This window comes from Dermacentor variabilis, chromosome 7 (genome assembly GCF_050947875.1).
Source record: "Dermacentor variabilis isolate Ectoservices chromosome 7, ASM5094787v1, whole genome shotgun sequence".
Taxonomy (NCBI): Eukaryota; Metazoa; Arthropoda; class Arachnida; order Ixodida; family Ixodidae; genus Dermacentor; species Dermacentor variabilis.
In genome coordinates, this window is record NC_134574.1 from 63235921 (window position 1) to 63308009 (window position 72089).

The 72089-nt window shown below is 46.1% G+C and overlaps 1 long non-coding RNA gene across 1 annotated transcript; it reads left to right on the plus strand.

Moving 5' to 3' along the window:
• The first annotated feature begins 35468 nt into the window (after positions 1–35468).
• On the plus strand, positions 35469–55044 carry LOC142587479 (uncharacterized). Its single transcript, XR_012829553.1, has 2 exons — positions 35469–35707; positions 54902–55044. It is a non-coding gene; the product is annotated as an uncharacterized LOC142587479 (long non-coding RNA).
• Positions 55045–72089: the final 17045 nt, after the last annotated feature.

The window sequence follows — 72089 nt, forward strand, 5'->3', positions numbered from 1 at the left end:
GTATGAGATTGTGAAGTCAACTCCTAACAACAGATGAAAGAAATACATACTTCATGCTGAGGCAGCATGGCGGAGATAAAGCGAAGTGTTTACCTAATCCTGACTAATATGAATTATTATTTTTGTATTTTACTCGGCTACGAGGACCATGCGTAGCAATTGCGAAATCTTGTTATTAGAGATGTTCTTATTTGACTCCTTGTCAGCACACTGCTTGGGTTTGTATAATGCTTATGGTATGTTGGTGGCTTTCCCTTTCTTGGACCTTCAGGAATATTGCATTATCAAGAAGTCTGGAACTCGGCGTTTTTATAACACCAATAAAAAGTGCTCATTCCACGCGAGGCAGTCCTATATACGTTTCACTCAGTAGGCATAAAGGAAGCACTTAATGCTGAAGAAGACATCACAAATTAACCCCTCTCGATGCTTTGCACGTAAGCTGCAGAAAGCATACAACTGCAGAAGGTAGGTCCACCCGTGAACAAAAGTATGCGTACCAAGGTTTGCGTGATAAAACTCATTTTCTCCTCTGCCTTAACTGGGACTTGAAATGAAAGACTGCAGCCCAAACCAGGAATTGCGAATATTCGAGTACACTCTTTTGTTTCCGTTTATGCCTTTTCATTACGAAGAAATTCTGTTTTTCGGCGACCCTCTGGTCCGTATACTTTTGCTCACGAATATACGCGCACGCTTTTGTATGCATTACGCTGCCTCAACGTTGCTACTCGTAGCGTCTGTCAGCACAACGCATCTCACGAATTATGTCCACAGAAATGCAATTACCATTGACAAACACTAGTGACGCATTTTATTTCTACCTCAGAAACATACATATGCAAGTGGACGCATCCAAACTACTTTCATCTAGACATGCTGCGCCATCTCTTTCACAGCCGAAAAGCCGGATCACGGTTCGTATGTAGACATTGGATATTCTTCAGCAGATGTGTTTCATGATTTCACAAATATGATAAGTACCGAGCGTCCACTTCGACACGCCGTGCACATATGCCACCTGCTCGCCTCGTTGAGAGACCTTTTTTACTTGAACATTCCCCTTTTCGGGCAAACCTCTGTCACGACACAACGTATATACACCGGTGACGCAAATCCTATTCACAGGAGACCATATCATGCGTCCTTGCATGAATGACAAATCTTACAGTCCTTCGGCTTCCTCTGTGGAACTACTTAAAAAGAAGGATGACATCTTGCGCTTATGCGTAAATTACCGACCCCTGACCAAGGTCACCAAAAAGAGCGTTTACTGTCTACCACACATGATGCCATCGACTGCCTGCACAGTGAAAAGTAATTTTGTTCCGTCGACCTTCGTACCGGCTACGGGCAGATTGCCTACGACATCAGAACATTGCCTTTATAACACGCGATGGCTTATAGCAGTTCAATGTCATGTGTTTCAGCTCGTTTGATGTTCGATCCACTTGGGAACGTATCATGGACACATTCCTCTATGACTCGAAGTGGTTGATTTGTCCTTGTTACTTAGATGACGTCATCGTTTTGACCCTACGTTTGCCGCATAGCTGGAGCACCTCTCTCTCTCTGGCTCTTTTTCCTTTTTCCAATGCAGGCCTCTAGCTAAAGTCGTCTAAATGTCCCTTCTGACGCCTCCAAGTTACTATCCTCGGTTATCTTATTGACTCATCTGGTGTGCGTCCAGCCCTATATAAAGTCGTCATACAGATGTTTGCCATGCTAACATGTACTAAGGACATATGGAGCTTCTTGGGTCTCGACTCGTCTGCCTCTTGGTGCACAATTGTGGGAAAGTCGCCGGACCTTTTACTAGTCGTTTGAAGGCAGGCGATCGATTTTCTTGGTTCCCTGAACATGCAATGACATTCTCGACGCTTTGATATCTCCACCCATAGCGGCGCACTTCGAGCCATCTTCTCCTTCGGAAGTTAACGATGATGCCACCGGTGCCACTTTAGCCATAGGTGCCACTTTATGCCAGTTCCTGAGGAGCCACAACCACGTGGTTGCAAATGCCAGCCGTGCAGTTGCTCTGGCTTTGCAAAATTATTCTATCAACAAACGTGATTTCATTGCACGGGTCTGAGCACCAGAATTTCGCCCCTACTATTGGAACACACCACCATGTGCTCTGTGTACCTATATCCCACCAAGACCCTACCGGTTGCCTAGGCCGCTGTAGCTAGCAGAATACTTGTACAAATGTGTCTTCAAGTCTGGCCGTTTATACCAAGATACGAACTCCTTGTCGCGTCAACCCGACAAATCAAGTAATTTTCGTGTGACCGATGCTTCTGGTTCGGCATTTACGCTATCTGCTTTTGTTGACCTCGTCACTCATCAGCGCTAAATTCAAAACATGCCTGTCATCAAGGGCAAACTCGCACCTCCGTCAAGCCATCCCTCATTTCGCATATGGCTACTTCTGGGCGGCACTTCTTTAACATGGCATCATGCACCCTAGCGGACGTGAGATACTCCTTGCTGTTCCGACGCGCTTTCATACCACTGTTCTGTTCCAGCTGCACGATGGACGAACTTCTGGTCATCTCTGGGAATCTATTACGTACGACCATGTCCGGCATTAAGTCTTGTTGATGTCAACGTGTCCACCGCTATGTCGCTTCTGGCGAGATATGGCAGCGCTCAATGAAGGCGTCTGTGCTCAATGCGCGTCGACTTCAACCACTTGTTCTCGCAGAACCCTTGTGTTGCGTTAGTGTAAACCTCCTTGGACACTTCCCCACATTTGAGTCAAGCAACAAGTGCAGTGACCCCGATAGCATGACAATGTCATAATGACACAGGGTCCGACGAGTGTAATAGGACAAGGGTATCGCTACGACTGTATAATGAAATCCATATGATCATGGTGGCATGACAGTGACAGATTGATGAGAGCGGAATGAGAAGCGTCATTGATCATGACGGCACGACCAAAACTGCATTGCGACGATGGCGTGACAACCAAAGCATTTCACTTTTCAGCTTAATCTCTAAGGAACGCAATACCATTCCCTTTAAAATGGTTCAAAGCTCACAGATTTCGTACAGAACGTATTTTCTTTGAGCTTCCTCCGACTTTCCTACTTGTGTGTCCCATGTGTTGTATTTTCAACTTTCACTGTGTTTCTGCATGTGTCTCTCGCATTTCTTTTTACTTTCTTATATTCTACTTAAGCTATTTTTGTGGTTTCACCTTTTCTTGACTAATCCAAAGCTTTGCTATTGCCTAATGCAGTCATCTGCTGCTTTTCTGTTCACTTATGCCTTCTCCTCTGAAACCGTTATTATCGTAAATATTACATGTTGCCATTGTAGCTTTATAAATTCTAGTCATCATCCACAGGAGGTCCCATTTTAGTTTCTAACTACGGGACCTCCTTCTGTATATACTTATCATGTAATTATCCCCATTTTTGTCTTGCATAAAACTGATCCTGATTCTGACTCTGATGATAGCGGTTCTGTGATTACGACACGGCAAAGGTGACGTAATGACGACTGACTGACTGAATTATGACTAAGATTATGAAGATTACCGGCGTCGATGGAGAAACGAAGACGGTACGACGACGAGCGCGTTGGAATGGGATGACATTGCTGAATTGACGACAATGATAACACCATGGCCTAACGGCTCCGGCATGACGACCCCAGTGTGAGAATCATGGAGGAATGGCAACGGCATGATGATAGTCGGATGACAAACAGGAATGGCAACGGAGTAACCAACACGACGCGATCACGACCATTTTTGCCTTGGGAACCTAGATATTTGATAACTTGGGGCACTAGGTCGGGGTAGCAGGTGTCGCGGCGAGCAGCATCCCAAGAGTAAGGTATCACAAAGCTGGAACGACATGGGAACGTTTTCGACGGCATCACAACGAGAAGCACATACCTAATGACGCAAGCAAGTAGACCACATCGATCAATGGGTCGGCGTAAGAGGCTACCAAGATAGATAGATAGATAGATAGATAGATAGATAGATAGATAGATAGATAGATAGATAGATAGATAGATAGATAGATAGATAGATAGATAGATAGATAGATAGATAGATAGATAGATAGATAGATAGATAGATAGATAGATAGATAGATAGATAGATATTGTGTCTGTATGACTGAAAACAGCTGAAGCAAGCAAATAATGGTATTTTAATTAAAAAGGGCCCTGTCATAGTGATAATAGGTATTGTCCTTAAAATATGGCAGGACGGATGGCAGGACAGTATGAAAAGTGTGATCCGATCTTGAAGGCCACACATACTAAAAAAAAATCGTCTCAAAGCATAAGCTATCAAAAGAGAAACAAGCCCGAAGCTCGCCTGAAACGCAAGCGCTAGGTGTTTCGAACAGCATTATTGTCCTGAGGGAAGCATCCCTGCTACCGTGTAGCAGGACAGCATTACACAACCATACTGAATATGCCTGTTACTCCGATCCATAGATCAGGGAGTTCTTTACAGAATAATAGGCTACCAGCCCGCAGTAAGAAGCGGTCTAACATAACGCTCGACATGCCTTGCGCGCACGGGAGCACGTCACAGTGTGTGCGAAATCACAAGTCTGCAACAAAATTCGAGCAATAGAAATGTCATTTTGATATATGAGAGCGTGCAAGGTCGTCCGTGACGCACGTGTGCTCTACTGTAAGGACGTCACAATTTATACATATGCTTTTATTGTTCGTGGTACTATTTTCCCGCGCAGTTTTCTAAGGAGCATCGACAATAAAATTATTTAGGTGCGTTTTTAGCGGTGACTGCGACTTATTGTTGAACTTCTGTTTTAGGCGATTCCGCAAAGCAATGGAAAAATTAGGGCAACGCTGTTAACCAATAAGCGTGTGCATATGGTTAGTCGTCTAAGGCTTGCGGGATAGAAAATGCGGCAAAACTGAGACGAATAAAGCAGCCAAAACAATCTGAATCTCTTTGTTGCCTTCTGCGCTGATAGTTTTTGGAGGATGTTGCTTTAGTAGCCTCTGCAAATACAGTGGGCTCTCGTCGTGTAGCCTGTTTTATGTATTTTGATTGTCTTTGCCGACAGAATTGAGGACTATGCAACAAGTATATTTTCGATCTTCTCTTCCATGCAATCAAATTACCGCATCTACTATTCCACGGGATGCTCAATATGCAACTGCGAAGTCAACTCCTAACAAGCAATAAAAGAAACAGATGCGTCGTGGCGCGCCCGCATGTCGAAGGTGTGCGGTGTGCGGAGATAAAGTGCGCGGTTTCTCTAATGCTGAATAATGTGCCTTATGCTTTTGGGATTTCACACGGCTACCAATATCGTGGGTGCCAAGTGCAGAACCTTGGTATAAGAGATATTTCTTTCAATTTCACCCCATCTCACCCCATAATGCTTCTCGTATACAGGTGGCTTTCGCTCTCTTGGAACTTTAGAAATATTAAATTATGAAGAGGGAGGCCCTGGGACGTCTGTGTAACACCAATAAAAGAATTGTAATTCAGTGTGAGGCAGTCCTTTGTGTGTTTCGCAGACAAGGTCTAAGGGAGGCATCTAATGCTGAAGAACACATCACACAGCCATGTTCGACGCTATGCACGGAAGCGGCAGAAAGCATACAACTGCGGATGCGAAGTACCTGCATAATAATAATTGTTTCCGCGTTGCAGTGTTATGATGTTTAAATAAAGTGAGTGCCACGCTTCAAAACGTACCCCAAGCACGTGAATTATTTATGCTGCTCTACATTTCCAGCGAAGCCTCAATAAACATAAGCTCGTCATGCTGTGACGGCGAATGTTGATGTGGGCAGCAGCTAACAAATCTAAACTCCTATGGAACTTGCAGTGAAGCACCAAGAAACGCGTCGAGGATATTTTTTCTGTTGAACTTTGAAGACAGTCGGTGTTCGTATTCATGGTTTCATTTTCTTTCTGACAAGATTTAGCTCTAAACATTTCGATGCATAAGAATACTCCAGTGATTTTACCCAGCTTTCCAACAAACATGAACATCGGTCTGGTTTATGTTTCTTGTGAACGCTAATTATAGTAGAATACTGCTTCTCCTAAGTATTCCTTTCTTTCTCTTATCTTTATTATTTTGACTGTATTTTGTGTTGTACTTAAAGCGCTCCCTATCACAGGCACTACGGCAGATGCAGTTGCAACGGCTTTGATGAGCTTCTGTGCGTCATGTTCGGATGCCCTGCCGTTGTCACCACCGACCTAGGCCGCCAGTTCCATCGGCCCTGTTCGCTGCATTTGCCAACAGCCTGGGTGTACTACAGATCCATACCATCGTCTACTATCTTTCAGTGAATGGCATGTGGGACGACTTCATTGACAACTGAAGGCAGTGCTCACCGCTTATCAGCCAATGGAACGTTGGCTCGTCCACCCTCTCTTCGTCCGTTTGGGCATCCGATAAACACTGAAGGTTGATCTTCGGCTGAAGTCGTCTATCGCGTTCCCCTGCGCTTTCCTGCATGCTTTTCTGCGCCGTCGTCGCCGCCTTGCACTCATGACGCTTACATCTACATGCGGAAGCTGCGCACCACGTTGCATCGTGATCTTGATCCTGTAATTCCTGCTAACTGCCACAATAGATGTGTATTTATCAGCCAGGATATTCATTCCTGCAGCCATGTCCTTGTTCGGCGTGACAGCGAGCGTCCAGCCCTCACCCCGACCTACGATGGACAATTCCGCATACCCCATCGTACCCCTAAGACCTTCTCGCTCTACGTTACAGGTAGCGAAGATGGCGTGGATGCTGACCGACTCAACCCTGCTTAGGTCACCGCTCTTGCGCCAGTGGTCCCTCCGCTCAATCTGGCATCGATTCCGTCACCACTCTGGATGGTCACATCTAAGCACGTTCACTGAGCGGCTCCTCCGGTGTCCGCTCTACGGGTAAACTGTCCCTTCTCTTTAACAAGAACCACATGAAAAATCCAAGTCCTGCAGGTCTGCTCGATTATGCCTTTGGCGAGCATCTGTCAACCTTCTTTTTAATGAGATGGTGCTCACTTGCCCAGTATGACTCTCGGTGTATAAGATGAGCAGCGTCATTGTTCATGCTGTGCTTCACAGCGCAAGTTTTGTCTTGAGGACGGTCACAAAGGTTAAAGGCGTTCCCATTAAATAAAAGGAGGCGAAGGAGACCGTCAGCTCGATGGGTGGAAAGCCTAGGTTGATCATTTTGTTCAAGTCAGTAATAGACTTATCTCGTCAGGAAGACGGCAAAACGGCGGTGTGCGAGCAAGCAACATCACATAGAGACAAGCCCGAGATTACATACTCGTAGGAGAGCGTCAACACAGCAAGGAAAAAAATTAAATTATGGGGTTTTACGTGCCGAAAGCACTTTCTGATTGTGAGGCACGCCGTAGTGGGGGACTCCGGAAATGTCGACCACCTGGGGTTCTTTAACGTGCACCTAAATCTAAATACACGGTGTTTTCGCATTTCGCTCCCATCGAAATGCGGCCGCCGTGTACGGGATTTGATCCCGCGATCTCGTGCTCAGCAGCCTAGCACCATAGCCACTGAGCAACCACGGCGGGTGACACAGCAAGGGAATTGGCCCGTGGGAGAACATGTGAGCAGAGGCTGAAATACACCACAAGAAGGCAAATAAGATTGTCTCGTATACATATAACAGTATGTGGAAAACCAACAATGGGCCTTAACAGAACGGCAGTCATTGGAGCGAACACAGAGTCGCCTTCTGGTATAGGTGGAAAGGAGGCAACAATAAAAGTCATGCCTTACGGTGGAAAAGGGACATGTTCAGCAAAACAGAGGCGATTCTTATTGGCACGGGCTGATCAATTAGACATGGTAAGTCAAGCAGTACAGGGCAAGCGGAACAGTCAATGCGGGCAGACTGGGCGGATATAAAGTCAAGACCGTGGAGGTCTTCACTGGAACAGCGGTCGAGGACGCCGAACAAAAAATTTTACGGCCGGCGACACGGACTCGTGTGGTGCAGAGGCAATCTGCGGGAGACGTACCACCATTGGCCATACTTACAATGTCTGTTAGGGCAAGCGTCCAGACTTTCTTCATCTGGTGATTGAGGTGAGACCTCATAAAAATATTCGCGCCTGTGTCGAGCACAACTGTCCCTCGATAAGGTTCGGTTTGGTAGGGAGCCCCAACAGAAGGGTTTGAGGGCCGTTCATAATAGCATCACCTGTAGGAGCTCCAACCGTCAGTTTCGAGAAGGAGAACACCGGGAGTAGGACGGGGACGGGGAGCGGCGTGGTTGAGGTGAACGAGACAGTCGGCGTCGTGTTGTGGGCAAGCGGCTGTACTTCGGTGGCATCCGTTGTAGTCTCGATTGATGTTTATATTTCAGCTTGAGTTCGTACCTTGTGCTCACTTCAGGGCGTATAGCGGAAGCCGGAGAAGCTTGTCCGAGAAGGCGCGGGTCAAAGGCCTGTGCAATACCGGGAAATGTGCCCGACATGTCTACATCTAAAGCAAGTTGGCTTGTCCTCAGGCGTCCTACATGAATATGTATCGCTATAATTCGGTGCAGGACAGCGACGTTCAAAAGGTTTCAAGCTGGCCTAAGGGCGAACGTAAGGGCGCTTCATTGGACAGATGGCTTGAACGCCCACATTTGCCAGTTCTTGACGCAAAATTGAGTTTACATGTCATATAGTCGGTTGAGGACTACTGGGCTCCCCGCGCATTAAATGCGCGTGCGGTATGGCTTCGATTTCGTGTTGAACGATTCAGGTGATCGACTTAGAAGTTGAATGCTAAATAGCCCTACGAACGTCCTCACACGGTCACGTTCGGAGGTCGGTAGACGTGTTGTGCAGTATGGCGGTTTTTAGCACGTTCGATTTCTCGGCATTCAGTATTATTTTTTTCGCTGTCGAAGAGTCCTCAAACGCGATCAGGTTAAACGAATCGTCCGTATTACCTCGGATTACGCACGTGACCTCATTGACTCCTGCCATCTGGGCGTTAACTTTTCGGCGAAGGGCCGCCACATCCTCAATGTACGTTACGTACGACTTAGTAGACGTCTTCATACGCTAGCCAGGTTCTTTCTTGGTGGCACGCTGGCAGCCTGCAGGCTGGCCAATCAACTCGTGGTGCTTTCTCTTGCAACCGCTCCAGCGTGTAAGCTCATCTTCGCTGTTATTGAAATTGGCGTTCGCAGACCCCTTTAGATAAAATATGATATTCGTCAGCATCAGCGACGGGCCCAACCTGTAGTGTACGGTTATACATTCATAGAGTCGATTGAAGTCATCGACGTCGTTGCCATAAGTTCCGAAAAACCCCCAGGGTCAAAGGGTGGAGCAAAGATGAAGGTGGACATTGCGGCCGCGGCTGACGCAGTTACACCTCCAGTAGACATGTCAAGCATGGCGACTTGGCGGTAGCTGCGGAGCCATGTTTCGCGTTAGAGACCTAGAACGTCCATCATAATGTTACTTCGAGGCACACACAAGAAAAAAGGAACAGTTGTCATAAAAAGCGCTAAAGATGAAGACGAAGTTTAAGGAACACATACGACAGGACTGCCGACAAGACAGACATATGCCAGTCGTGTAATACGTGTTTCTTCGACTTTGTCTTCATCTTTAGCGCTTTTCTATGAAAACTGTGAAGATGAACCAACTCGCGCAAATCAAGGTATCCTTAGAAAAACGTACTTAAAACATATTTACAATATAAAGCACTGAACTATATGCTCGAGGATACGCGCCAGATGAAAAGCATTTTCTCCATCGACACTGCTCTTGAGGAATAGTAACGTGATATTATTAGTACCGCACTTCACATCCTAAAACGAAAAAAAACGGCGTTACCGGCCTTTCTGTTATGCAGCAGGGAAATCCAGTTCAGATAGTTTCATAGTGTATGTAATATTTCCATAGCCGCGTCAGAATCTGCAAACATAAAAAAACTAAAATGGTAGACGAACACTTCCACTAAAAGGTTGCCACTCCTGGGTTTGTAAATTCTGTCTGTAGATGGCGTGCCAGTTCTATTCCTTCCTGCAACCATGCATAAATCCTGCCTGCTTCAATAAGTGCGTTATGTCACATTCTGCAGTATTTCTGCAAGGAATTCATTTGAATTAGGATGCGTATCACTATATGCAACTATATTCACATAGGCTTTATCACTTCCAGCGTAGATGTGTTGCCTAAATTCTAATACATTTGCTCCATTACATTGTACTTCTAAATTTTATATGTCCTACTAAGTGTGTTCGCTAAATGATCAAGCATCTCAAATAATTAAAATGAGCCTAAGATTATCTCTTTTCACAGTTGTTACAGCACGCCAGCCATTTCTATCGAAAAAGAAAATTTCTGCCAGAAAGCGAAATACAGAGTGTGATACCAACTATTAGATATTTGTACGAATAAAATATATTACTGTTGTCGGCAGTCATAATTTGTAAACATTATCTTCTCATATAAGTTAAAAAGTATGGTATCACGCGTGGACTGGTAAAGGCAAATGCATGTCGTGGGGTGACTACGAACTTTCCCTGTCCGATCGCTGTAGTCAGGGAGAGCTGCAGCAGCAACGATCGATTTACCCTTTGTGCGGCCTTTTGCTTGAACTGGATGTAAGAGTTGAAAACATGGTGCACACGAAGCCATTAGCCCTCTGGGAGAGTAGGCTCTGTAACAAGCGTACATTACGCCTCCGCACTCTTATCGCACGGCTACTTTGTATTGACCATAACAGCGACGGCGATGCGCGCATTAGGCTGGCGTATCCCTATTTCTATAGCAATTAAACCTACTTGTGGCCACTTTTAATTAACGCAGGAATAGAAGTTCCGCATTAGTATATTAAGGTACTTCACGAACTTGCGGGAGCTTATGCATCTGTACGTGTGTATGTGTTTGTATCCTATCCTTTTGCCACATGTCTAGATGACTGGGTATTCGCTGCTCGAATACATAACCCAAAGAGCTGCTCTGTTGAGGGAACCGCGTTAGTAACCAACCTTTGGACCAGTGACAGTACCTGATTTTGTGGCATTGGGTACATACAGGTCGCTCTTCAACAAAGCTCTTTCACGCCCAGATGGGCTATCGTAAACGGGACTGCGTACATGTCGCTGTAAAAGTGAACTTGTTCACGCCGACTTCAAGCACTGGCTATGTGCCACTCGGCCTGTGCTGGTCCTCTGTTAATCTCACTGATTCTAACATGGGTCACCTGGCATGTGTCAGCAGGAGTGCGCTGCTCTTCTATGAACAAATTAAACGAAATCTTGGGTAAACACGGTATGTGCGCCTGGAACTGTGCAGCTCTACAATTACGAAAAACATCCCTAAATTTATCCGATGATGAGTCGAATCGAATGCGCCGGCAACCGCTCCTCAAGGACAGCAACGGGACGCATTAGCATGCTGCGCCACGCATCCATCTGGTATGGGTCACATTCAGTCAATGTTGGCTACGCCAAGGTTTTGGCCAGCTCTGTCATGAATGTACTCGGTATGTGGCGGTATTTATTGACTTCTGATCATCACGGGTCACTGAGCATTTGCCTCTCAGTGTGCGGCAACCGAGGGAACATTTCTCAGCAGTCTCAGGCACCAGTGTGCCCCACTACTCGTCTCGGAGACCATGTGAGGACTTTTCCGCAGAGTCACAACGTGGCGCAGCATGTACAGAAAGTACCATGACCGCGGTGCCCGGTTGACGCCCGTTCTCAACGCTCGCGTGCTCCGGCCAGCAGGTCATTCTAGGAACCACCTGCATGATGGTGGCCATATATGGTGCTGAGTTATCTGATGGGGGCGTGAAAGAGGACAACCGGAGCCTTACACACCTCATACTATATCGTGTCGACGTTGACAATGCATCATTTGGCTATACAGATTCAATGCTAACACATAACTCTGAACAGTCGCCATGAGATGTGTTTTGCAGCTTCTATATATAGCTAGGTATCCCTTCCTGAGAATCACAGTGGGAGGGGTCTAGACGTTGTGAGGCACAATGGTGATGCCCACACACACAAAAGTAAAAAAAAAAACGTTACTAAACAAATAATGGAACGAGAATGTACGAAGACACGTAATTATTGTGCATCCACAGCCAAATCCAGTACAACAATGCTTTTCCCGGTCCCTAGAAAATCCTAGGTAAATTTCAATATTTACTACATGGTAGAGTGTTGGAAACTGGGAAACTAAGACAAATTTCCTTTTTTTTTTATTCAGGCTGATTGAGAACGCTGCTAATGGAGTCAGAAAATCAGACCGATAGCACATGTTGCAATCTGTTGCAGAACATCCTTCGCCAATTTGCATGAATTGAATCGCTAAGGCAGTCACCACTGACACGTGTACAATGTGTACTCATCACGCGTTCTAGTGCACACACTATTAAAATAAATATATTCTGGGATTCTCGAGCCAGTTAAGTATTTTATTATAACGTGGTCCTAAAAACTGTGATTCAAGTACAATACCTTAATTGAAGTACATGACTGTCCTTGCATTTTGCCCCATGAGAGCGCCGCGGTCGCGTTCGTACAAGTGCATTCAGATGCTGCAGCACAACGCCATATTCATTCACCAATCAATGCAGATGACGACTCAACATCGCTATGGTACAGCCGCTCAAGGCATATGTTGCATTTGAGAATAAACCTTCCAACAAATCTTCGCCAAAGCACGCCTATATGCTAATGCGTTACTCGGGCATCCGCCATCTCTCCCTGGAATACTTTTTTTCTGAAACTTCCATTTGCAGAGACGTCGCGTTCATTGTTTTGTATTATTCATTATCACGCGAGTCTTCCCTTCTAAGAAACGCTGAATGAAATATATGCTTCGAAGGTACAGACAATTAAAGAAGAAAGAGAGAAACCTCATTCGTTACTGCAGTGTTTTCTAGTAGATGTCTGCCTCTGTCCTTCAGTTCCTCGCTTCCCTTGTGTGTTCTTCGCCGCAGCTTGAATTACGTGTAAATCTGAGTTGCAATATCATAAGGCTTCCTTTTGCAATGCTGCAAATCGTCGTCGCGCTCAGCAATATCTTTGTGTTCAACCTACTTTTTTCATCGGTTAAGTTATTTGTCGGTGGTTGTCCCCGCATGCGTGGAACCACTTGAATCTTCGTTCATCGTTAAGGTGCCAGACTGCCTAACGTGCCTTATTGACTCCAAAGAACGACATGGATCTTGCACGCTTGAAAAGTGGTCTTCCCACCGAATCACGGCTGCCATCTCCTAAACCCTAACCCCTGCCAAACACGCAGAACTTCTAAAGTTTCTACACCATTTTAGAGAATTGTTTCATGTTTCTTAGAAGCGACTGCCCCGCACATCGGTAGTGTAGCACTAAGTTGACGTTGGTTTACACCCGCTCTTTCTTCAATGACCGTTGCGTGTCAATGCCGAAGAGCGTCGCGTCATTAAACACGAACAAGAAGATGCCATACGGCGCGGCGTAATTCAATCATGCAAAAGTCCAAGGGCATCTCTGCTGTTTTTTCTTCGCAAAAAGGACGGGTCTGTGCATTTTGCGTTGATTACTATGGAATAATTAAGGACACGCGCAAAGAGACGTAACAATTTTCACGCATCGACGATGCTCTTGCCCATTTTCAAGGAGCAGAATTCATTGCGTCCCTAGCCTACCGTTCTGCTTAATTGCGGTTCTCGATGGGTGAAGCCGATCGCCAGAACACTGCGTTTATCACGCCTGACGCCCCATATGAATGAGGTCTCATGACCTACGGAGTTTGGAAAGCGCCCACCATGTTTGAACGAATCGTGGGCAATACGCGGCGTGGTTTCAAGTTGTTTATGTGTCTATGCTAACTTGACGTTATCGTGGTTTCCTGTTCTGATCGCCTTAGACACGATTTAACGTGTCTAACTAACACTGGTTATCAACTGAACCCCCAAACGTCCCGCTATGCCTTGTGGGAGCGAACCATCTTAGGTCACTTTGTGTCCAATTTTGATGTTTATGCTCATATTTCAGCCGCTTAGTTCGGACTTTCTCATCGATCATGTCACCCTTGACCGAACTCGTATGCAGTTTCGCGGAACTCTCTACTTGGCCCCCTGCACGCTACGTCGCGTTTGCTGTGCTGTGTCACCGTCGTACCTCTCCACCCATTCTTAGCCATTTGGAGCCGATAGCTGCAAGTGACGTGCATACAGAAACCAGTGGAGTCGAACTTGGTGCACCTTGCACGAGAACATCCCGATTACTTCGGATACGTCGTCTCCTATGCGAGTCCAACGCTGGCAAAAGCAGAAGCCACGTACAGTGTGGCTGAACAAGAGTGCTTGGCTCCAGTATAGCGCTTCAAAAGTTCCGCCCATACTTATACGGCTCCCATTTGTCCTAGTTACGGATCACAATACGCTTTCTTGGCTCGCCAGGTTGAATAATAATATGTACATCTGGCACGTTGGCCGCTGCGAATCCTGGAATACGCTATTCGTGTCGTCTTCTGAGGCGTGCGGAAAAACTTTCCACACGCGGCCTGGGGAACCACAAGTACAAACTTTGGCACCGTAAAATGCCGTTATCCGTGGGTCACTGCTCTTTTCGCCTATCTCTCCATCATCGACCATATCTGTATCTGGAACCCTCAAGCGCCAAGCTCCCCATTTCATCATTCGTTATCGGCTGCTCCACCAACGCGACAACGTCCCAAATGTCGTAGATGATTATTCGTCATTCCCCGCTGCTTGAGATCACGTCTGTGCCACTTTTAACGACTATCCGCAATGTCGCGACGTCGAAGTATTTTAGACATCTGAACGTCTTTGCTTTCCCTACTACCGGTGCAGAATGTAAGGTATTGTACAGAAGTTGTGTGAGTAGTGCCTTCGCTCTGAACGTTGCAAACCGTCACCTTTACACCCTTCTCACACTTTAGAGCTGCTTCCCTACCTCGTGAAATCCTTTCATGGAGTTGGCATTGACATCTACGGAGTGCTTCCGCTGTCACCGGATGACTATCAGTGGATCATAGTCGATGCGGACCACCTGACACGTTAGGCCGAAACTGCTGCTTTTGCAAATGCTACAGCGCAGGCTATAGCCTCTTTCGTCCTATATCGTTTAATCACATGACATGGCAGAGCTCCAGAACTCTTCAGCGATTGAGGCGTGCCTTGCTGTCCTATGTCGCCGAAGCTCTGCTTTAGTAATACCACGTTATTATTCGAATGACCACTGCATACGACCTGCAGACTAGCGGGCTCACAAAACGCTTTAATCGCACTGTTGGTTATATGTTCGCGTTGTTTATGCAATCTATTATGGTAACTTGGACCATGTAATTCCTTTAGTAACGTTCCATACAACACAGCCATACAAACTTTCCCGGGAATTCCACCCTTCTTCATCCTGTATGAACGAGAGCCTTCGCATACCATCAGCACTCTCCTTCTATCTGAGTTGCCGCATGCCACCTGTGAACGGACATGCTCGAGAAGCCAAAGAGTACCGCCTGCTCGCGTGTACGTTTACATCACTAGAACAACAGCGGCAAAAGAAAACACGCCCTGACTAACTTTCATTCTAACCTTTACCGAAAGGCCTCTTGTATAGCTGGCTCTACCGTGCGAAACTCGTAGGCTTCCCTCGAAGCTCGATGTAGAAGGCATTACGGAAGGCCTTTCCGTGTCTTAGAGCGAGCGTACACGGTGAATTTTCTCATTGTTAGGCTTTATCTATCTGGCGATATGCGCCGACGTGGACGTGGTCTCCTCCAGATTTCGCGTTCCGAGCCCTACCATAACCCACGACATCCAGCTTCTTACGTCTCCGTGATGACTCTTTTTCTGCGGGGTCGATTGTGTAGAACATACGCCTTCGTAGAGCAGCATTGTCAACGTCCGGCTCGCTCTCCTACAGCTGCTGATCGCTCTTGTATTTGAAGTCGGTGACAGACGCCGCTTTGCCATTCTTATTCGTAGCGACTTTGAACGAAGCCGTCACCGAAGAACGTCTTATCAATAGCATTCCGGAAGAATGCATCTCACGATGTGTGTCCACACGAATGCAATTATCCTTGAAGTAAATTGGTGGCGCATTTTATGGCCGCCCCAGAAACGTGTGTATGCAAGTGGACACATCTAACCTACTTCCATGTAGACAATATGTGTCGTCTGGTTTCACCGCGAAAAAGCCGTAGCGCGGTTCGTATGTAGACTTTGCATATTCTTTAGTGGATGTGTTTCATGATTTCACCCAAAATATAGCTACTGTGCTCCCTCTTCGACACGCCATGCAGGAATGCCACCTGCTCGTCTCGTTGAGCGACATTTTTAACCTGAACACTCCCCTTTTCGGGCAGCCATCTATCACGACACAACGTCTAAACACCGTTGACGCAAATCCTATTCACAGGAGAACATATCATGCGTTATTGCATGAATGACAAATCTTACAGTCCATGGGCTTCCTCTGTCGTACTACTTAAAAAAAGGATGACACATTGCGCTTATGCGTGAGTTACCGACAACTGAACAAGATCACAAAAAAAGAGCGTTTACTGTCTATCACACATGACGCCATCGACTGCCTGCACAGTGAGAAATAATTTTGTTCCATCGACCTTCGTACCGGCTACAGGCAGATTGCCTACGACACGAGAACACTGACTTTATAACACCCGATGGCTTATGCCAGTTCAATATCATGCGTGGCAGCTCGTTTAATGTTCGAGCCACTTAAGAACGTATCATGGACACATTCCTGTATGGCCAGAAGTGGTTGATTTGTCCTTGTTATTAGATGACATCATCGTTTTGATCCTACGTTTGCTGCATAGCTGGACCTCACCTCTCCCTCTCTCTCTGTCTTTCTCTTTTTTCCAGAGCTGGCCTATAGCGAAGGTCGTCTAAATGTCCCTTCTGACGCTACGAAGTTACTATTCTCGGTAATCTTATTGATTCATATGATGTGCGTCCAGCCCCACATAAAATTGTTGTCGTACAGATGTTTCCCGTGCCAACATGTACTCAGGACATATGAAGCGCCTTAGGTCTGCACGCGTGCATTTGCCTCTTGGTGCACAATTATGGGAAAGTCGCCGAACCTTTTACTACTCGTCTGAAGGCAGGCGTTCAAATTTTCGGGGCCCTGAACATGCAAAGACATTCTCGACGCTTTGATATCTCCACCCATAGTGGCGCACTTCGAGCCATCTTCTCTTTCGGAAGTTAACGATGATGCCACCGGTGCCACTTTTGCTATCGGAGCCACTTTATGCCAGTTCCCGAGGAGCCACAACCATGTGGTTGCATATGCCAACCATGCACTTGCTCTGGCTGTGCAAAATTATTCTATCACCAACGTGATTTCATTGCACGCGTCTGGGTACCAGAATTTAACCCTTACTATTTGAACACACCACCATTCGCTCTGTGTACGTAAATCCCACAAAGACCCTACTAGTTGCCTAGGCCGGTGTAGCCAGCAGAATACTTATACAATGGTGTCTTCAAATCTGGTCGTTTATACCAAGATGCGATCCCCTTGTCCCGTCAGCCCGTGAAATCTAGTGATGTTCGTGCGACCGATACTTCTGATTCGGCATTTGTGCAATCTGCTTTTGTTAACCTCGTCACTCAACAGGGCCGAGATCAAAACATACGCGTCATCAAGGGCAAACTTGCATCTCCGTCAAGCCATCCCTCATTTCGCGAATCGCTACTTCTGGGCGGTATTCTTTTATCATGGCAGCATGCACCCTAGCGGACGTGAGATACACTTTTCTATTCCGACGCGCTTTTGTACCACTGTTCTTTTCCAGCTGCAGGATGGACCAACTTCTGGTCATCTCTGGGAATCTATTACGTACGACCATCTGCGGCATTTAGCCTTGTTGATGTGAACGTGTGCACCGCTACGTCGCTTAGGGCGAGTTATGGCAGCGCTCAATGAGGCCGTCTTGGCTCAATGCTGGTCCATTTCAACCACTTGTTATTGCAGAACCTTTGTGTTGTGTTGGTGTAGACCTCCTCGGGCACATCCGTACATTTTAGCTGAGCAACAAGTGGAGTGACGACGATAGCATGACAACGGCATGAGGACAAAGGGTCCGACGAGTACAAGGGGAAAAAGGTATCGCCAGGACTGTACAGCGAAATTCGTATAACCATGGCGGCTTGACTGCGGCAGCTTGATGGGAGAAGAATGAGAAGCGTCGGTGACAAAGATGGCACCCCCAAAATTGCATTGCGACGATGGCCCCACGGTCAAAGCATTCCACTTTTCAGCCTAATCTCTGTGGAACACATTACCTTTATCTTTAAAATTATTCGAAACTCACAGTTTCATGCAGAACTTAAGTATTTTCTTTTAGCTTCCTCCGACTTTCCCATTTGAGTGTACTATGTTTTGTGTTTAAAAATTTCCCTTTGTTTCTCTACATGTCTCTCGAATTTGTTTAGTTATTTTTCTCTCCTTAAGCTCTTTTTGTAGCTTCACCTTTTGTTGGCTAATTTAAAGCCTTGTTATTGCTTAATGCATACATCTGCTGCTTTTCTGTTCATTTATGCCTTGTCTCCTGAAACCTTTATTTTCATAAGTTTTTCATGTTGCCATTGCTCTATTATTTCCAGTCATCATGCACAGGAGGTCCCATTTCAATTTCTATCTACGGGACGTCATTCTCTATATGCTTATGTTAATTATCCCCACTTTTATCTTGAGTGAACCTGATTCTGGTTCTGATGATAGCGACTCCGTAATGGCGACACGACAAAGGTGACGTAATTAGGACTGATTGAAATCATTATGATTAACAAATTATGAAGATTACTGACGTCGATGGAAGGACGAAGACGGTATTTCGACGAGCGCGTTACAAGGGGATGACGTTACTGAATGAAAGACCATCATAAAACCATGGGGTAACGACGACGGCATGACGACCCCAGTGTAACAACCATGGAGGAATGACAGCGGCATGATGATAGTCGGATGACAAATATGAATGACGATGGAGTAACCACCACGACTGGATCAGGACCATTGATGCCTTGGGCACCTCGATATTTCATAACTTGGTGCACTAGGTCGGGGTATGACGCGCTACGGCGAGCAGCATCTCAAGAGTAAGGTACCACAAAGCTGGAACGACATGGGAACATTTTAGACGGCATCACAACGAGAAGCACATACCTAATGACGCAAGCAAGTAGAAAACTTCGACCAATGGGTCGGCGTAAGAGGCTACAGAGATAGATAGATAGATAGATAGATAGATAGATAGATAGATAGATAAATAGATAGATAGATAGATAGATAGATAGATAGATAGATAGATAGATAGATAGATAGATAGATAGATAGATAGATAGATAGATAGATAGATAGATAGATAGATAGATAGATAGGTTGATAGATAGATAGATAGATAGATAGATAGATAGATAGATAGATAGATAGATAGATAGATAGATAGATAGATAGATAGATAGATAGATAGATATTATGTCTGTATGACTGAAAACAGCTGAAGCAAGCAAATAATGGTATTTTAATTAAAAAGGGCGCTGTCATAGTGATAATGGATATTGTCCTTAAAATATGGGCAAATACCGATGGCAGGACAGTATGAAAAGTGTGATCCGATCTTGAAGCCCACACATACTAAAAAAAATCGTCTCAAAGCGTAAGCTTTCTCCAGATAACGAAGACCGAAGCTCGACTGCAACGCAAGCGCTAGGTGTTTCGAACAGCATTATTGTCTTGAGGGAAGCATCCCTGCTACTGTGCAGCAGTTCAGCATTACACCACCATACTGAATATGCAGGTTACTCCGATCCATAGATCAGGGAATTCCTTATAGAATAATAGGCTACCAGCCCGCAGTAAGAAGCGGTCTAACATAACGCTCGACGTGCCTTGCACGCACGGGAGCGCGTCACAGTTTGCGCGAAATCACAAGTCTGCAACAAAATTCGAGCAATAGAAATGTCATTTTGATATATGAGAGCATGCAAGGTCGTCCGTGACGCACGTGTGCTCTACTGTAAGGACGTCACAATGTATACATATGCTTTTATAGTTCGTGGGACTATTTTGCCGCGCAGTTTTCTAAGGAGCATCGACAATAAAATTATTTAGGTGCGTTTTTAGCGGTGACTGCGACTGAATGTTGAACTTCCGTTTTAAGCGATCCCGTAAAGCAATGGGAAAATTAGGGCAAGGCTGTTAAGGAACAAGCGTGTGCATATGTTTAGTCGTCTAAGGCTTGCGGGATAGAAAATTCGGCAAAATTGAGACGAATAAAGAAGCCAAAACAATCTGAATCTCTTTGTTGCCTTCTGCGCTGATAGTTTTTGGAGGATGTTGCTTTAGTAGCCTCCGCAAATACAGTGGGCCCTCGTCGTGTAGCCTCTTTTATGCATTATGATTGGCTTTGCCGACAGAATCGAGGACTATGCAACAAGTAAATTGTGGATCTTCTCTTCAATGCAATAAAATTACTGCATCTACTATTCCACGCGATGCGCAATATGCTACTGCGAAGTGAACTCCTAACAAGAAATAAAAGAAATAGATGCGTCGTAGCGCTCCCGCATGTCGAAGATGTGCGGTGGGCGGAGATAAAGTGCGCGGTTTATCTAATGCTGACTAATGTGCCTTATGCTTTCGGGATTTCATACGGCTATCAATATCGTGGGTATCAAGTGCAAAAACTTGGTATAAGAGATATTCCTTTCAATTTCACCCCGTCTCAGCCCACAACGCTTCTCGTATGTTGGTGGCTTTCGCACTCTTGGAGCTTTAGAAATATCCAATTATGAAGAGGTCGGCCGGAAGGCGTCTGTGTAACACCAATCATAACAAACGTTAATTCCGTGTGAGGCAGACTTTTGTGTGTTTTGCCGACAAGGTCTATGGGAGGCGCTTAATGCTGAAGAACACATCACACAGCCATGTTCGACGCTGTGCACGGAAGCGGCAGAAAGCATATATCTACAGATGCGAATACTTGCTTAATAATGAATGTTTCCGCGTTGTAGTGTTATGATTTTTAAATAAAGTGGGTTCCACGTTTCAGAACCTACCCCAATCACGTGAACTGTTTATGCTGCTCTAAATTTACAGTGACGCGTCAAGAAACATAAGCTCGTCATGCTTTGACGGCGAATGTTGTTGTCGGCAGCAGCTAACAAATCTACACTCCTATGGAATTTGCAGTGAAGCACCAAGAAATGCGTCGAGGATTTTTTCTGTTCAACTTCGAAGACAGTCGGTGTTCGTATTCATGGTTTCATTTTCTTTCTGACAAGATTTAGCTTTAAACATTACCATGCATTACAAAACTCCAGTGATTTTACCCAGCTTTTCAACAAACATGAACATCGATCTGGTTTATGTTTCTTGTGAACGCTAATTATAGTAGAGTACTGCTTCTCCTAAGTATTCCATTCTTTCGCTTACCTTTATTATTTTGATTGTATTTGGTGTTGCATTTAAAGCGCTCCCTATCACAGGCACTACGGCAGATGCAGTTGCAACGGCTTTGATGAGCTTCTAGGTGCCATGTTGGGATGCCCTGCAGTTTTCACCACCGACCAAGGCCGCCACTTCTATTGGCCCTGTTCGCTGCATTTGCCAACAGCCTGGGTGTTCTACAGACCCATACCATCGTCTACTATCTTTCAGTGAATGGCATGTGGGACGACTTCATTGACAACTGAAGGCAGTCCTCACCACTTATCAGCCAATGGAACGTTGGCTCGTCCACCCTCTCTTCGTCCGATTGGGCATCCGATAAACACTGAAGGTTGATCTTCGGGTGAAGTCGTCTATCGCGTTCCCCTGCGCTTTCCTGCATACTTTTCTGCGCCGTCGTCGCCACCTTGCACTCATGATGCTTCTATTTACATGCGGGAGCTGCGCACCACGTTGCATCGTGACCTTGATCCTGTAATTCCTGCTAACTGCCACAATATATGTGTATTTATCAGCCAGGATATTCATTCCTGCAGCCATGTCCTTGTTCCGCGTGACAACGAGCGTCCAGCCCTCACCCCGACCTACGCTAGACAATTCCGCATCCCCCTTCGTACCCCTAAGGCCTTCTCCCTCTACGTTACAGGTCGCTAAGACGGCGTGGATGCTGACCGACTCAACCCTGCTTAGGTCACCGCTCTTGCGCCAGTGGTCCCTCCGCTCAATCTGGCATCGATTCCTTCATCAATCTGGGTGGTCACATCTAAGCACGTTCACTGTGCGGCTCCTCCGGTGTCCACTCTATGGGTAAACTGTCCCCTCTCTTTAACAAGAACCACATCAAAAATCCAAGTGCTGCAGGACTGCTCGATTATGCCTTTGGCGAGCATCTGTCAACCTTCTTTTTAATGATATGGAGCTCACTTGCCCAGTATGACTCTCGGTGTATAAGATGAGCAGCGTCATTGTTCATGCTGTGCTTCACAGCGCAAGTTTTGTCTTGAGGACGGTCACAAAGGTTAAAGGCGTTCCCATTAAATAAAAGGAGGCGAAGGAGACCGTCAGCTCGATGGGGCGAGAGCCTCGAGTGATCATTTTGTTCAAGTCATTAGAAGACATTTCTGGTCAGGAAGACGGCATATCGGCGGTGTGCGAGCAAGCAACATCGCATAGAGACAAGCCCCAGATTACATACTCGTAGGAGGGCGTCAATACAGCAAGGGAATTAGCCTGTGGGAGAACATTGTGAGTAGAGGCTGAAATACACCACAGGAAGGCAAGTAAGACTGTCTCGTATACATATAACAGTATGATGAAAACGAACAATGCGCCTTAACCGAATGGCAATCATTGGAGCGAACACATAGTCACCATCTGGTACAGGTGGAAAGGAGACAACAACAAAAGTCATGCCTTACGGTGGAAAACGCACATGTTAAGCAAAACAGAGGCGATCCTTGAATGGCACGGGCTGCTCAATTACACATGGGAAGTCAAACTCTACAGGGCAAACGGAACAGTCAATGCGGACAGAGTGAGCGGATAAAAAGTCAAGAACGTCGATGTCGTCACTGTAACAGTGGGCCAGAACGGCGAACAAAAACTTTTACGGCCGGTGACGCGGACTCGTGTGGTGCAGAGGAAATCTACGGGAGATGTACCAGCATTCGCCACACTTACAACGCCTGTTAGGGCAGGGGTCCAGACTTTCTACAACTGCTGATTGAGGTGACAGCGCATAAAAAATATTCGCGCTGGTGTCGATCACAGCTTTCTCTCGATAAGGTTTGGTTTGGTAGGGAGCCTCAACAGAAGGGCTTGAGAGCCGGTGATAATAGCAGCATCACCTGTAGGAGCTCCAACCGTCAGTTTCGAGAAGGAGAGCACCGGGAGTAGGACGGGGACCCGGAGCGGCGTGGTTGAGGTGAACGAGACAGTCGGCGTCGTGTTGTGGGCAAGCGGTTGCACTGTGATGACGTCCGTTGTGATCTCGATGGATGTTTCTGTTTCAGCTTGGGTTTGTACCTTGTCCTCACTTCAGGGCGTATAGAAGAAGCCGCAGAAGTTTGTCCAAGAAGGCGAGGGTCCAAGGCCGGTGCAATACCATGATTTGTGTCCGACATGCCTACATCTAAAGCAAATTGGCTTGTCCTCAGGCGTCCTCCACGAATGTGTATCGCCATAATTCGGTGCAGGACAGCGACTTTCAAAAGGTTTCAAGCTGGCCTAAGGGCGAACGTAAGGGCGCTTCACGGAACAGATGTCTTGAACGCCCAAATTTGCCAGTTCTTGACGCAATATTGATTGTATATGTCATATAGTCGGTTGAGGGCCACTGGGCTCCCAGCGCATTAAATGTTCATGCGATATGGCTTCGATTTCGTGTTGAACGATTGAAGTGATCGACTTCGAAGTTGAATGCTAAATAGCCATACGAACGTCCTCACACGGTCACGTTCGGAGGTCGGTAGACGTGTTGTGCAGCATGGCGGTTTTTAGCACGTTCGATTTCTCGGCGTTATGTATTATTTTTTCGCTGTCGAAGAGTCCTCAAACGCGATCAGGTTAAACGAATCGTCCTTGATACCTCTGATTACGCACGTGACCTGATTGACTTCTGCCATCCGGGCGTTAACTTTTCGGCGAAGGGTGCCACATCCTGAATGTACGTCACGCACGACTTAGTAGACGTCTTCATATGCTAGCCAGGTTCTTTCTTGGCGGCACGCTGGCAGCCTGCAGGCTGGCCAATCAGCTGGTGGTGCTTTCTCTTGCAAACGCTCCAGCTTGTAAACTCATCTACGCTGTTATCGAAGTAGGCGTTCGCAGACCCCTTTAGATAAAATATGATATTCGTCAGCATCAACGACGGGCCCAACCTATAGTGGACGGTTGTGGATTCATAGAGTCGACTGCAGTCATCGACGTCGTTGCCATAAGTGCCGCACAAAGCCCCACGGTCAAGGGTGGAGCAAAGATGAAGGCGGGCATTTCGGCCGCCACTGACGCAGTTTCACCTCCAGTAGACATGTCAAGCATGGCGACTTGGCGGTAGCTGCGGAGCCATGTTTCGCGTTAGAGACCTAGAACGTTCATCAAAATGTTACTTCGAGGCACACTCAACAGAAAAAGGAACAGTTTTCATAAAAAGCGCTAAAGACAACGACGAAGTTGAAGGAACACATACGACAGGACTGGCGACAAGACCAACATATGCCAGCCTTTTCATACGTATTTCGTCGACTTCGTCTTCCTCTTCAGCGCTTTTTTATGAAAACTGTCAAGATGAACCAACTCGCCCAAATCTAGGTATCCTTAGAAAAGCGTACTTAAAACATATTTACAATATAAAGCACTGAACTATATGCTCGAGGACACGCGCCAGATGAAAAGCATTTTCTCCATCGACACTGCTCTTGAGGAATAGTAACGTGACATTAATAGTACTGCACTCTACAGAATAAAACGAAAAAACAACGGTTTTACCGGCCTTCCTGCTATGCAACAAGGAAATCCAGTTCAGATAATTTCATAGTGTATGTTATACTTGCATAGCCGCATTAGAATCTGCAAACATAGAAATCCTCAAATCATACACGAACTCTTCCACTAAAAGATTGCCGCTTCTGGGCTTGTAAATTCTGTCTGCAGATGGTGTCCCAATTCTATTCCTTCCTGTAACCGTGCATAAATTCTGCCTCCTTCAATAAGTGCCTTATGTCGTATTCTGCTGTATTTCTTCAAGGAATTCATTTGAATTAGGACACGTATCACTATATGCAACGATATTCACGTGCGCTTTATCACTTCCAGCCTAGATGTCTTGCCTAAATTCTAATGCATTTGCTCCATTGCATTGCAGTTCTAAATTTTATATGTCCTAGTAAGTGTGTTCGCTAAATGATCAAGCATCTCAAATAATTTAAATGAGCCTAAGATTATCTGTTTTCAAATTTGTTTTAGCGCGCCAGCCATTTATATTGAAAAAAAGAAAATTTCTGCTAGTAAGCGAAATATAGGGTGCGATACCAACTATTAGATATTTATACTAAGAAAATATATTGCTATTGTCGGCTGTATGAAGTGGTAAACATTAGCTACTCATATAAGATGTAAAGTATAGTATCACGTGTGCGTAGGTAAACGTAAGTGCATGTCGAGGGTGACTACCGACTTTCGCTGTCCGATCGCTAGAGTCTGGGAGAGCGGCAGCAGCAGCGATCGAATTGCCCTTCGTGCTGCCTTTTGCTTGAACTCGATGCAAGAGGTGAGAACACGGTGCACACGAAGCCATTAGCCCTCTGGGTGAGTAGACTGTATAGCAAGCGTACATTACGCATCCGCATGCTTATCGCACGTGTACTTTGTATCGACCATACCGGCGAAAGCGATGCGCGAATAAGTTTGGCGTATCCCTATTTCTATAGCAATAAAACCTACAGGTGTCCAGGTTTGATTAAAACGGAAGTTCCGCATTAGTATTTTAAGGTACTTCACGCACTTGCGGGAGCTTATGCATCTGTACATGTGTATATGTTTGTATCCTATCGTTTTGCCACATATCTAGGTGATCGGGTATTCGCTGCTCGAATACATAACGCAAAGAGCTGCTCTGTTGACGGAACCGTATAAGTAACCAACCTTTGGACCAGTGACAGTACCTGCTTTTGTGGCATTGTGTACATACAAGTCGCTCTTCAACAAAGCTCTTTCACGCCCAAATGGGCCATTGTAAACGGGACTGGGTACATGTCGCTGTAAAGTGAACTTGTTCACGCCAACTTCAAGCACTGGCTATGTGCCACTCGGCCTGTGGTGGTCCTCTGTTAATCTCACTGATTCTAACATGGGTCACCTGGCATGTGTCAGCAGGAGTGCGCTGCTTTTCTATGAACATCTTTCACGCCAACTTGTGTAAACAAGGTATGTGCACCTGGAACTGTGCGGCTGTGTGATTACGGAGAACCTCCCTAAACTTATCTGAACATTACTGGAATCGAATGAACCGGCAACCGCTCCTCAAGGACAGCAACTGGACGCATTAGCACGCTGCGCCACGCATCCAGTGGGCATGGCTCACTTTCAGTCAATGTCTGCTAGCGCCAAGGTTTTGGCCAGCTGCGCCATGAATGCACTCGGTATGTATTGGTATTTATTGACTTCTTGCTGCCCTATTTATTGACGCATTTGCCACTCATTGTGCGGCAGCCGAGGGAATATTTCCCAGCAGTCGCAGGCACCAGCGTTTCCCACTCGTCCTCTCGGACACCATGGGCGGACTTCTCCGCAGTGTCACAACATGACGCAGCATGTACAGAAAGTACCATAACCGTGGTGCCCGGTTGACGCCCTTTCTCAAAGTTCACGTGCTCCGGCCAGCCGGTCATTCAAGGAGCCGCCCGCACGATGGTGGCGCTATATTTTGCTGACTTATCTGATGGGGGCGTGAAAGAGGACAACGGCAGCATTACATACCTCATACTATATCGTGTCGACGTTGACGATGCCTCATGTGGCTATATTCATACAATGCTAACTCATAAGTGTTAACAGTCGCCATGAAATGTGTTTTGCAGCTTTTATCGACGCCTAGGTATTCCATCCTGTGAATCACAGTGGTAGGGGTCTAGACATTGTGAGGCACAATGGTGATGCCCACACACACAAAAGTAAAAAAAAAACGTTACTAAACAAATAATGGAACGAGAATGTACGAAGACACGTAATTATTGTGCATCCACAGCCAAATCCAGTACAACAATGCTTTTCCCGGTCCCTAGAAAATCCTAGGTAAATTTCAATATTTACTACATGGTAGAGTGTTGGAAACTGGGAAACTAAGACAAATTTCTTTTTTTTTTATTCAGGCTGATTGAGAACGCTGCTAATGGAGTGAGGAAAGTAGACCAATAGAACAAGTTGTAATCTGTTGAAGAACATCTTTCGCCAATTTGCATCAATTGAATGCGGAAGTCAATCAACACTGACACGTGTACAATGTGCACCCATCACGCGCGCACACTATTAAAATAAATAACTTGGGGGTTGTCGAGCCAGTTAAATATTTTATTATGAAGTCGCCCTAAAAACTGCGATTGAAGTACATTACCTTATTTCAAAGTACACGACTGGTCTTGCATTCTGCCCCATGGGAGCACCGCGGTCGCAATCCAAAAAGTGCATTCAGATGCAGCAGCAGAACGCCATAATAATTTACCAACCAATGCAAATGACGTCTCACCATCGCTATGGTACAGCCACTCAGGGCATATGGTGTACCTCAGAGTAAACCTTTCAACAAATCTTCGCCAAAGCACGCCTATATGTCTATGCGTTACTCGGGCATTCGCCATCTCTCCCTGGAATCGTTTTTTCTGAAACTCGAATTTGGAGAGACGTCGCGTTCTTAGTTTTGTATTATTCATTATCACGCGAGTCTTCCCTTCTAAGAAACGCTGAACAATATATATGCTTCGAAGGTACACACAATTAAGGAAGAAAGCGAGAAACCTCGTTCGTTACTGCAGGGTTTTCTAGTAGACGTGAAAAATTACGTGAAAATCTGAGTTGCAGTATCATTAAGCTTCCTTTCGCAATGCTGCACATTGCCTTCGCTCTCGGCAATATCTTTGTGTTTACCCTCCTTTCTTCATCGGTTACGTTCTTTGTCGGTGATTGTCTCGGCCGCGTGTAACCACTTTACTCTTCGTTCTTTGTTAGCGTGCCAGACTGCCTAATGTGCCTTATTGACTCCGGCGAACGACATGCCTCTTCCACGCTTGAAAGTGACCTTTAGGCAAAATCACGAGTGCCATCTCCGAAACCCTAACCCCTGCCAAACACTCAAAGCTTCTAAAGTTTCTACACCACTTTAGAGAATTGTTTCATGTTTCTAAGCCGCAACTGCCCCGCACGTCAGTAGTGTAGCACTAGGCTGACGTTGGTTTACACCCGCTATTTCTTCAAAGACCGTTGCGTGTCAATGCCGAAGAACGTCGCGTCATTACACACGAACTCGAAGATACCGTACGCCATGGCGTAATTCAATCATGCAAAAGTCCATGGGCATCTCTGATGTTTTTATTCGCAAAAAGTGCGGGTCTGTGCATTTTGCGTTGATTACTATCGAAAAATTAAGGACACGCGCAAAGACAAGTAACCATTTTCCCGCATCGACGATGCCCATGCCCATTTTCAAGGAGCTGACTTCATTTCGTCCCTACCCTTACGTTGTGGTTAATTACGGTTCTGGATGGCTGAAGCCGATCGCCAGAACACAGCGTTTATCGCGCCTGACGCCCCATATGAATGAGGTCTCATGACCTACGGAGTTTGGAAAGCGCCCACCATGTTTGAACGAATCGTGGGCAATACGCGGCGTGGCTTCAGGTTGTTTATATATCTATGGTAACTTGACAATGTCGTGTTTTCCTGTCCTGATCGCCTTAGACACGTTTTAACGTGTGTAACTAACACTGGCTATCAACTCAACCCCGAAATTGCCGCTATGCCTTGTGGGAGCGAACCATCTTAGGTCACTTGGTGTCCGATTTTGATGTTTATGCTCATATTTCAGCCGCTTGGTTCGCACTTTCGCATCGATTATGTCACCCTTGACCGAACTCGTATGCAGTTTCGCGGATCTCTCTACTTGGCCCCCTGCACGCTACATCGCGTTTGCTGTGCTGTGTCATCGTCGTACCTCTCCACCCATTCCTAGCCATTTGGAGCCGATAGCTGAAAATGACGTGCATACAGAAACCAGTAGGGTCGAAGTTGGTGCTCCTTTCACGAGAACATCCCGATTACTTCGAATACGTCGTCTCCTATGCGAGTCCAACACTGGCAAAAGCAGAAGCCACGTACAGTGTGACTGAACAAGAGTGCTTGGCTCTAGTAGGGGCGCTTCGAAAGTTCCGCTCATACCAATACGACCCCCGTTTGACCTAGTCACGGATCACAATGCGCTTTCTTGGCTCGCCACGTTAAAAAATAATTTACACATCTATCACGCTGGCCGCTACGAATCCTGGAGTACGCTATTCGTGTCGTTTTCTGATGCGGGCGAAAAAACGTTCCACAATCGGCCTGGGGAACCACTAGTACAAACATTGGCACCGAAAAACACTGTGAACCGTTCATCACTTCTATTTTCGCCTATCTCTCTCGATCATCGACCATATCTGTATCTCGAAACCCTCAAGCGCCAATGTCTCCATTCCGTCATTCGTTATCGGCTGCTCCGCCAACGCGAAAACGCCCCCAAATGTAGTAGATGCCTATTGGTCATTCCCCGCTGCATGAGATGACTAAATCTATGCCTCTTTTCACGACTATCCGCAATCTTGCCATGCCGGAGAATTTTAGACATGCGAAATTTATTGCTTTCGCTGCTACCGGTGCAGAATGTAAGGTTTTGTACAAAAGTTTTGTCAGTACTGCCATCGCTCTGAACATTGCAAACCGTCACCTTTGCACCCTTCCGACACATTGGAGCTGCTTCCCTACCTCGTCAAACTCTTTCATCGCGTGGGCGTTGACATCTACGGACCGCTTAAAATGTCACTGGATGACAATCGGTGGATTGTAGTCTCTGCGCACCACCTGATACACTAGGCCGGAACTGCTGCTTTTGCAAATGCTACAGCGCAGGGTATAGCCTCTTTCTTCCTAGATCGTTTAATCATATGACATGGCACAGCTCGTGAACTATTAAGCTATTGAGGTGTGCGTTGCTGTCCTATGTCGCCGAAGCTCTGCTTTAGGAATACCACTTTGATAGTCGTATGGACATGGCATGCGACCTGCAGACTCGCTGGCTCACAATACGGCTTAATCACACTGTTGGTGACATGCTCGCGATGTTTGTGCAAACTAGTATGGTAACTTGGACCATGTTATTCCTTTAGTAACGTTCATACGACACAGCCATACAAACTTGCACGGGATTCCACCATTCTTCATCCTGTATGAACGAGAGCCTTCACATACCATCAACGCTCTCCTTGCATACTACCCTGGCTCTTCCGCATGTCCGCGTGTCTACGGAGATGCCCGAGAAGCCCAAGAGTACAGCCAGCTTGCGTGTACGTTTACATCACTAGAACAACAGCTGCAAAAGAAAAGACGCACTAACTAACCTCCATTCTAACCTATACCCAAGGGTCTCTTGTATTGCTGGGTCTTCTTTGCGAAACTCTTGGGTTTCCCTCGAAGATCGATGTAGAGGGCATTACGGAGGGCCTTTCCGTGTCTTGGAGCGAGCGCTCACAGTGAATTTTCTCATTGTTCGGCTTTATCTATCTGGCGATATGCGCCGACGTGGACGTGATCTCGTCTACGTTTCGCGTTCCAAGCCCTACCATGACACCCGACCTCCAACTTCTTACGTCTCCGTGATGACTGTTTTTCTGCGGGGTCGGTTGTGTAAAACATACGCCTTCGTACAGCAGCATCGTCCACGCTCGGCTCGCACTGCTAGAGCTGCTGATTGCTCTTGTCTTTGAAGACGGTACCTCACGCAGCTTTGCCGTTCCTATACGGAGTGCCTTTGAAGGAACCCGTCACCGTGATACCTCTTATCAATAACATTCCGGAAGAATGCATCCCTCACCCGCCGTGGTTGCTCAGTGGCTATGGTGTTGGGCTGCTGAGCACGAGGTCGCGGGATCGAATCCCGGCCACGGCGGCCGCATTTCGATGGGGGCGAAATGCGAAAACACCCGTGTGCTTAGATTTAGGTGCACGTTAAAGAACCCCAGGTGGTCAAAATTTCCGGAGTCCTCCACTACGGCGTGCCTCATAATCAGAAAGTGGTTTTGGCACGTAAAACCCCAAATATTATTATTATTATTAATGCATCCCACGATGTGTGTCCACATGAATACAAATATCATTGAAGTAAATTGGTGGCGCATTTTATGGCTACCCCAGAAATGTGTGTATGCAAATGGATGCATCTAACATACTTCCATGTAGACAATATGTGTCGTCTGGTTTCACCGCCAGAAAGCCGGAACACGGTTCGTATGCATAATTTGCTAATTCACGAACCTTTGCCTCATATTAGGGTCATCACAATGTGGAACGACTTCATTGACAACTGAAGGGAGTCCTTACCACTTGACAGCTAATGGAACGTTGCCTCGTCCACCCTCTCTTCGCCCGTTTGGGCATCCGATCAGCACTGAAGGTTGATCTTCGGCTGCAGTCGTCTACGGCGTTCCCTTGCACCTTCCTGAATAATTTTCTGCGCTGTCGTCGCCACCTTGCACTCATGATGCTTCCATCTACATTCGGGAGCTGCGCATCCCGTTGTTCCGTGACCTTGCTCCTGTAATTCCTGCCGACCGGCACCACCGGTCTGTATTTATAAGCCAGGATGTGCATTCCTGCAGCCATTTGTTTGTTCGGCGTGACTACGAGCGTCCGCCCCTAACCCCGGCCTACGATGGAGCATTCCACATACCCCATCGTACGCCCAAGACCTTCACGCTGTACGTTAACGTACAGCGGCCTGGACGCTGACCGACTCAAGCGTGCTTCGGTCGCCACTCTTGCGCCAGCGCTCCCTCCACTCAACCTAGCATCGATTCCTTCATCACTCTGGGTGGTCACATCTAAGCAAGTTCACTGAGCGGCTCCTCGTGTTCCCGCTCTACGGGGAGCGGGAGGGGGGAGGTAGAAATCCCTGTATCGCCCCTTGCGTTGAGGCCGGGCCGCATGCCACAACTTGCTTCGCGTGCAGCACCCGTCCAGAAGGAGGCACCTAGGTCCTGGCCGCGCAACGTGCGCAGTACGATATAAAAAATGAAAAAATTGGGGTTTTACGTGCCAAAACCACTTTCTGATTATGAGGCACGATGTAGTGGGGGACTCCGGAAATTTCGACCACCTGGGGTTCTTTAACGTGCACCTAAATCTAAGTACACGGGTGTTTTCGCACTTCGCCCGCATCGAAATGCGGCCGCCGTGGCCGGGATTCGATCCCGCGACCTCGTGCTATGCAGCCTAACACCATAGCCACTGAGCAACCACGGCGGGTAAAAAAAAGAACGAGCAGAAAGGGGGTTTACGGAGGGGCCCGATTTCTATTAGTCATATCATAAGAAGCCAACAAATACTGACACCAATGACAACACAGGGGAAATTACTTGTACTTAATAAATTAGATAAAGAAGCCATAAATAACGGAAATTAAAGTGGATGAAAAAAACAACTTGCCGCAGGTGGTAACGGAATCCACAACCTTCGCATTTCGCGTGCGATGCTCTACCAATTGAGCTACCGCGGCGCCGTTTCCCCGTCCACTTTCTTTTGTATATATGTGTCCTAGTGGAACCCTGGGAGTGTTAGCCAGCGCCACCAGTCATACCTTGGCGGCGGACGTGGAACGTCTTTTTTGCCGCAGGCATCACGAGATCGTGATCTTTTTGGGTGAAGGAAACTGGTCAATAAACCGACATTTGCTAGCTGAAGGGAACAATGTTGCCAGATTCGGGAGCCTCGTTATGTAATGAAGAAGAAGAAAGGGAATTCACCAAGCGGCCCGATTTTTTTAGTCAGTTCAGGCCCCACCTGCGGCAAGTGGTTTTTTATCGACTTTAATTTCCAATAATTTATCGTTTCTTTTTCTCAGTTATTAAGCACCAGTAATTTCCCCTGTGTTGTCTCTGGTGTCAGAATTTGTTGGCTTCTTAAGATATGACTAAAGATAAAAAGACCAGTTCAGAACCCAACGCTCCCTGAGCTGCGTCTTCCTGGCATTAGCTAAGACAACATCATGAGGCAACCGCGGTCTTATGCGGTCCACGGCACAAGGGTTCCACAGAGACCGAAACTTAACGCACTGGTAGCCTGCGCCACAAATACTCTGCGTATGTGCCACTTCAAATGAACGCCTTAAACGCCAACGGGTTAGCGTGCTGCTCCATGAATGGCCTCGGTGAGTGCCACTGTTCAATGAACATCTCGAAACTTGGGTAACTCACTACGTGCAAATGAGTGTGGAGCAAGCGAGGGAACAATTCTCAGCGTTCGCAGGCACCCGTGTGCCACGCTTGTCGTTTCGCAGATCCCGCGCCGTCTTCTCGGTATTGCCATAGTGCGGTAAATACACGGGGCCGCGTCTCGAGAAAGAAGCCTAGGAGAGGGGTCCGGTTGCCACAAGAATTCTTTGTCAGCGTTTGCATACACTGGCGAGCTGTGCATTTCAGAGGCCGTGCACATTGTTTCGCGGTGGGATCACCAGATGGCACCAAGTGTTCTTAGGGACCCATGAAAGAGGAGTCCCACTGCAGTACGTGTCTCGTATATAACTTGTTTCGGCGGTGGTAAAACGCTGCATCAATATATTGAAGAAATTCTGACGCATTAGCGTGAAATTGGCCCGTGAGAGGGGTTTTTCAGCAATTCCTGTTATTGCGCTAGCATTATTTCAGTGCTTCAGGCAATTTCAGCCGGCTTCTACCTATGTGTATAAACTTGTATCCATGTATATTTCTATGCTTGTATCGAAACGTTTTACCGGCAACCTGAGTCACTGGCACTCCCCGGTTGAATAGTTAGCACATCGGACTGCGCTGCTGAAGTGACAGGGTTCGAAACCAACAACCGGATCAACTTGGGTCCTTGGGCATGTGCCCATGTGTTCATACGTGCCTCTATCCAAGGGCGTTTTTTCACGCGCAGATTGGACGATGTATATGCGGGACTGGCCAGCTATTGCTTTTCGAAAAAAGACTTTCACACCGAATTGGAGCACTGGGCACGTGCCACAGCATATGCGCTAGTCTTCTAGCAGCCGCTACGATGCCAACTTGGATTACAGGGTATGTACCAGCATCAGTGCATTACCCTGCAGTGAACGTCTTTGACGCGAACTTGGACAACTATAATGAACTACCAGCAATTACACGGTCTACAACTTTGAAGAGATCCATTATTTTCTGTTATGTTGAGCGCAATCAAGCGAGCAGCCCAAAGCCTCTTCGAGGACAGAAACCACACGCATTAACAGGCTGCGCCACAAATGCACTCGGTATGTGACGATATTCAATGATTTCCATCCACACAAATGCTTTCGTGAGCGGCGCCATGGATGCACTGTGCGTGTGCGCTGCTCCTCAATGAACCAGTCGCGAACTTCGGTTCCTGAGTGTGCGGCTAGCGAGGAACGATTCCCAGCGTTCGCAGGCAGCGGCACCCTACGCTCCTCGTCTCGGAGGTCACGCCCGGACTCCTTGGTAGCACCACTAGATCACGCAGCATGGCCAAGAATAAGAGCGAGAGGGGAGCCTGGTTCCATAAAACTTCGTGCTTGGCTAGTTGGTGATACATTCTTTTAAAAATGATGGCAGCGCTAAAAAGGATGCCGCATTGCGAGTTTCTCAGCGGTGGGAGGCCCCACGCATTTCCTGTTTTGCAGGCCGCGCGCAGACTTAGTGGCGGCAGCGTTTGAAGGCGCCGAATGTTCTCAGAGAAGCCTGGCACAAGAGTCCAACCGCAGAACACACATACATAACTAGTTTCGGGGATGGCCATTTTTGGGGTCGCTACATTGATTAAATGCTAAACGAACTACGGTCGACAATCATTGTAAGAGGAGTTCCTATGTAAGAGGAGTGCCTATATAACCATGATAGAATGAGGAATATTATGTTGTATCCTGAATCTGTGCGCACCCCTGCAAAGTTTTCAGCAATCACTAGAGGTGGTTGGTCGAAAAAAAACAGCAGTTTGCAACAGATCCTGAAGGCAGAGCTTTGCGATAATTTTTTTTTTGCACGGTGAGTATTGTTAAACTGTTGCATGTTCAATTCTTCTGAAACTTAAATGTCAGAACACCCTATGTTAGGCACTGATAACAAATGAAGTGTTGTCCAGAATAGAAGAAAAAATTACTTTTTTTACGCCATGCAGGCAACTGAATATGACACATGATCGCTGCGGCTATTGTGCGAAGTAGAAAGGCAGAACTTTTTTTTCTCCATCGTAATGCCTATATAATAACCTGCCGAAGAAAGCCGAAATGGTCAGGCGTTTCAAATTGTTAATCGTCACAAAAGCTTCGAGCATGAATGTTTTAGTAGTTGTGGTATCGTTGGCTTTTCTTCTGACTACGGTGCAAGCAGCACGTCTGTCATCCATTTCTGTACATATACTTCCTATTAAAGTTGAGGAAAGAATAGCGCCACCCCGTAAACCACCGACTACAACAAGAGCTCCACCACGCCCACCGCCACCACAATCGGGAAGAAGAGGTGAGAACATTTATCTCTACTTTTTATGACAAATTTTTTTATAAAAATTTTCGTAGCCTTGGGATGGCGTTGTCTACTGTTTCGCTTAAAATGATCAAGCCCTAAGAATTCAAAGAGCAATGTGCCACTGAATGAAATAAAACCTAAAGGAATAAGGAAATCAGCTAAAGTACACCCGAACAAAATCACAAGTACAAAATCTTGTTGCCATTAGGCCCTAAATGCGAAAGAAATGCGCTAGAATTAGACTGCAACTCCCGGATACACGATTTCAAAGCGTGTTCACCACAGTTCAAAGGGTTTATAGGCCAAGACGTGTTTCAACAGTTGAACGCAAAAAAATTGTGGCAGAACCCATCTCACGATAGCTGTGGACGGTAGTGCGTTAGGCTTCAATCAATACAGCGACACAATGTATTGCCCCCATCGCGACCAATTATCTATGAGCCGTATACTGCTGCGGGGATCTCCTTTCGCTCTTGCCTAAAATACTCGGTGCCAACTAAGGCCACCAGTGCGAGGCCACCTCGTGGCCTCCGAAATGCAAGGCCCAGCAGCGTGTGTGGACGCTGAGAAGCGCGTCATACCCGACCACTGGGCTCCCCTCTCGCACTTCTTTCTGGACGCGCGGCCCGATCCATTGCAAGTGCCGACAAGTACACGCGTGGCCTTCTAAACAAAAAGCGTGTCGCGCTGGTGCCTGTCCGCGCCGAGCATTTCTCCTTCGCTTGCCTCTTATTCGTTCGCACATACTCAGCAGCTCAAGTTGGCGAGAGGTTCATTGAACGGCAGCAAATACCCAGTGTGTTTATGGCGCAGCTCACTAACGCCTCGGCGTGAAAGGCATTTGTTAAAAAACGGCACATACATTGGGCATTTGTGACGCAGGCTGCTAATGAGACGGCTTGAGTTCTTTGTGGAACCCTTATGACACTGATACGATTCCGCTCGGCATCGGAGAAATTTAAAGAATCTTTTTTGCCATTGTAAAATGGCACCCTCCCAGAGGCACATGCCAATTTACCAATGTCATTGTCAAAGACGTTCGTAGGAGCCTAGCACAGACCTACTGAAACAGACCCAGTGACCCAAACTGGCGTCAAAGAGGGTGATGGGAAACCAACACGAGAGCTTGGCACATACCCACTACTCTAAGTAAGCGTGAAAGAGCTTCTTCGACAGGCGGTCCGTACCGAGTCCCGCATTACAGTGACTCAGGTCCGCGTCAAAGATGTGCACTGGAAAGTGGACCAAATGCACACAATGTCACGTAATAATTTACCCACGTCGGTTTTTGGGTTGGTTTTAAATCCTGTTTTCTTAGCACAGCTTCCTGATCCAATACCCATCGGCCAAGGACTGCCCATTGACCCAGGAAAGGGGTTATATAATGTTACGATAGGGCGCGCTTAGTTAAAAATGAAGTAGTAAAACGGGGAGAAGGGTTGCCGCGCCAAGACCGAGCCGCTACAACGACAAGCGCGCTTCGTCCTCTTATTCTGTCCTTTCTGTCGCTTCAGCGTAACACTCCTCCGCTCACAGATGAAGCCTGCTGGGCGAGTAACAGTTACGTCCACTAGGAGTCACAGAGATAACAGCACTTCAGGTGGCCGATGTGAACAATCCGCGTCTTCTTAGAACAGTAGCCACGAGACAGAGGACGAACCATGGAATAGCCCAAATCTCTTAGCCGATTGCTGATGACGAAACGCGTGCTGTGCCGACCCATAAACTTCTAGTGCAGGCCACGCCTGCGAAGTCATATCACAACGCCTACTATGTCCCCTTTGTCGTACCGACACATTTTCATGCCGTGAATTGTAGCTGATCTTGGAGCGCTCCTGAGACGCCAACGTAAGGAGCTGAGCCATGCGGCGGGCTTCCTTAGTGCGGCAATGGGTCTGGGCGACAGAAGGGTCCGCACCGATGAGGAAAAGGCAGAATGGTGTCAAGGAAGCTGCGCGGTGCTCTAACATAAGGAAGATAAAAAGGGATGTAGCCGGTGGATTCATGCTTGACAGTGTTGTAGGCGTTCCTGGTATTTCCGTTCCTGGGAATTTGCATACAACTAAAGGATGTCGATCAAAATTCTGGTAGTTCGCTCGACGATATCGTTTCCCTGCGAGTCATACTGGGTCGGGTAGCACAACTAGCAAGCACAGATACAAAATAGCTTATCACCTACGTCGGCCACGAACTGGAGACTACGATCGCTCAATATAATACAAGGGGTTCGATTACGCAGTATAACGGCGGACAGCAGGCAGCTCGAGGCGTCAATAGCTCTGGCCGTTGGTATCGCTGCGGTTTCAGCATAACGCGCCAGGTGGTCGGTGCAAAATATAATGCAAAGGTTGTCGTTTGTCGTGCTTGAGTCGTGAAGATCCACTCCAATCATTACAAAGGAGATGCAGGTGGTGGGCCACAAGTTGAACGAGTCCAATCGTAGCAGTATAGAAGCACTTGAATGGCCACCGTTCTACAGGGGGATCATTTTTAATATTTAAGGAATTTTAAAAATTACCAGTTGCAAATATAACTCTAGTCCTTGAGCTGGGTTATTTATTGAGGTGGATAATACTTGCACGGGAAATCCAAAGACATGCGCTGCTAAATACGAAAATCCTACTAATTCTCTGCTGAATGAACTACTTTACTCCACATCTTGCAATTTAGGAGTTGTAGACGGTTAGCTTGCAAGGCGTACTCGCTTAGAATGAATTTCCAAAATGACGCCAGCTTGGACATATGTGACATCAAAGTCTCCATAAAAATTCCCTCTTATTCCATTTACTCTTTTAAGAAAACGCTCTTTCGTGCAATGAAAAAAATTAAAGTTAAATAATGGGCTTTTACGAGCCAAAACCACTTCATGATTATGAGGCGCGCGGTAATGGAGGACTCCGGAAATTTTGACCACCTGGGGTTCTTTAACGTGCACCTAAACCTAAGTACACGGGTGGTTTAGCATTTTGCCGCCATCGAAATGCGGCCGCCGTGGCCGTGATTCGATCCCATGAACTCGTGCTCAGCAGCCGAACACCATAGCCACTGAGCAACCGCAGCGGGTACATTGAAACACAAAAGTAACTGGAACGCCCATGCATTTAGTCCCACAAATTGGAAAATATCTCAAAAGTCGTATCACCTTGTAATTCATTCCAAGTGGCTACATCTTGCCAGCTCGCCTGCAACAATTCGTAAATTAATTTAATTCATAAAGGCTAATAATTAAGAAGCTAACGAGTGAGTTTGAGGTAATTATTTGAGTATGTGTTTCGATTTCTCGCGTTAGTAATGTCCCCCCCTTCGAATATTTCAGCTTAAGGACAGGAATTTATTATTTGCAGCAGGCGATCTTTAAATATTCCATGAAACGTAGAAGTGATCAGCCTGTATATTCTGCCGCATAATGGGACAACAGAAACCGCCATGAGTGTGGCGGTATGTTCTCATGAAACGCATGGGCCCAGCGGTCGCATCATCTCGCGTAGCACGTAGGCCATGTGTTCTCAAATTCATAGGGACCACGAAGGGGAGGAGGACACCCTCAGTCGCGTAATTCTTTTTGTAGAGCAGGCTATCTTTCATGGCCTGCTCTAGAAAGGCAATGAAATGCTCGGCATGCCCAAAATGCATGACGAGAGCTCAGCGAAGTCCAATTCCACTCGCGTAGGTGTGAAATTTTGTTGTGGTAGAGGGGCCAGAACGAATTATGAAGAAGAATTCCGTTTACGAACTTTTACGAACGTTTACGAAAATGCCATTTGCGAACTTCAGTTCAGTAAACTCGGAATCGGAGTCTGCTCTCCAGGTGAAAGGCTTATCCTTGCGCAGCAATGAATTCAGAGGGTAGGCAGCATCCGCATCGTTGGGCACGAAACTAACCCTGCAAGTAGTTAGCGAGCACCACAACTTCCACATCCGCCGCTGCCAAGGATTGTGAGGGGTTCCGTTAGATCTTGTAGATAACATAAATACCCCAGAAAGTGGATGAGAAAAGCGCACAGCGCTATCCTAATAGGAAAGAGCACCGCACGCGTAATGCGAAGACGTGGTCTCCTATCCCACTTGTAGAAAGTTGTTCTTTTATACAATTTGAGTTTCATTCTTTTGTCATTTCTTCACTTCAATTAGCAAGTACAAATAATTTCCCCTATCCAATCTAGCTTTTTATGATATGACTAAGAAAAATCGGGCCCCTAAGGTATACATTTTTCTCATTTATCTCATGGCAGGGTATGGAATTGGCAGAATTGATGCCTTAGGTAGCATGTGCGGGTTTATTGACCAGTTTCCTTCGTCCAAAAGGTTCACGTACCCATGTCACCTTCGGCAGAAAGCATGTTCCACAATCGCCGCTAACGCTTTTGAGTTGTGGAGCTCGCTAACACTCCCAGGTTTAGTTCTACTGTATAAACATCCAAAATGTGGATAGGAAATTGACGCTGCGGTAGATGGATTGGCAAGAGCCTCGCACATGTAATGCTTAGCTGTGGATTCTTATATATATATATATATATATATATATATATATATATATATATATATATATATATATATATATATATATATATATATATATATATATATATATGTAAAGAATGAGTCGGACTAGTTAAAACGGCTGACCACCAACAACCCGCAGCAGCCGGCGTCTCGCGATCTTCTTCCTCTCTTTGTTCATCCTTCCGTATCAGGACCCCCAGGTGGTGAAGCGCCGTCTCGGCGCATTGGAGGCGAAGAACTGCGAGCGAAGTATGGCTTCGGCCGCGAAACGTGCTCGACGTCAACAGGCGGCGGACTTGAGAATGAATTAAACTGTTGGCGCGATCTCGTAATTGATGTCGTTAACTTGATGTAGGGCTTCATAAGGCCCTGTGTAGTGAGAGAGAAGCTTCTGGGAAAGGCCGACCCGACGATATGGTGACCGAAGCAGCTCCCAAACACCTGGGGTGAACTGAATATCGCGATGGCACCGGTCGTAATGCTTTCTTTTTGCAGATGCTGCGAGGCTAATAAGCGAGATCGGGATACTTGACGTGCCATATGAGCGCAATCGATGACTTCACGAGCGTACTCAGTGGCGACGCGGGGCACAGAAGGTAGGATGGTGTCAAAAGGCGAAGTGAGGTGGCGACTATACAAAAGATAAAAGGGTGAATATCCTGCGGTGTCATGTCGGAACGAGTTATACACGAATGTCACGTAGGCCAGCTTGGCGTCCCAGTCGCGGGGATTGTTAGAAACGTAGATCGACAGCATCTCTGTGACTGTTCGGTTGAAACGCTCCGTAAGACCGTTCGTTTGTGGGTGGTAGGCGGTGGACAGCTTGTTCTCAGTGGCACAAGAGCGGAGGAGGTCGTTCACAACTCGAGACAAGAACGAGCCGCTGCGGTCTGTAAGTAACTGTCGAGGTGCACCACTCTGGAGAATGACGTCGTGAAGAAGAAAATCGGCGACCTTTGTGGCGCAACTAGTCGGGAACGTCTTTGTTATCGCGTAACATGTCGCGTAATCAGTAGCGACGGCGATCCACTTATTCCCTCTAGTCGTTGTCGGAAAAGGGCCAGGCAGGTAGAGGCCTACGCGAATAAATGGTTCAGAGGGAACTTCAATTGGAAGGAGTCGGCCGAATGGTGGGAAGGGAGGTTTCTTCCAGCGCTGACACAACTCGCGAGTTGCGACATAACGACGCACAGTGCGGTAGAGACCAGGCTGGAAGAACCACCGTCGTGCGCGGTCGTATGTACGCAAAACTCGAAGTTGTCCCGCTATCGGTGCATCGTGAAGTTGTTCGAGAACGACGGATCACAGATGGCGAGGAAGGACAAGGAGACTCTCAGGGCCGTCAGGGTTGATATTGCGGCGGTAGAGGATGCCGTCGTGCAGCAAGAACATGCGGCACGTGCCATCGGTGCTGCCAGATTGGCCTCCGGCGATGATGGACTGCAAGGATTCGTCACGTTGTTCAGCGCGCATGTGGGTCATATGAGTAAAAGCCACCACGCAGGTCAGCGGATCATGCGCAGCAGGATCAGGGGGATCTACGGGGTGACGAGAGAGGCAGTCAGCATCCTTGTGGAGATGACCAGTATTGTAACTGACAATAAATAAAAAATTCCCGGAGCCGCAAAGCCCAGTGACGAAGTCGTCCTGTGGGCTCCCGGAGGAAAGACAGACAGCACAGGGTGTGGTGGAATGTAACGACCGAAAACGTGCAGCCGTACAAATATGGCAGCAACTTGGAAACAGTCCAAAATAAAGCCAAGCATTCCCCCTCGGTGATGGAGTAATTTCTTTCAGCAGGTGACAGCAGGAGGCCGGCGTAAGCTATCACTCACTCAATACCAGTCGGCTTTCGGGCGAGAACAGCGCCGATGCCGTGGCCACTTGCGTTAGTGTGGGCTTCGGTCGGTGCAGATGGATCAAAGTGGTCAAGTATGCGAGAGGTGGTCAGAAAGCCGATGGGAGCCGCGAACGCGTGAGCCTGGTCCGAGCCCCATGAGATTGGCGTGTTCTTTTTGAGAAGATTTGTCAAAAGATGAGCAACCTTGGCGATGTTTGACGAGACGGCGAAATTAAGAACACAGGCCGATGAAACAGCGCACGTCAGACGCATAACGTGGCACAGAGAAACTGCGTACGGAGCGAACTTTTTCCGGATCTGGTTGGACACCGGATGCGCCAACGAGATGTCCGAACGCGGTAGTCTGACGGCGTCCGAATTGATACTTCGTGGAGTTCAGTTGAAAGCCGGCTTTTCGGAAGACCGTAAGAGTTTCAGCGAGTCGGGTAAGGTGGCTGCCGAACGTAGAAGAAAAATCAATAACGTCGTCAAGGTAACAACGACAGGTGGTCCATTTGTAGCCTCGCAGAAGAGAGTGCATCATACGTTCAAATATCGCAGGATCATTGCATAGGCCAAAGGGCGTGACTTTGAACTGATATAAGGCGTCCGGCGTGATGAAGGCCATCTTCTCGCGGTGCATTTCATTAACTGAAATCTGCCAGTAGCCGGGTCGAAGATCGATGGACGAGACGTATTTAGCTCCGTGCAAGCAGTTCAAGGCGTGATCGATGCAAGGTTGTGGGTAGACGCCTTTTCGTGTGACCTTATTTAGGTGGCGATAATCGACCCAAGAACACCAGGTACCACATTTCTTTTTCACAAGGACGACAGGCGAAACCCAAGGGTTGGCTGATGGCTCGATGACCCCCTTGCGGAGCATTTTCTCCACTGCTGATTGGATGACTCGACGTTCAGCATGCGATACCCGATAGCCACGCCTACGAATAGGATTCGTCTCTCCAGTGTTTATACGGTGGTGAAAACAGATGTTTTGCCCAGTGGCCTGTTGCCAAAATCAATGTCACTGTACGATTCAAGGAGGCGACGGATGTCCGTGGCCTGTGCAGAGGTGAGCTCAGGTGCAACAATTTTCGCGAGGTCATCCGTTAAGGGCCCGAGAACTTGAAAAACGCTTTGTGAACTCGGAGCAGTACTCGAGAAACAAAAATCTCGAAATACAAGGCGTCATCAAAAAAGATAATGAGAATGTGCTGGACACCGTTCAGATGATCGGGAAAGTTATCAAAGAAGAAATTGTCGAGACTGACATTGAAATATGTCACCGTGTACCCTCCCGAGACCCAGAAAACTCGAATATCATTGTGCAGTTTAAATCCAGGACCAAGCGCGATGCTGTGCTTAACAAGGCAAAGAGGGCACGTCTTTCTAACAAGGATATTGGAAATGATAACACTCGCAAAATTTACGTAAACGAGCACCTTTGCCCTACCCTAAAGCAACTACTTGGAATAGCTATCGGTAAAAAACGTGAGCATGGATGGAAGTCCGTCTGGTCGTATAACGGCAGGATATTCGCGAGGCAGTCTGACGACACACCCATTGTAAGAATACAGCATCACGAAGACCTTTCGAAGATATGCTAAGTGTTGTGTTAAATCTTGTACTTTCTGTTCAAAATGGAATATTTTGAATTTGCGCTACCATAAAACGTTCATCTACAAGATACCAAGCTTATCTCTGTTTTGCATTTCAATTCCCGTTCCGCTATTCACAAAAGTGACAGTATCTCTAGTCTTCTCAACCAATTTTCTTTCCAGTTCGACGTCATCATGATTTCAGAAACTTGGTTTCAAAATAGCTACGATGTCGTCGGCCTGGATGGATATACTCCTTTTTACTTAAACCGTCAGAATAGGCGAGGGGGTGGCGTTGCCCTTTATACTAAAAACAATTACCATTACGAACTGATGCCAGAGTTCACATTCATAAGTCTTGACTGCGAGATGTTAACTGTCAAGGACAAGAAAAGGGTCTTATCAGTAATATACCGCCCTCCGAGCGGAAGTATTCAGAATTTCATTGATTGTTTTGGTAAGCTACTGGAGTTCTGTTCATTTAATAATGTTCATTTTGTCTGTGGAGGCGACTTCAACATAAATATTTTAGATAAAAATAAGCATGTGCAGGATTTAAACAATCTACTACTATCATTTGGCTTTACCAATCTGATCACTACACCAACGAGGGTTACTCAATCTACCTCATCTGCCCTCGACCTTCTTATTACAAATATAGAAACCTCAGTCTGCACCGCGGGTACACTTTCTAATGATATTAGTGATCACTGTCCAGTCTTTATAGTGTACGAATTAGATAACAGTATCATTCAAAACATTGAATTACTTACCTACCAACACATTTCTAACGAAGCACTGGATTTATTCAGTCTAGCTGTAGGTACGCAAAACTGGGATTCCGTGTTAAGAGAAAAAAATGTTAACGAAGCGTATAACAAGTTTCTTGAACTATTTGTGCGCATCTATACTGCGCATTTCCCCTTCAAGCAAGTTAGGAAATCAAAAACGATACGAAAACCGTGGATTATGAGTGAGCACATCAAAATGATAAAAAAGAAGAACCGCCTTTATCATGCGTTCTTGCACTCCAGATCAGAAATTAAACTTAAGGAATTCAAAACCGAAAGAAATAAACTGAATAAAATACTAAGGCAGGCAAAAATAGATTACTATCAACGTCTGTTTTTTGAAATCGACAAGAAACGTCCGGATGCGGTTTGGAAAATAATAAATAACGTTTTAGGTCGTCAAACTAAAAGTAGTGCACCCAAGTCGATAAGCTACGCAAATTGCGAATTGATCGGTAAACCACTGGCAGACCATTTCAATACTCATTTTGTGAATGCAAGCGTTACGCACACCCATGACTCCCAAGTCATGCATTCGCTAGATAAATGTGTTTCAGAAACTATATTTATGGAGCCAACTGACGAACACGAGGTGTTTACAACAATAAAAAATCTTAATAACAGCAATGCATTGGATATTGACAATTTACAAATTAAGCCAATAAAATATGTCTTACATCACTTGCCATTTATCCGCACGTTGGTCCATATATTCAATCTAGCCATAGAATCGGCGACTTTCCCAGACGGCATGAAACGAGCTAAAGTATCTGTGCTATACAAACATGGCGATATAAATAATGTTTCTAATTATAGACCAATATCTGTCCTACCCATTTTTTCGAAAGTGCTAGAAAAAATTATTGCTACACGCCTAACAAAGTTTCTAGACAGATATGATGTAGTAACAAACTCACAGTTCGGTTTTAGAAAAGGCAGATCTACGGAAGCCGCCCTTTTATCCTTGAAAGAAAGTATTGTGCAAAGCATAGACAACGGAGAATTCGCCCTCGGGCTCTTCATCGATTTTAGCAAGGCATTTGATTCCATCAGTCATGACATTCTTAAATATAAACTATCAATATATGGAGTACGCGGACATCCACTCACTTTAATGGAATCATATCTCAGAAATAGAACTCAGTGTGTATGTATTAACAACGTCCTATCTTCTTTCTTGACACTTAAAAATGGAGTGCCCCAAGGGAGTGTTTTGGGCCCTCTATTATTTAACTTATATATTAATGACTTAGTAAATATAGATCCTACAGTTGATTTCTTTATATATGCGGATGATAGCACTATACTCTTCTGTGGAAAAGACGCAAACGAACTAATTATCAGGTGTAATGCATTGCTAATGAAACTATCTGATTGGTCACATTCAAATGTGATCAGAATTAATCCCACTAAAACGAAAGCTATTCTTTTCAGAGCCAGAAACAAGCCTTTTCAGTTGGAACATTCAATCACTTATTTAGGCAAACACATAGAACTAGTTAATGAACACAAAATACTTGGAGTAATATTTTCATGTCATTTGAGTTGGGATGCTCATTTTAATAACCTTCGAAACAAGTTTTCTGCAGTCGCCGGTGTACTATCTCGCTGTAGAGCTTACATGCCGATAAAAGCCAAGCTACAAATTTATCATGCATTGTTCACCTCACAATTTAATTATTGCAGTTTAGTATGGGCAACGACAACACGAACTAACATAAATAAAATAGTTACATTACAAAAGGCACTTTTCCGACACATTGCTAATATTGAAGCCCGATCAACAACAAAAACATTATCACAAACATACCAAATCATATGGGTAGATCGGTACTACGAATATCGTCTTTTACAAATATTTTATTTTGCAAGGAAAGAATGGAGAGATTTTCTTACATCACTAGCGACCTTAAAGCACCATGACATAACTGTGCATTTCAGAAATCCTGAACCTTGGCTTGTACCGCGCTTTCGCACCGAGTATAAGTTACAATCTATTAAACACAATTTGCCGAAAATTCTAAATAGTCATGTTTACGCTAATAAATTCTCTCGTAAAGAGTTGAAGATGTATTTCGTTAACCTATAACATATATATTCATGTATAACGATGCATATAAATGACCATGTTTTTCTTTCTTGCCTTTTTGTTTTATTTGTACAAAAATGTCTTGTTGTTTCTTACATATCCTTTCATAAGCATGTATCTGAGTTTTCAATTTTATGTTTAGTAAACTTCTGCTTAAGTTTTTTGTACCAAAAAGGTTACTGTTATCGCGCTGCCATGTATAACGCCTCCTGGGTCCAGTCAAGCTGCTGACGGCAGCTTTTAACCCGGGAGGACGTTTCTAGTCTGTACTAGAAGAAGAATAAACTTGAACTTGAACTTGAACTTGAACTTGGAACCAGAGCTGTCAGCTGTAATTGGTCTTAATAAGCCACTCTCAGCAGCCAGAATCTCAATGTCAAATTTAAAACCGCTAGAAACGCTGGCCAAGAACATGCCAGCCGGAATCACTAGAAGGCACCGGTGGAAATTCAGAGGCGGTAGAACGACGTCTTCATTAGTAAGAGCGAAGAACGTATGCGGAACGGCAACGTTCCGGTTCAAAAGCACGTCGATGAAGTGTCGAAGCACATATTCACCGTTAGGAACCTGCGACTGGGCGGTCAAAGTGACGTAACTGCCTCGGGGGACAGACGCCCATTGTGAAGCGCGCACAAGTGCGGTGGGGCGGTGCTCAGTCATCGACGAATTCAGGCAGTTTAAACTGAAGAACGCCGGTCGCGCAGTTGATGAGAGCACAATGAGTGGATTAAAAGTCCAATCCAAGAATAACGTCGTGAGGCCAGTTGTCGATCACAGGAAAGAGAACAAAAGTTGGGCGGCCGGCTATAATTAAACGCGCAGTGCACATTCCAAGAACAACCAGCACACCGCCGTCGGCCACACGAAGCACTCGGGCAGCTGCTGGGGCGAGGACCTTCTTTAAACATCTAAGTAGGCTAGCACTCACCACATATATTTGGACTCAAGTGTCGAACAGTGCTTGGACAGGTACGCCGTCTATTGAACATCTATTACACTTCTCCTTGTGGGCACAGACAGAGGATTTGCGGTGGTATTAGGCAATGGTAGCACCACCTCCGAGGGCGTGATTTCTCAGTTTTTCTAAAGTGTGCGGCCGGACGCCACATGGAACGAAAGGCGACGTGGCTGCAGTGAACGAGAAGATGGGCGACATGTTTGCGGTGAACGTGAGTGGTGTCCGTGCGGCGATGGTGAGCGGCTGCACCACGTGTTCCTAGAGAGCTGTCGGCACTGTTAGATTCGGCCGTCGGCGAGACATTTCGGGCATTTCCATCGAAACGGCTCAGGTTGGTCGGCGTGCCAGGTGTTGAGGGCCGCGAGCTGCGACAGTATCGGGCGACATGACCAATGCGGCTATAGGTGAAACATATCAGCTGGTCGTCCACAGTTCTCCACTCAGTCGTGTTTGCGATAACGCGGAGAGAAGCGTCGGGGTGGAGCGAAAATAGTAGAAGGGCGTTCGTTAACTCTGGCATTGGTGACAGACGCAGAGAATGTAAACCAATGTTTTCAAGTTCCTGGCGAAGGATGGCTTGTACGAGAGGAACTGAAAATGTGGTACCATCAGAGCAACGCGAACAGAAATCTGCGGGCTCCATCGCATCCAGTTCACGTATAACGATTCGCACCACGTCCTCTGATGGCGACGCATGCTGCTGTGTGTGTTCAAACTCACACTTTGACGCTGCGGCAGTATTGGAAAGTCTGCGAATGGTTGCAAGACGCATCGGCTTTTGGCTTGCTCGAATTGTCGGCACTCTTTAATGATTACATCAACTTTTGCACATGAGCAGATAAAACGCGTCGTCAGCAATGCCCTTAAGCACGTGTCCGACCTTCTCAGCTTCTGTCATGTCGTGATCGGCCATACGACAAAGTGCAAGGACGTCCTGTATATACGACAAGTAGGACTCCGTGGGCGATTGGGCACAGGAGGCCAGTTCCTGCTTTGTGGCAATTTTACGGCCGGCTGGTTTGCCAAACAACCCTGTCAATTTCTCTTTGCATTGGTCCTTGCTGCTCAGCTGTTCTTCGTGGTTTTCGTACCATACATTTTCCGTGCCTCTTATGTAGAACAACAGGTTAGCTAGCATAAGCCTAGGGTCCCATCTTTTGATTTCACTCACGCGTTCGTGCATGGCCACCCCCTCTTCAACGTCGGCGCCATCGGTCCCGTTGAAAGTTTTAGGATCCTTGGGTTGTACAACAACAACCCAAGTTGCCAGCGACGTAGTATGCGACCGTGACGTAGGAGGCGGCAACGAGGTTGATCCGGAGTGGTAACCGTCATTCATGCGGCGCACGGTGATGCGACGTCCACTGCGGTGCTCCGTTTCCAGCCATGGTACCCCGCGCCTCTCACCAATATGTTACGGGGATGTTGGGAGTATAGAAGAATATAGTTATATATATACAAAATGAGTCTGAGTAGTTAAAATGGCTGACCACCAATAACCCGCTGCAGCCAGCGTCTCGCGATGTTGCTCTGCCTCACTACTTCGTTCATCCTTCCGTAGCAATATATATATATATATATATATATATATATATATATATATATATATATATATATACCGTGGTCATGTCGGCATGACCACGGTATATATATGTCGGCTGTGGTCATGTCGACATGTCTTATTTCATGCTCCGACGTCCTTTCCCCTAATTGTCTTTTGTGAGATTTCCGACGCGCCGGTTGGTGGTTTCCAAGAAGGCGCAGATAAAGTATTCTTTGAGCCAGACATCGCAATACTACAATATTCTTCTGTCCTTGTCACGCTCTCCTGCAACATTGTTAACGATGCAAGCTCCCCGTTTACGCCTTCTGGCGGCTTAGTTCATCGCGAATGTTCCCTGCTGCTTGTTCCCTATATATATATATATATATATATATATATATATATATATATATATATATATATATATATATATATATATATATATAGATATATATATATATATATATCCAAGCTTCTGCAATCTGCTTCATCTCCCCTCTTCCACGTGGCTGACTTCCAGCACTTCACACAGATACACGTTTAGAGCGCAGCTCTAAGACACCCGTTCCTGCGGTGAGCGTCGCCGGCGGCGGCTTAACCGAGCGAACGAGCAAAGTGATAGATGTCAGAGGGAACGCGGAGCAGCAGATGAAAGACGCCAGCTACGGACAGCGGATAGCAATGAGAGCGGCCCCTTCAGTGACTTGCGCGCGGGAAACTGTTGTCATGAGCAACCGCTCAACCGCCCAATGTATTATCATATCTGGTCTCAGCCGAACCGCTCGTTTCGTGCTATCGTCTGCTCTTGTCAGCTCTCTCTCACGCTTGTTTTGCTTTCTTGGTGTGATCTCGTTCGCGCTTCTTGCCATTGGAATGGCTCGAGATTGTTTTCTAATCTGATTGCACTCGCTACGGGAGTGGTGTAAAACTTTCTTGAAGCCGCGTGGCACGAGCGATTACACAGAAGCGTTGCCGAAAAACCTATAAAACACGGCGCACTTCATACGACAATCCAACTTTGGATGGTTGCTGTCTCTGCTTCATGACTGGTTAAAATTCTTTGCCTCAGTATATAGCGAAATGAAAACACGTACAGAGCTACGTTCAAATGTCCCATTGCGGCATTTCACAATCGTCGGTGAATTGTTGTCCGCTTTGACGCTCCTAATGCTGAGGCATTAAAGCGCACTGAAGACAGCTGACAACAGCAGTCGTAATAAGTTGACTGTAATGTAAATTTAGCTGGCATAAATAGACCAAAAACTCAGGCAACAGTAAGGAAGAGTGCTGAAAACGAGGTTGATCTAAAATGTAGTTTATCATTCCGAACTTTATTGCTCGCTACGAGAAAGTATCTAGATTGACCATGATTACGGCGAAGTCATGAACGTACGATGTGTTTGGCGTTACAAAAATGCTAGGGCTAATCCCACTCAGTCACGTACGGGTGTAGTCACTATCAACTAAGCGATTCAATTTCATTCGAACATAAACTTCACGTAGGGTGGCGCTTGTATTCTAATAAAACAATGTACGTAATCAACAGCTTTACCGCCTGTCCACATGGTAAATCATTTAAAAAATTTTAAACAGAAAGTGTTATTTAAACACGGTATCACGCCAGCAGCGGTGAACGGTCATTTCATTATCAGGTAGGCGGCAATAGAAGTTGCGGTTCTTCATGGTATTATAAATTACGTGCGACATCGCGTATTTAACTCATTGTTTGAGTACAACCTGGTTTTCCATAGTAAAACATGGTTTTACTATCGAAAAGTAGTTTCAGTAAGGGAAACTGCATCCACTGGACAGCCTACAATTCCGAAAGACCAGCCGCCGGACTTGTCAGTGTTGATAGAAACTGTACGCGTTGACGTTTCCGTTGGCACAAGCGGTGCCGTTTTGATCATTCATGCCAACTTTTGTTACCGCCTCCAAAAATTGGCCGCATCTCACTCTGGCCCTTCTCCTCGTGCAGCTACCAACGCTGTTATTCGACCCATCACGCAGTGTAATATTTCAGTGTCCATAGACGGGAATCACCAGACTGTTTTTGCGGTAATTCGTGAGTCTACCCACGAACTCATCTTTCAGTAGGACATCGTATGCGCCGGCTTCTATCTCTTGTCGCCAGTGCCTCATGCAGGTGGATGTCACTGGCTATTGTCTTCCTAACCATGAAGAGCGTATTTGCCTCATCTCCTCTGATTACGTTCTTTGGTCATTTAGCGAAGATATTAAAAGATTAAGCAGCAACAACATTGTGTTGGCGATGTACTTAGTCTACACTAGGCCATGCCATGTCTCAAGGGATTCTGATTACCCTTCACCTTATTCCTTTCTCTGAGCAGTCTGAATTGCTGAGAGCCTTAATGCAAACTCACGAACCTTAACTGTTGCCCCGTGGATCAACTGTCACGTCCGCTCCTCTCATTGCAAGTTTCAGCCTGTGAACAGTGAACACCGGAGTCAAGGTCACCGACCAATAATGCCTCTTCCACACCATTGTCGGCAACGATAAGCTGATGCCTGCCAAAGTCAAGACCTCCTCGTCTTACAGATCAAATACCTTTCCTTGTTCCACTTTAATTCGCATCGTCTTAAGACTACCACCACTACTCACCGCATGCGGACTGACGGCTCCCGCATTATTCACCGGCACCCATATACCATGTCTCTTAGAGATCACTAAACCATCGAATAAAACGTATAGGACAGACTTTTACGAAAAGTCATACTTCTTTCCTCGAGTCTGTGGCCCTCCCCAATTGTTATAGTACAGAAGAAAGACGTGTCAGTGCATTTTTTCCTCCGATCAACGAGCGGTGAACAATATCACGCACAAAGATGTCTCCGCCTTTCCACGGATCGACGATGCACTATATTCGCTACACGGCATTGAAATTTTTTTCAGCCTTGACCTTAGATCAGGCTACTGGCAAATACCAGTATGCGAACCCGACAAAGAAACATGCGGCGCTTGCCACCCCTGATGTTGTCTACGAGTTTAATGTGGTGCCTTTTGGACTGTGCATTGTACCTGCCCTATTAAAACGCAAGATCGGTAATGTCTTGCGTAGTCCGAAATGGAAAACCTGTCTGTGCTATGCGAAGGCACAGTAGTGTTTTCAACCACGTTCTATATACATTTGCAACGTCTTTATGAATCCTTGCCTGACCTGCAAGCGCTGCCCTGCGACTCAGCAGAAAGAAATACACTTTTGCCAGCAAGACCACCTAGGGTTCTTGAGCACTTAGCCAGCAAAGGAGGTATTCGACCGAACCCTGAGAATCTTGCCGACCTCCTCAAATTTCGCCGTCCGCTACGTCAAAAACACCTGCGCAGTTTTCTGGGACTTGCTCCTTACTTCAGGCGCTTTATAGGCAACTTCGCTGCGCTGGCGCCCCCGCTCCATCATCTGCTTGCAAGTAGCGTGGCTTTCATTTGGTCCAAACAATTTGAACCTGCTTTTCTGACTTTGAAACATGCCTCCATGCCAGTACCAGTGCTATGACACTTACACCCGAACACCCCCACCATCCTTTACACTGAAGCTAGCAGTGAAAGTCGTGATGCCATTCTCCTGCAACTTGACGATACCTTCCGCGAACGAGTTATTGCTTACACTAGTCGTACTCTAACCACTGCAGAGAATATTTATATCATAACTAAGCAGGAATGTTCTGCTGTGTTGCCAAAAAATTTGCTCATATCTTCACGACCGTCAATCTACAGTTGTTTCCGACAATAACGCATTGTGCTGGCTTTCATCTCTAAAGAACTTATCGGGTCACCTTGGTTTTTCGATGTTTCGCTTAGAGGGTAACGATTTTGATGTCATCTACAGTGCTAGAAAAAAGCATCAAAACATCGATGCTCACTCTCACTACCCTCTGCCGTACCATGACGACTACCCATTGCCTGTTCGTGCTAGCGCATATCCCGAGTCCTCTTCTTCGGCTTTAGCCATCGCAGCGCTCGATTGTCTAAGAGCAGACAGCCCATCTGTCCTTTTTTGCCACAAACGTGTCAACTTGTACTGTCTAACTATTCTCCAATGCTTGGAAGGTTATTTCCCTACGAGCGCCCGACTTGGCCGACAACCTAATCAATTCAAGCTGCATGATGGGGCGTTAGATCACTACATTTATCCTGTCGATGGCAACAAATGGGTCCAGATCATACCACGTCCTCTGTAACGTCCAGTGCTCGGGACCTTTCGCCATCATCCGATTGCCGGTCATCTTGACTTCCACAACACTTACAATAGAGTCCGATGTCGCTGCTCCTGGCCTGGCCTCTCTTCAGCCTTTGCGAAGTACGTCACATAGAGCAAAAGTATAGAATACAGAGTAAATAAATAATTGTGCTCTAAGGAATCTAAATATCGGTATAGCCCGTAGAAAAAGTCTACAGACCAAGGCATCTGCAAAACGAATTTATTTCTTCTACCACAACCGTGAAGCGTGAAATTGTGTTAATGCATGGCGTTCGTGAACCTCTGTCACATATGTAGTTATACTTGATTTGAGCGTTCTTGCCTATGCTTTGGAGAAAAAAAACGAACATGTGGATCTCGCGCACTGCTGGATTCGAAGGAGAAGATTTCCGTGCACGTTGGCTTGATTGATGCTCATTAGCGGCGATGTTGACAGCTCATATTTCATTTATTCAGCTTTCAGAGTCATACGAGAGTGGTGAGTTGATCGCATATGTTGCCTTGCCTGCGCAACTGCCGCTTGTGCGCGTAGTACACAGAAGGTAGAGGGGTGTATTTGCTTCAGGTGTTGTTGTGCGGCATTGTTAACCTCTGAGCAAGTTATCATCGACATTGTGTCACCCGGCATGTCGCATCATGAAACAAGTGTGAAACTCTAATTGCGTAGTGGAGCTCCACGTCCCCGAATCTCAGTCTGGTTACGAGGCCTGCCGAAATGGCGGTTCTTTAACGTCCGCCTTAATCTAAGTAAACGAGCATGATTTGTATTCTGGTCCCTTGAAGTACGGATGCCGCCTGCAGCGTCGAACTCGCGACTTCGAGCAATACCAAGGCCGGAAACTATCACGGCGGGCACAGAAGTGTTGACTTGACGTGCGGCTGCATCCATAGCGTCGCCTAGACGCAACGCTTCTTCAATGCAGTTTTGTGTCTGCATGCCTTGCGACAGTTGGCTGCGTGACAAATTTGATGGGTGTTTATTTTTCACATGTAGCAGAAACGTGCCGTACCGCACCTTAAAATCAAATGCCTCAAGTTGTGCACAACCGGTACCGTGTCTATTATTAGCATTCACCTTGCTGTTTTTCCTCGCCCGCTTGCCCGCCCATGTATTCCCTTTTTCATCTTCCGTTATCCCCCGAATTATCCAGCGAAGAGTTTCCAGGCTGTTGGTCACTCGTTTCGTGACTACGTTTGTTCTACCCCCCCACATTCTCTGCCTCCTAATCATCTCATAATGATATGAGCTGACCATTCGTATGCAGAAAATATATCGAGGCCATTTTTTACCTCGATAGTGTGCTCGTTCGCAAAATTTTGCCAGTCAACGTTCAGTGCTATATAAGCAAGTCTAAGTGTCAAGACTTCACCGAAGAATGCCAAACTTGGGATAGTAGGCAAATATCACATGTCTTCCCGTATGCAGATTCCTAAAATAATTTACAAGACATATGTACTTCTGTATATCGCGCCCTATGTTTCGTGTTCTTCCATGTTTTCTGGCCTCACGGCTAGATCTTGTCGCCTATACTATATCTGTAGTAATAACGCTTCGATGCCATTTCATTTAGTGTTACGAATGTATAACCTATCATACATCCAAAACATTTTGTAACTGACCACAATTCGTTTTCCTTTTCTCACAGATCATACCAGAGGATAGCCTAGAAGAAAAACAGCTGTTCCTTATGACTGCTCGCTGACATATTGAACACTACGAATATTTTTGTGACGGGATGATCAGTGCCTTCAAGACGAAGAATACAGTGTGTCAATATGGGGCTGAAGCACTCATTTGATTCTTGTGTTCTTTCATTCTGTTGTTGCTGCATCTTTTTTGATGACGACTACTGTACTTTTACCTTGAGTGTCAGTTAGATAATAAATACGCAGATTTTACGAAAACAAATCACCTGAAGTTTCAAATGTGCGTATTGCCACGTGCTTTTTGATGAAGATGTATGCACACCTGGATTGAGAAGGACGTATCCATGAACGGTTTCTGGCTGAGCTGAGGAAGGCGACGCACCTCATTTGATGCTGGCTGTCTTCCCTGTCGGACAATCCACTTGTATGTGCTCCGTGTAAATAGTTTACCTTCTTTGCTTCCACGTAAAACTTATATGGTGGAGGTGCGGGGTACTATTTCTGCTGACGGCACTAAGCAGCGGACGCCATCTAGGATCTATCACTATGCCGCCAAGTGATGACACGTCGCCGCAAGCTATGCTTGCAACCACCACCCAGATGATCGCCTTGTCATATCGCCTTGATTGCGGGACCTTTTTCAGGGGCAAGCTGCGTTGACGTGGATGAGTAGCTCAGCATGCACGAGCGCGTCAGAATCGCAACTGCCGCGATCAAAATGTAATAATAATAATATTTGGGGTTTTACGTGCCAAAACCACTTTCTGATTATGAGGCACGCCGTAGTGGATGACTCCGGAAATTTTGACCACCTGGGGTTCCTTAACGTGCACCTAAATCTAAGCACACGGGTGTTTTCGCATTTCGCCCCCATCGAAGTGCGGCCGCCGTGGCCGGGATTCGATCCCGCGACCTCGTGCTCAGCAGCCCAACACCATAGCCACTGAGCAACCACGGCGGGTTGCGATCAAAATATAATGATGGCATTCTCATATCTTACCTTGGCGAAACCCCTCGCATCTGGTATCGGACCTTCGAGGGCGAGATCAGCAGCTGTGACACGTTGAAGCAGAAGCTCCTGGACCTTTTAGGCAACCCGTTTGTTAGGCAGCTTGCCGCCAAAAAACAACTGGTGGTACGCACGCAGACGCCAACTGAGCTTTACTTGTCGTACATACCTGACGTACTGGCCTTGTCTCTGCATGCTTACCACAAAAGATATCCGAAGTGGACAAGATCGCCCACATATTGACGGGTATCGCAGACAGTCTGCTAGTCTTCACCAACGTGAATGCTGTTGAGAGTGTGATGAAAGAGTGCCGTTGTCTATACCAAGACAAACGAGGGCGCATTTCGCCGCAATTGGAGCTCCTACCGAATGCCACTGCAACGTCGTCCTGCGAGGCAACTTCTTCTCAGCCATCCTAATCAGATGACATGACGAACCTCGTTCGCTGAGAACTCGAGGTCGCATATCCTGCTTCTTATAAAAACACTGTATCTGTGGACTCTAGGCCGGCTGTTTCATTGGTACAGTCCATTCTTCTCCAGGAATTTGAGAAACTTAGCCTCCTCTCTACTCTCTGCCCCATGAACGCACCTGACGCCACCTTAGTCTCCGCGGACAGTCCTCGTCGTGAACCGTACGCCCTTAAGCGTTCCAGAAACCTATCGTATTGGAGAACTACCAAAGATAAAGCTATCTGCTTCCGCTGCAGCTGACATTGCTCGTTATAGAAGCAATGTCTGCCGACATCCGCCCCGCACCGAATCCTCGGCGCCCAATGTCGCTGAGCAGGGTAGCTGCTACTCCCACTCGCCTCCGCCGCATAGCTCACCCAATTGCCGCCGCTCTCCTTCGTCGTCGTTTTCACCAAAACCTAGACTGCGCACTTTGTGGAGGTGATGCAGCACTGTCGACCTCGACTCAAAACCCTCTGTTGCCCTTATGTGCCTACCGGAGGACCGTTGAACTCCACATCGGCGCCGTCCTTGTCACAACATTGGTTGATACTGGGGCGCACGTCTCTAATATGTGACGGTTGTACCCAAGTTGTACGGTGCGACTGCCGCTGTTGTTGGGATGCACACAGCTCGGATTAACGTTGCTGGTCACCAGGTGGGGGTTATCTTCACGGTGCATGCGCAGTGCCCTCGCAAACCTATACTTTGACACGATTTTGTTCTGCCTATTCAGCTCTGATTGATTACACCACCCTATTCCTCAGTCCTGAAGTGCCTCGCCTCTTTGCACCCAGTGACCCTACTCCTCCTTCTCGCTTTCACTGTAGATATTTCGTTCGCCTGCCATCTAGAACCTTGACGAGTGCCGATTTGTCATGTTCACCAGATGTTAGAGATGGCGACTGCTACGTGACGCCACCTACTGACGTTGTGCTAACGCACGGTATCACTGCAGCCTACATGGTCCTGAGCATTATGTCTAGCAGAACCCGTCTTCCACTTGTTAATTTTGGCTTCATCAAGCAAGTCCTTCTCCAAACATTTTCCGTAGCCCATTTTTGCCCCCTTCAAAACATACATTTTCAAGCTTTTGCATTGTATCATATATGTCTCTCGATGGGCATACCGAAGAAATTCGCAGCATTATCGCCAATGACCTTCCGCCAGAGCACGCTGCTGCCTATAGAAATGTTCTCGAGTTCATACGGAAATATTTTCAACTTCGGTAATTAGCCTTTGGTCGAGACGCCCGTTGTCACTTATCGCACACACCCAGGCGATACCAGCGCTATCGAGTGTCTGCGTCTGAGCAAAGCGTGATCCTGCAGGAAGCTAGCAAGATGCCTTCGAAGTTCATGATAATCCAAACCTCCAGCCGCTGCGCATCCCATTTTGTTTTAGTTAAAAGGAAGGATGAATCGTTGCAAGTTGTATGGACTATCGCCCACTCGTCAACATCACAAAGATGCTTAGCCGTTACAACAAAGTAATTATTTCTCGATTGTCAGTATGGTGCCGGCTACCTTTCTTCTATCGAACTTCGATCTTGATATTGACAGATTCCTGTGAACCCAATGGACGGAGAGAAAACTGTTCTTGTAACACCAATAACTGCGACCATTTATAGTAGTTTCCGACCATCAAGCATTTTGTGTAGGCTCAAATCTTTAAAAGATTATACAGGCACGCTCTTTCTACGTGCACTGCGCCTGCAAGAAAACAACCACACGGTTGTGTACACGACAGGGAGCCTGCACAATTCTGATATTTGTTTGTGCCGCTAAATTGTGGTAGACTGTGACTCTTCGTGCACTGAATGCCCGAATTGTGTCTTTTCCGTGAGCCAGTTGCCAATAAGTTCTGATAAACAACGTTAGGATGCCTAGCTAAGGGAAATATTCGAGCATCTGGTTTCCTCTCTAAACGACGGCTTCCTGCGCATGTTCTCGCTAACGAATTGTACCTTATTTAGGCGTAACGTGTAGCCTGACGGTCCCGACGTTCTCGTAGTTATACAACAACCCCTGCGCTCCACAGTTCTTCGTGAGCTTCATGACCCCCCCCCCCACCTAGTAGCCTTGGTAACACCCGGACCCAAGGCCACGTGCGCCAACCCTCCTATCGGCCTGATAAGTGTCGTTTTATGTCAGCCCCTGTGAGCTCTGTCAATTGACGGCGAAAGAAACAGTCTACACATCCTGCTGGTTATCTTCAACCCAACGACGTTCCACCTTACTCCTCCTTTCTTGTCGGTTAGGACCTTCCCGGACTCGAAACAAGTGCGTTCCCGTCATTATCGATTACGCGACACGCGACACGCGACGCGCTGCGCACTGACATGAGTTCTGGCTACCAAAGTCACTGTCTTGTACGTGCATGTACGCGCTCAAAAAGCCACCGTTCGGTTCTTTCTAGCACAATTCGAGGTGCGTCAATATCGCGGCCTGGGACAATCTAGGCCAATTGCGCGAGGCGAAGCCGAACGTCGGCTTTTCGAACCCGTATAACATAACTCCCCAGCTGTGCTACAGACGCAGCGTGCTTTTCTTTCCGAGATGTACTTTTATTACACGGTGCCCCACGTCAATTATTGACTGAGCGATGCCGTACCTTCCGGTCAAAGTCATTGATCTGCGCTGATTCTCAAACAGCGCAAGATCACGACCTTATACCATGCCCAGGTGAACGTGTTCACCAAGCGTTTGAACTGGGCCTTACCAGCTATTATTTCCAAGTACCTGTCGGCTCACCACCGTGATTGGGACCTTGCACTATCATACATGACATTCACATATAGTTCCCCCGCCACGATATTGCTGAATGCTAACCCTTTTGCTTTTTGTTCACACGGGAATCAACTTTACCATGGGACACATTTCTTCGTTTTCCAGCAACATCGACTAGTGCATACGCATGGGACGCCATTGGCCGGGCGAATTAAGCACGGTAGATAGGCTGTCGCACACTTGTTGACACGACAATGTGACGAACCTTTAGGACCAGCGCCATCCGGAGAACCACTTTTCCTTGGGTGCCCTCGTTCTAATTTGGATCCTCTCTCGACGTATGGTCCTTTCTGAAAAGCTCATTCCTCGCTCCACGAGTCCATACCGCGTCCTTGGACAAGTGACTGACGTCACGTACGACGTTGTGTCCGCCAGTTCCCCACCATATTTTGTTCCGTTGTCAACCGACGTCGTCTAGGCTTCATGATTTATCAATTACGTACCTTCATCTGCTGTGGATTCACAGCAGATGAAGTCACAGTGGCTCCAAGCCGGCACTTTTGCCGCCGGGGCTCATGTTACGTGCTATTCAAAAATGATTGTACACGTAGATTGAGTAGGACGCCCTCCTAAGCAGCCACTGGCTAATCTGAGGACGACAACTCGCTTTAAATTATGTTTACAGGCTTCCATGTTGGCCAGTGTTTGCTAGACCTTGTAAGGGCACTCTGGAGACGGTTTACGCACTGTGCTTCCATGTAACAGTATCATTTAAGGCAAAATAACTATAGGTGGTCTGTAATTGCATGCGTATACACAACAATATTCTAAATGTGCTCAAACTGAAACAATAAAACCTTATTGAATGGTGATTTGTTTCCGTTTTCAAATCTGTTATCAAAATTACACAGGAAATAAATGTACTTTTAAGCATTCAGCAACATTCTGCTTTCGCGTAATATTGTTCAATGATAGGTTTTACCTGCCTGAAGAATATCATTATAAGCTTCAAGCATTGCGAAGACATCAACATTACCCTTTCTACATTGCTGGCCTCAAGCTAAATGTTGAATATCACGTGAAACACGGTAGTGCCTCCAAGAACAGGTCGCTTCGTAGTTTCGCAGTACGCTGAAGTGAAGTACGGCACAATGAGCAGATAGGGGTTTGAATTTGCTCGAAGCTAAGTTTTCGTCTAGCAGAAACTGATTGTTCTATCAGGAGCCAGGAAACACTATTCGCGCCTACAAGTGCAAAAACCGCACCTTGATGGTTCACTCCAAATTCAACCGGACAATAATGTCCAAGTGAACGATCGTGTGCAACATGGCGAAGCAGTGCTAATATAATTAAATTGCGACATCTAACAGTATTTTCAATTTTTCATAGCAAATTAATGGCATCAAATTCTTTTAGAAAAACTTAATTATGGGTTTTTACGGGTCAAAATCATTTTCTAATTATCAGGCACGCCGTAGTGGAGGAATGAGGAAATTTTGACCACCTGGTGTTCTTGAACGTGCACGTAAATCTACGTACACGGATGTTTTTGCATCTCGCCCCCATAAAAATGCAGCCGCCGTGGCCGGGATTCAATCCCGCCGCCTAATGCTCAGCATCCCAACACCATAGCCACTGAGCAACCACGACGGGTTCCAATTTCTTTAATACCACATGAGTGCCCTTGCGAGTGAGAACAAGATGCCATAATGAATATGCCGAGTTTCTGATGGACCCTTTCCTTGGTAAAATTTTAACATCCATCAAGATAATTGGCAAAGAGTTTAAAGAGGACATCATCGCTGTGCGTCCCAGTGTTTACTTAAGAAGCTTCAAATTGCTGCAATAAATAAAAAGCGGTAAACTATTCTAACTGCGACAAATGTACTTTATTGGAATCGGTCACACCGAGTAACGGCAAAATTAGCGATTGAAACATGATCTGGTGGCGCTTCGTATTACATTCGATTTCTAAAAAACGTTTATCTTGTAGATACGAAAAAAGAACACAATTATTTTTTATTTGTTTCGCAGGGCAACTAGGAACCACTTTTTGCAACTCGACAATTGAGGTTCGCGCCAAATTGCCTCAATTTCTACAGAAAGCCCACATGTTGCATAGTGCCCTTGCAAGGACTACTTGTGCGTGGGCCCGTGCCCTACCCGGAACCCCGACCTCAACTTTGCGCGAGCGCGTACATTGCTCTAGTGCTTCCTTTAAGGTGTAGAACTTTCCGCATTGTCCAATGATCACGTTCGTACTTTGTTTCAGCTTTGACTGGAATAACATTAGTAATACTCGTGCAGTTAAGGACAGATATATTTAAATTGATTTCAGAACGCCTTAAGATTTCGCTGGAATATATCAAGTAGGGCAGTGAACTTTCATCTTTCACAAGTGAAAAGTTCCTAAACATAACCACTTCATCTTGTGCACTGCCACACCATGTTTCTTAAGACTTGGAAGGCATAAAGAATTATGTAATCCTGTGTAAGCAAGTCGTCGACCTACGGCGTTCACCAACGTCGGAAGCCAAGCCCGCCAATCATCGCCATGACACCTGAGCTCCTAAGCCGAACTGTGAGTGCCTTAGTATGACTCAGTGTCTCAGCCTATGATTATTCTTACGTATATTCCGTGCTAGTCCGAAGTGCCGCGTTGTTGGCATCAATCACTCTTTGTGTCTCTTGGTGCTTCCTTCGTGCGCCCAGCTAACCTGCGCCTACATTCTAGCTCCATAATTTTGGCGAGCTTGCCACGATCTGGTTTTACATCTTGCCGACAGCCAGACGCACGGAACAACCTATGGATATCTAGAGGCTGCCAGCGATCGGGCAGGACACGGGACTAGCGGGTGCTGCTTTCCGCGAGCGGGTTGATGCGGAGCGCGTGATAGGAAAGGATCTCAGCGCGGAAGCGTGTGACGACCAGGGCGTGAACATCGAGCTCAAGAAAAAACGGCTACAAGCCATGGAGCGGTTTTTTTTTCAGCTGAAGTTCAGGCTTCAAGAAGAGGCAACCAGTTGGGACGCGCGCGATAGTGCACTACCGGTGAGTGACGAAGCGACGGTTCCAACTGTATAGATGGCTGACGTCCGCACAAGTTATTGCCACCGTAAGAAGAGCGAGATGATTACGACGCATTTCCGCAACGTTTTGAGCACGTTGAAGCGTTCATACAGTGGCCTCGAAGTAAATTGGCCCTATCACTGCAGTTGTACCTGACAGGAAATGCTTTATCTATCATTAGTCTATTTGTGTGCACTTATGTCTCGGACTGTGATCCGCTGAACGCTACGCTGTTGCTGCAATTTCGGTATACTACCGAAGATAATCTCGAAAAAATTTCCCAACGCCAGACCAGAGGAACAAGAAACGGGTCTCTAATATGCCACTCGCATAGAGGATCATTTCGATTGTTGCATGAAGATGGCGAAGTTCGATGCAACGTACGACGCTCTTCGAGATGGAATTAGTTCAGAGCAATTCATGAAAGTATGCTCACCTGCCATGCGAGTAATTTTCAAAGCAGCAAAAAAGTTGAGTACGCTGTCCGAGAATGCTGACTGCTTTCTGGAGGATCTGACTAACTTGAGCAAGGACAACCTTTGGAAAGACAGCATGACAGGGGAGTAGTCGCAATATAGAATCTGAGAAGCAACCAGGTAAAGCACACAATCACTGCTTTTTGTGTTATAAGCTAGGCCATTGTCTATATGAGTATTGGCCAGGGATGAGAAATAACTGGGGTTCTGGCTGATTAATTGGTACAACCAGTTCGTCTCGTCAAACATCTAGGATGCCAGAAAAAACAAGCGTCCTGTATACAGTCGACTCATATGGCGACTGTATACAGGACGCTTGTTTATATGCCTTCCCACAAGACGGTACCGGAAAGGGATACGGGGCGCTACAACACGGAAGTTCCTTCCGGTCGTGACAACCACATGGACACTGGACAAAGATTCCTACTGTCTCTGATATAGAGACTTTGCCCGTGGCCACAGGGTGTCTCGAGGGTAAGGCCGTAACTGTGTTAAGAGATACTACCTGTAATTCTACGACGAGGACTCGTTCCGAAGGAAAAGCTGTCAGGTACAAAAAAAAACGCAGTGTTTCTGTTAGGCCGGTCTGTTCATTGGTTTCTAGAGGCAGCAGTCTTTTTGGACACGCTCTCCTTCCCAGGCACTCTGCGTGGCCAGTGCATGCGGAACGCACATTACGATGTGGTGTTGGGGATGTTCAGGTGTGTTAAGCCTGCTACTCAAGTAACGCCACATCAGCCACAACAGTATCAGGGAGTGGGTCAAGCAGATAACATCGCGAGAGAAGTGGAATTCCCGGCCATTTCGGTGGTACATACTGCGGCGGAGGACCAGCAGCGTTTTTTCTGGAAGGCACGGGAAACGCTCTCAAGTTTCGCCCCCCAACAAGAAGGTGTCAGAAGACTGGTGCTACCCACCTAGCCATGTAAAAGACAAAGATGGCTTTCTGGACGATTTTGCAGCAACAGCAGAGGGAACTCTAGCACGGCATAAAACCAAGCTGCCAGTGTCAAACCCTCAGCCACAATTATAGACAAAGCAACTCTCGAGAACTTGCTATGAGAACGTCGGCGAGACAGTTGTGACAAATAAATATGAGACTCGTTATTACTTGTAGGCTGGAGTATTATTTCGCAGACACAAGTTGTCATGTGGGAAGGAGTTATAACACATTGTTGTACACAGACAGCTAAAGGAGAATTTCCTAAAGCTGGCGCACGAGCGGGAATCTCACTGGTCATCCAAGAATTTCATGGACAACTGATCGCATTCTCGCCGAGTTTTACTGGCCAGCTGCACTCTCTGAAGCGAAGTGATTCATGAAGTCGGGAGATATCTGCTGCGACACTGGTCCACATCATCTAATCGGTCGCGCGACAATTTGTACCTTTCCTGTTTGTGAAACAGCTTTGTCCCGCGCGGGCATTGACATGGTCTGCACCGTCGAAAATTGGCCCCGGCAGCGCGGTCGCCATCGTAGGACAAAGCAATTTCAGCCAAACGACCTGACCACAAGACCGAACCACAAGGAAGGTGCTGTTTGTGCGTTCACCTGTGACTGTGCTACAAGAACATGTATACGTAGCCTGACGGACACCGCACTCGGCGTTGTGTGTTACGTGTGTTTATTCACCGTGTCCTACGTCACCGCCGCGTCTCTGTGTGAACCGGGGGGAAGTGTGCTAGTAGATGGCACTTAGATGCTGGCGCTCTGTATGCTCCGCGTGTCCTTTAACGTATCTAGTTTTTCTGCCTAACAGGGTTTATCTCGCAGGAGTGCCACCAAGAAGCATATTCACCTTAAATATTTCAAACTTGCTTCCTTGATGCAGTGATGGCGGCAAAGATATATAAATAAAATAAATAAAAGCTATTCCCGCCGGTGTTATCAGCGCTCTTCATAAATAGTGCCCGCTCGTCGGCTCGAATTGACTTCTTAAAGCACGCAATCCCGAAGCAATAGGCGCGAAGCTTACTAATCGGCAGCGCTGTAGGTGGGCTAGATATTGCACTTCTATAAACTGCATCCATGAGAGATATTGATTTACATGTAACGAGAATTTGTTACGTTTTTACAAGGGTGTTGCAAATGTTCTCACAAATTAGTGGTATCTTCAAGATCCATATATAATGTATAAATGTTGCCCGTTTTATATGAACTTTTGTGTGCAATATACAATATTTTGGTATAGTTTCTCATTGCACAATTACAGATAGTTTCGTTTTAAGACAACTCGCGATTTTCGCCAATTTTTAATAAAGAATCGACAACGTAAATAAAAAATTCTCAACCAACAGTGACTGGACTTATTCTTTTACTTGCACCAAATCTCGTCAGACTTGGTGCTCTGGTTGGCGAGAAAAACTGTTTCTTAATTTCCGTGTATTTAGATAGAAGACCCCTGCAAAAATTTTCTCAACGTCGCAGAGCGTCTACGAGAGATGCCGTCGTGGATGGTTTTATATTTTCACCTACTGGTTTCGTTATGGTACACCCAATTATTTTCCTAGCATTTCTGCTTTCTGCACTGTTGGGCTAGTACAGCCGCTGCAAGCCGAGAAAGGATGTCCTTGAATATTAAGATGGACAAATGAACAAATTCGTTTCGCACCTTGAGGCAAAAGGTACATGATATTTGTACGAACCGTTTTATTGTCTTCGTGAATTAGCATGCTATGGCCGAAGCCCACTAGAGCCCACTTCCCGGACCCCACGTAGGTACGAGCCATTGCGCTTGGACCCTTTCTGCGCTATCACCAGGATCGGCCCGCATTTTTGTTGACGCCGAACAAAAATACACTGAACCCTAGCCATAAACAGCTTCGCTGTAAAATACGATGGCGCTAGCGTGCAACGTGATACAGTGCGCGCACGTTAGCGTATCAGTATGTGTAGCCCTCGTTATCTCCACGCAGAAGGACACTCACGGCCACACAGTTCTTATAGCAATCTCTTCTGTTTGATTCTCTGCCACACTAGTCCTCCACCCTTTACGTCCGGTTGGCGCCATTGATAACGTGAGCGTCCACGCGAAAATCGCGAAAAGGGATATCACCAGAAAAGGCACTGCTACAGCATTTCGGCACATATACTCCGCCTGCCAATTCATGGGGGTGATTACCACTTTTAAATAACACTAAACTATCAACATCTTACTGCCAACTTCAATTTCTTACTCGGTCTTAAGCTATAGCAAACCCACTTGGTATCCACAAGCAGGAAGTTCTCTCGCCCTATTGGAAAATCCTATTTAAATTCGAACTGGTTTATACAGGTTTAACCTAGTTTAACAGGGAGCTGTTTAGCAACAAACATGTAAAGCGGGACCAGTGTACATGCGAACAAGTCTGAACGGGGTCCAGTTTGGCATGCAAACAGGTATAAACAGCACCAGCTTACACACGAACAGGTGTGAACCGGGTCCCGTTTGGTATGCAAACAGGTAAAAACAAGACCACTTTACACACGAACATGTCTTAGTGGGGTTCTGTTTGGCATGCAAACAGGTTTACGCACAACCAGTCTACAAAGAAATAGGTCTTAACAGAGGCCCTGTTTGCAACTAAACTGGCGTATACTGGACGCACTGGCACCATACAGGGGCGCCTGTTTCGCATAAAAGCTGGTTTAATCCGGAGCTTTGTGGCAACCATACTGTATGGTATCGTGCATTCCAGTTTAATGCTTGAATAGAACTGGGGAGGAACGTTTTTATAGTTCGATATCCTGACAATTTAGCCCCTAGTGCTAAATTGGGGCCATTCTCAAGCTCTACAGAAATTGCGGGACCAATGGCTGGCATTGTAGCTTTCACATAAAGCTACATGCACGCACACATACACACAAACAATGTTTTCGCAAGCCGTGTCATTATTAACACGTAGACTTTTGAAAAGCTCTGACACACTAATGACGCACACAGCACGTGGTCGCGCACGCACGCACACACATGCAAAGAACTCAACCGGTGTACGAAAACGCCGGCGACAGACAGTACGGACGTTCATGTGTCACATGAACATTTAAATCGCGATCAAGCCCTATCCGAATCGTAATTCTCGACTGTGATTGCCTCCCACGAGCAGCTTGCACAAAGGAGCTAATCACAAACGAGAAATTGTGGTAGCTATTGTGGTATTCTTTATGGTGCCCTGGTGCATTAAACTTGTGCAGATGCTTAAAACTTCTACTATGTTAATGAAAATTAGGTTGAAGGAATAGAAGGATGATTATCGAAGTGTAATAATGGTCTCCGGGTACACACTATCAGTTATGCTTTTGGGGACACTTATTAGTTAACCTTATCAGGCATTATCGCGCCTCATGGGCGCGATAATGCTGCAGTGCCTGCAGGATGGCCAGCATTACAATACACATCAAAGTTATTGTACAAGTTATGCAATGGTATCGGGATTGGCCCACCAAGTAACAACCTTTGATTACACTATACCTGAGATCAGCCCAGCTTACTCAGCCAGGGAGACATCCATGCATAGTGGGAGAGGCATGGAAAAAAGAGGGCGTTAAGTAAATCTTTCTCACATAGGTAGCGCATATATATAATCTTTCTTAACTGGGATGCTTTGTTGCTCAACGTGAAGTTTGTTATGGGCATAATGTCTGCATTTCGATACTATTTATGCCTAACGAAAGTAGCTTTGTTCAGTGTCACTTTTTATATTGTTTCGCTTGTGACACTAAGCTCACTTGTTTTATAGCTCTATAGGTATAGCTGGAACTTGAGCAGACCATGCTATGTTGCTGATCTGCGCCGATCTCCACATCCAAGTTGGTCCCGCAACAGTTGGGCACCACTGTGCCTTGCTTCATTGACAAGGTGATATAATATGGCGAGCTTGTACCTCAATATCGCTATTCAAAAATATGTTAAGAAAAAAAGGGTTGGCCTTTGTGATAGATACACTCAAGTTCTTTCTTGAAGGTGCTCTTTTGACACTGCTCTGCATGGACATATTTTTAGAGAATGCTAACAGTCCTTTATTGCAAACTGCCATGGAGCTAGCTTATGCGTTAAAATAGCTCTCTTTCGCCAAAAAAAGCCTTAATTAGCACACAATTCACATTGAAGGAAAGGAGGCAACGGGACAGAGTGCTACTAACAGTTGAGTTTTATTACTCGAGCAGTGATATTGTGCGAAAGGTGAAAGGGGGAGAATAGATCTGAATGCATGGTGCTCGCACAGAAACGAAAAGGACACATCGCATGGCTAGCGTGACACTTGTTTTACAATGATAATAAGCAGTTTCACTGTCTAGTAATTCTCTACATAGGGAGCTAGTGCTAGTTTCCCCGTCATACATATAAGAAAAGCCTCAGATATCTCTCCAGCGCTTGTGCCTTTATATTTTGCCACAATCTAACAGCTTTCAAACATAGGTGCATGTGCACCGAGAGCAGTGCAATACCACTGCTAACTGACCCACGCATCAAGTTTTCTTGGTCACGCTGCCAGTCATTTATACATTGGCCGGTTTAGCCGATGTAACATTTACTACACGAAATGGTGTGTGATAGACACAGCAGCTGTGTACTGTACGTGCTTCGTTGCATGCTTTTTCACAGATACTGAAGCAGGGCTTTTCAATATTTACATGCTTGCACATCAAACCAAGCGTTATCTGTGCTTAGAAAGCATTGTAGAAAAATCAAGCGTGAGGCAACTGTTCTCAGCACGAAACAAACTTGATTCGTTGTTTTTCGTTCATTGGTGCGATGGGTTTTGGAGCCCATACAGCTTCCTTGTTCACACTAAGGCAGACAAGCTTATAGGCTGTGCTTCTGCAATTTGTACAGCACACTGACAGCACAGGTGTGGGCCTCATCTGTCCGCTGACTGACGGCACCTTCTACGGCGCAGATGACTTGTGTTGGGTGAGGCACCAGTGTTGACGTTTGTTCTCTTGTGCAAAACAGCAGTCCTAGGTTTAGAGTAGTTGTAGGAAGACAAGGTAAACATAACTTCCATGGCTTGAGTGGGCTCATTTCTTTGGGGCAGCTAGCTTTCTTTTCTTGCAACTTTGCAGAGGTGCTTCCCTAGAGTCGGCAAGAAAATGGCTTAGAATTGTGCATTCGGGAACTCCTGAACAATGATCTGCTGTAGTTAGTGCTTTGCGAAGATGTACTGTGCACCAATTGGTATAAGGTACATTCTTCAGCCACTGATTTCCTGTGGGTATGTTTGTACTCGAGCTGTCAGTAATTTCTTGGCTTGACGAATTATCTTGAGGCCCCACGCTGATGCTACCGATGTCTTCATGTGCAGACGTGTCAGGATGAGGTTTTTCGCTTTGCTAGTATTGTTGAAGAGTAGATGGCGCTTACAGGTAGCTATTCTAGATATCAGTGAAACGAACTGGTTCACCTTGTTTACGTCTTGTCCATAGTTTTGTGGGAGTTAGTCAATGATATAGAAAATTGGTCTCACTGGTAACATGATAGTTGCTTGGTCAATGACCACAACCTTATTATATTATTACTAGACTAGACGAATTTTAGTCAAACCTTTGAGAAAATCTCCTACAGAATTTATAGAGAAGACATGCTGAGCGAGGCCGACTGGTTTGCCTTCGTGGCGTCCAGAATAGCCACCTGTATGTGCCACCTTTCCTTCAACCAGACTACCAAGCAAAAAACTTTGTGAAAAAAGTCTGGGGTTGAAGACGTTGGTAGGCTCATTGTGGGGCCTAAAGATAATTCGGCCAGCCAAGAAGAAATTACTTAAATCAGGAGTTCAAGAATACTGACAGAAAATTAAGGGCTGGAAAACTGTCGCATTCTTTACACGGCATCACCTCGACCAGGCCATTGTTCACGTCTTTCAGGTGATACAGCTCCATATCAACTTCACGGCAACGCAAAGGCACTACCTGTACGAATAGTCGCAAGCAAGCTTGAGGTATTAAAAACAAAAGAGCCCATTCAAACCAAGAAGTTATCTTCAGCTTGTCTTCTGCAAGCTCACTAAATGTGAAACTGCCATTTTCTGCAAAGGCGGGACTTTAAGACTCCAGAATGATTCACCCAATCCTGGCAAAAGTAACCTGCACCGTAGAACATGCCATCAGTCAGCTCCTTCTGAAGGAAGAAAAAAGGCCCACGACCTTACCTGCCATGGTGTAACTCAGGAATCTGTCTCTACTCCAGAATCTTAGTTCTTTAGCCTTGGCTTGGTCAGTGGCCACTATTCCATCCTTATGAAACAATGCATTAATCGGTTCGAACTTGGGTTAATGTTTTAATCTGCATGATTTTGCAAACAAAGACTGATGTAAAGAGACCCAGAGTGACTAGTGAACCTGTAATGGGGTCTCTTTCATCAAAAAGTTCGAAACCCATTTGCATAGGCTAATGATCACAAAGTGCCCTCGTGCTGTTGCTTGAAACAATACCATGCACTTCTTCAAGGAATGGCATAAATTCCTTTAGCTGTATTCAGCACCATGGATGTACACTGCCCTTATAAGTTTGGTTAAAAATAAAGAAGGTATGGTAGAATAGGCCATTTAAAACTAGTGGGAGTAATATTGACTTTAGTAGGTCATTGCATAGAACATCTGACAATTTCTTGTTTTTGAAAGTATGAAATTATTGTAAATTTAGCTGCTGTCACCTTATTTCCTATAAACATTTTGTCTTATAAATATAGTATTTGTATTAAAAAGTTTCAGTCCTTGAGTTTTACATGCTAAAATCACAATATGATTACAAGGCATGCTGTAGCAGGGACTCTGTATTATACATTAAACACCTCTTAACTCAAACGCTGATGTCTCGAAATATGTCTAGTCAAATTTTTTTCCTGGCTCCGTGTGAACTCCATGTACATTTCACTTCTTATCCCAAAATTCTTTGGCACTGTGCTCCCTATATCTCGAAATCTTGACTTCGAAAATGTAGGGAAAAAGTTATCACCCAGAGGTTTGCATACTTTGTGCGCAACTGTGATATTGCCAAAAAGTGGCGAGATAGCAAGTTTGTAGAAAATGCCACTTCATTCTACGGCACTGTTACCTACTGTTAACGTACGGCTGCGATATCATTGATAATCTTGGCGGAGTTTTCCTCTGACCCCCTAAAGAGTGCGATGAACAGAAGAAGGCACACGTGACCTCCGCAATATGCATGCTCACATGTGCGCTGCGAGTTGTCAGCTTGCTGTGCTCTGTGAGGACCGGTGCACTGCGCCACGCTTCGCGCTGTGCCAACTGTTTGGTATGCAATATGTATCTTCTTTATTAAAGAGTTCAGGGCTGTAGTTTTGTTACATTGCCTTTTCCGATGCCATTTCTAATCGCATTTCTTCAGTGGTCATAGTGATCTCTACCCGCGTTCTCAGTATCGGTAAGCCAGCCAAACACATTAGAAGAAAGAGTGGCACATAATCAAGCGGAAGGCATGGCTACAAAATCTCGGCCCTCGGGCAGTATTGCCAGTTGGTAACTTTTTGTCATATGAGCAGTTTCGCAATATTTCGTGTGACTAGGCTTTGGACGTGTCATTACGTATGCGCAACAGTGTTTGCTATGAACTGTGGAAGAATTGCTGTTGCCCGTAGATGCCCAACATGTCGTGTGCCAAATTGTACACTACCTTGCAAAAGTGATCTACCGAAAACTACCGCTTCTGCTATATTTTGCTTTTGCAAGAAATTTAGCGGCGGCTGGCACTTACCTTGAAAGGCTTTATATGGTCTTCGCAAGGTCAGGGCCATCTACTTTTGTGAGTTTGCTTATCTCAAAATTTGCTTGTGAGTTTGCTTATCTCAGAAGGGTTTAGTTTCTGAATAATTTATTATCTCAACCTGTCGGTGTTGGTTTTAAAATTATTTCATGCTTGTATTCAGTTGCTTCAATACAGTATTTATTGTTAATCAAACGATGTGTCCGTCTTTTTTCTATAACACTTGTTTCAATAGCCTGCTAATTATGACAGCTTATTCTCCCACTGTAATCCATGTTCCCTGGAAACATAGACATGAAACCACATATTTTTCAATCAGATTTGTTCATTATCTGCTATGATTGGAATGCTGAACCTTTCTTATCTGTGGGAACACAGGCAAATTTGCCTATGTGTTAACCTGTTGCATGAGTGAAGATAAATTATTGGCTTTACTTTTTCAGGTGCCCTGCTCGCTCTCACCCAAGCAACATATTCCAGAGGTCTTCTTTCGGCAGACTGGGTGCATCAAAATACCATTAGAAAGTCCAATAAACAGTGCTTGTGACATTTATGACATGCTTTTGCTTAAGCCGGAGGACTTCAGATTTAATGAAAGCTCATGTTGGTGTACACAAATACCTACGTAAAATCTACTTATCTTTTTCACTTACAAGTACATGCCAATACTTTGCCTGACATTTTTCACCCCAAATTTGCGCTTTACTGTGGATTTGAGAACAAACCATCACAGCAAAAAAGCACTGCAG